Source organism: Salmo salar, chromosome 28 (genome assembly GCF_965601325.2).
Source record: "Salmo salar chromosome 28, fSalSal1, whole genome shotgun sequence".
Taxonomy (NCBI): Eukaryota; Metazoa; Chordata; class Actinopteri; order Salmoniformes; family Salmonidae; genus Salmo; species Salmo salar.
In genome coordinates this window covers 42,429,718-42,501,806 of record NC_138318.1, presented here as the reverse complement: position 1 = coordinate 42,501,806, position 72,089 = coordinate 42,429,718, and the positions used below count along the sequence as shown (strand labels likewise).

The 72,089-nt window shown below is 47.4% G+C and overlaps 1 protein-coding gene and 1 non-coding gene across 2 annotated transcripts; both read left to right on the top strand.

Annotated features, from left to right (window-relative positions):
• The first annotated feature begins 18,627 nt into the window (after nt 1–18,627).
• trnah-gug (transfer RNA histidin (anticodon GUG)) lies at nt 18,628–18,699 on the top strand. Its single transcript has one exon. It is a non-coding gene; the product is annotated as a tRNA-His (tRNA).
• Nucleotides 18,700–19,592: 893 nt separating this feature from the next.
• On the top strand, nt 19,593–50,125 carry LOC100306827 (mediator of cell motility 1). Its single transcript, NM_001165366.1, is given in 10 exon segments — nt 19,593–20,059; nt 24,787–24,868; nt 25,911–25,979; nt 30,902–31,014; nt 35,320–35,431; nt 36,742–36,884; nt 42,210–42,286; nt 47,612–47,716; nt 49,170–49,992; nt 50,019–50,125. Coding segments are annotated over 9 exon segments (894 nt in total). The 5' UTR covers nt 19,593–19,998; the 3' UTR covers nt 49,302–49,992; nt 50,019–50,125.
• Nucleotides 50,126–72,089: the final 21,964 nt, after the last annotated feature.

The following is a 72,089-nucleotide window of genomic DNA, read 5'->3' as shown; positions in this document are numbered from 1 at the left end:
ATTCATCCAATGGCATTGAGGAATATACCACCTCGGTCATCGGCTTCATCAATAAGTGCATCGATGACGTCGTCCCCACAGTGACCGTACGTACATAACCCAACCAGAAGCCATGGATTACAGGCAACGTCCGCACTGAGCTAAATGGAAGAGCTGCCGCTTTCAAGGAGCGAGACACTAACCTGGACACTTATAAGAAATCCTGCAATGCCCTCCGATGAACCATCAAACAGGCAAAGCGTCAATATAGGACTAAGATTGAATCGTACTTCAACGACTCCGACGCTCGTCGGACGTGGCAGGGTTTCCAAACTATTACGGACTACAAAGGGAAACCCAGCCGTGTGCTACCCAGTGACGCGAGCCTATCAGACGAGCTAAATTACTAATATGCTCGCTACAAGGCAAGCAACACTGAAGCATCCATGAAAGCACCAGCTGTTCCGGACGACTATGTGATCATGCTCTTCGTTGCCGATGTTAGACCATCTGAACAGGTCAACATTCACAAGGCCTCAGGGCCAGACGGATTACAGGACGTGTACTCCGAGCATGCGCTGACCAACTGGAAAGTGTCTCTATTGACATTTTCAACCTCTCCCTGTCCGAGTCTGTAATACCAACATGTTTCAAGCAGACCACCAGAGTCCCTGTGCCCAAGAACACTAAGGTAACCTGCCTAAATGACTACAGACCCGTAGCGCTCACATCTGTAGCCATGAAATGCTTTGAAAGGCTGGTCATGGCTCACATCAACACCATTATCCCAGAAACCCTAGGCCCACTCCAATTTGCATACCGCCCTAACAGATCCACAGATGATGTAATCTCTATTGCACTCCACACTGCCCTTTCCCACCTGGACAAAAGGAACACCTATGTGAGAATGTTATTCATTGACTACAGCTCAGCGTTCAACACCATAGTGCCCTCAAAGCTCATCACTAAGCTAAGGACCCTGGGACTAAACACCTCCCTCTGCAACTGGATCCTGGACTTCCTGACGGGCCGCCCCCAGGTGGTAAGGGTAGGTAACAACACATCCGCCATGCTGATCCTCAACACGGGGGCCCCTCAGGGGTGTGTACTCAGTCCCCTCCTGGTACTCCCTGTTCACTCATGACTGCATGACCAGGCACGACTCCAACACCATCATTAAGTTTGCCGATGACACAACAGTGGTAGGCCTGATCAACGACGAGACAGCCTATAGGGAGGAGGTCAGAGACCTGACCATGTGGTGCCAGGAAAACAACCTCTCCCTCAACATGATCAAGACAAAGGAGATGATTGTGGACTACAGGAAAAGGAGGGCCGAGCACGCCCCCATTCCCATCGACGGGGCTGCAGTGGAGCAGGTTGAGAGCTTCAAGTTCCTTGGTGTGCACATCACCAATGTTGTTGTTAATCCGATTTAGGAGTAAAGGGCATTCAAACATCTTGCTGTGAATTTCACACTTGCTCTACATTAACCCCTAGGAAACATACATTTACACTCTACGGACAATTCCTTCGACCTCATGGCTTGGTTTTTGCTCTGACATGCACTGTTAACTGAGGGACCTTATATAGACAGGTGTGTGTGCCTTTCCAAATCATGTCCAATCAATAGACTCTACCTTAGGTGATTCCAACGGAGTTGTAGAAACATCTCGATGATCAATGGAAACAGGATGCGCCTGAGCTCAATTTCGAGTCTCATAGCAAAGGGTCTGAATACTTGCTTTTTTATTTGTAATAAGTTTTACCAAAAATTCAAACTGTTTTCACTGTCATTAAGGGGTATTGTCAGAGCAATAGTAGAGCAAGAATCTAGTGATACACAGGTTTGGATGATCTGTCTTTCACAGGAGTCGATGCTAATGCTAGGCCGTAGTTATCTACTGGCATGGTGGATGATCTGTCTTTCACAGGAGTCGATGCTAATGCTAGGCCGTAGTTATCTACTGGCATGGTGGATGATCTGTCTTTCACAGGAGTCGATGCTAATGCTAGGCCGTAGTTATCTACTGGCATGGTGGATGATCTGTCTTTCACAGGAGTCGATGCTAATGCTAGGCCGTAGTTATCTACTGGCATGGTGGATGATCTGTCTTTCACAGGAGTCGATGCTAATGCTAGGCCGTAGTTATCTACTGGCATGGTGGATGATCTGTCTTTCACAGGAGTCGATGCTAATGCTAGGCCGTAGTTATCTACTGGCATGGTGGATGATCTGTCTTTCACAGGAGTCGATGCTAATGCTAGGCCGTAGTTATCTACTGGCATGGTGGATGATCTGTCTTTCACAGGAGTCGATGCTAATGCTAGGCCATGGTGGTGCCAGCTGCCACATTAAAGAACACCAATAAGAAGAAGAGACTTGCTTGGGCCATGATTCTTCAAAGTAGCCACCCTTCGCCTTGATGACAGCTTTGTACACTCTTGGCATTCTCTCAACCAGCTTCAGCTGGAATGCTTTTCCAACGGTCTTGAAGGAGTTCCCACATATGCTGAGCATTTGTTGGCTGCTTTTCCTTCACTCTGCGGTCTGACTCATCCCAAACCATCTCAATTAGGTTGAGGTCGGCTGATTGTGGAGTCCAGGTCATCTGATGCAGCACACCATCACTCTCCTTCTTGGTCAAATAGTCCTTACACAGCCTGGAGGTGTGTTGGGTCACAGTCCTGTTGTAAAACAAATGATAGTCCCACTAAGCCCAAACCAGATGGGATGGTGTATCACTGCAGAATGCTGTGGTAGCCACGCTGGTTAAGTGTAATGTGTAACACATAATGTTGAAATCATCTAGAAGTTACTTTCTTTTTTTCAGCTTCAAAATCAATTTTAGATTAGTTTTGGATGATTTTTGAAGTGGCCTTTTATTGTCCCCCAGCACAAGGTGCACCTGTGTAATGATCATGCTGTTTTAATCAGCTTGTTGATATGCCACATCTGTCAGGTGGATGGATTATCTTGGCAAAGGAGAAATGCTCACTAACGGGGATGTAAACAGATCTGTGAACAAAACTGGAGAGAAATAAGCTTTTTGTCCACATGAAACATTTTGATATATATTTATTTATTTATTTATTTATATATTTATTTATTTATATATTTATTTATTTATTTTATTTATATATTTATTTATATATTTATTTATATATTTATTTATTTATATATTTATTTATTTATAAATTTATTTATTTATATATTTATTTATTTATTTATTTATTTATTTTTAGCTCATGAAACATGGGACCAACACACCTACCTACCCCTGGACCTACCCCTGGATCTACCCCTGGACCTACCCCTTCCTCACCCCTGGATCTACCCCTGGACCTACCCCTGGACCTACCCCTTCCTCACCCCTGGACCTACCCCTTCCTCACCCCGGTACCTACCCCTTCCTCACCCCTGTACCTACCCCTGGACCTACCCCTTCCTCACCCCTGTACCTACCCCTTCCTCACCCCTGTACCTACCCCTTCCTCACCCCGTTACCTACCCCTTCCTCACCCCTGTATCTACCCCTCTACCTACCCCTTCCTCACCCCTGTACCTACCCCTTCCTCACCCCTGTACCTACCCCTTCCTCACCCCGTTACCTACCCCTTCCTCACCCCTGTATCTACCCCTCTACCTACCCCTTCCTCACCCCTCTACCTACCCCTTCCTCACCCCAGTACCTACCCCTTCCTCACCCCTCTACCTACCCCTTCCTCACCCCTCTACCTACCCCTTCCTCACCCCGGTACCTACCCCTTCCTCACCCCTGTACCTACCCCTGTACCTACCCATTCCTCACCCCTGTACCTACCCCTTCCTCACCCCTGTACCTACCCCTGTACCTACCCATTCCTCACCCCTGTACCTACCCCTTCCTCACCCCTTAATAACCCCTTCCTCACCCTTGTACCTACCCCTTCCTCACCCCTGGACCTACCCCTTCCTCACCCCTGGACCTACCCCTTCCTCACCCCTGGACCTACCCCTTCCACACCCCTGGACCTACCCCTTCCTCACCCTTGTACCTACCCCTTCCTCACCCCTGGACCTACCCCTTCCTCACCCCGGTACCTACCCCTTCCTCACCCCTGTACCTACCCCTGTACCTACCCATTCCTCACCCCTGTACCTACCCCTTCCTCACCCCTTATTAACCCCTTCCTCACCCCTGTACCTACCCCTTCCTCACCCCTTCCTCACTCCTGTACCTACCCCTTCCTCACCCCTTAATAACCCCTAAAGCTCTGGCCTGATGCAACCGCTTTACCTCAGTGGACTGAGAGACCCTTATCCTCTGGCCTGAAAAAGCAGTCAGTCAGTCAGTGAGGACTCTAACGTTGTTATTAAAACGCTTCCTGTTTAAAGAAAATACATTTTTTAAATGATGGCCCAGTTGACTCATAGCGGTATTCCAGCCAAGGTCAATGTCTGATTGGCGAGGGAGGGATAGAGTGAGGGGACTGTTAAAGATGATCATTCTCTAAAAGAGATACCCTCTCTTCCTTCTCCCCTCTCTTCCGTCTACCCTCTCTTCCATCTACCCTCTCTTCCTTCTCCCCTCTCTTCCTTGTACCCTCTCTTCCATCTACCCTCTCTTCCTTGTGTACTCTCTTCCGTCTACCCTCTCTTCCATCTCCCCTCTCTTCCGTCTACCCTCTCTTCCTTCTACCCTCTCTTCCGTCTACCCTCTCTTCCGTCTACCCTCTCTTCCGTCTACCCTCTCCCCTCTCCGTAGTCCCCTACTATCTCTTAACTCTGGACTCTGAAGGACACTAGGGTGGGATGAAGGGATGCTGAACCAAAATCATTCTTTAACGACCTGTCTCCTCTGTTCACTCCCTAAAGCTCTTCCTCTGGCCTCTCCTCCTTCCCTGTCACTTGAGGATTGTACTGGACAACAGTGGCCTGTTTCAGCCACATCAGAATATAGCTAGGCTAATAGGAATACCAAGTATTTTATGCTCTGCTCTCCAGTGTCTCTCCAACCTAGGCATTTTGGCACTTCTCAACATGGCATCTTGAATGTGTCTGTGGGGGACGTCGGCCCCGCGCGCCTGTGGGGGACGTCGGCCCCGCGCGCCTGTGGGGGACGTCGGCCCCGCGCGTCTGTGGGGGACGTCGGCCCCGCGCGTCTGTGGGGGACGTCGGCCCCGCGCGCCTGTGGGGGACGTCGGCCCCGCGTGTGTTTCTGAGGAGTTGGGAATAATTAGAGGCCTCGTCAGTTTGGACAGTAATCATCTTTCTCTTTGTCTCTTATTGTGTGAGATCATTTCTCCCGTCCGACGTGTACTACTTCAAAGATAAATGATTAGTCCGGTCCGATGTGTACTACTTCAAAGATAAATGATTAGTCCGGTCCGATGTGTACTACTTCAAAGATAAATGATTAGTCCGGTCCGATGTGTACTACTTCAAAGATAAATGATTAGTCCGGTCCGATGTGTACTACTTCAAAGATAAATGATTAGTCCGGTCCGATGTGTACTACTTCAAAGATAAATGATTAGTCTGGTCCGACGTGTACTACTTCAAAGATAAAAGATTAGTCCGGTCCGATGTGTACTACTTCAAAGATAAATGATTAGTCCGGTCCGATGTGTACTACTTCAAAGATAAATGATTAGTCCGGTCCGACGTGTACTACTTCAAAGATAAATGATTAGTCCGGTCCGATGTGTACTACTTCAAAGATAAATGATTAGTCCGGTCCGATGTGTACTACTTCAAAGATAAATGATTAGTCCGGTCCGATGTGTACTACTTCAAAGATAAATGATTAGTCCGGTCCGATGTGTACTACTTCAAAGATAAATGATTAGTCCGGTCCGACGTGTACTACTTCAAAGATAAATGATTAGTCCGGTCCGATGTGTACTACTTCAAAGATAAATGATTAGTCCGGTCCGATGTGTACTACTTCAAAGATAAATGATTAGTCCGGTCCGACGTGTACTACTTCAAAGATAAATGATTAGTCCGGTCCGACGTGTACTACTTCAAAGATAAATGATTAGTCCGGTCCGACGTGTACTACTTCAAAGATAAATGATTAGTCCGGTCCGACGTGTACTACTTCAAAGATAAATGATTAGTCCGGTCCGATGTGTACTACTTCAAAGATAAATGATTAGTCCGGTCCGATGTGTACTACTTCAAAGATAAATGATTAGTCCGGTCCGACGTGTACTACTTCAAAGATAAATGATTAGTCCGGTCCGACGTGTACTACTTCAAAGATAAATGATTAGTCCGGTCCGATGTGTACTACTTCAAAGATAAATGATTAGTCCGGTCCGATGTGTACTACTTCAAAGATAAATGATTAGTCCGGTCCGATGTGTACTACTTCAAAGATAAATGATTAGTCCGGTCCGATGTGTACTACTTCAAAGATAAATGATTAGTCCGGTCCTGAATCCTTCGGGCTGCTGAAGATGTCTAGGGCTGACTGAGAGATGATGAATGTGAAATGAAGCTCAGGTTATTTAAATCAGCCAGATGGAAGCAGAGCAGTAATGACTAATCAACACTTAGAGTGAGACTCTGTTTCTCTCTCTCTCTCTCTCTCGCACTCTGTGACCCCCACAACACCTTCTTTCTATATGAAAACACAGACCCATTCTATATAGGCTATAGCTACGCGCCCTATTAAACACAGACCCATTCTATATAGGCTATAGCTACGCGCCCTATTAAACACAGACCCATTCTATATAGGCTATAGCTACGCGCCCTATTAAACACAGACCCATTCTATATAGGCTATAGCTACGCGCCGTGTTAAACACAGACCCATTCTATATAGGCTATAGCTACGCGCCCTATTAAACACAGATCCATTCTATATAGGCTATAGCTACGCGCCCTATTAAACACAGACCCATTCTATATAGGCTATAGCTACGCGCCCTATTAAACACAGACCCATTCTATATAGGCTATAGCTACGCGCCGTGTTAAACACAGACCCATTCTATATAGGCTATAGCTACGCGCCCTATTAAACACAGACCCATTCTATATAGGCTATAGCTACGCGCCCTGTTAAACACAGACCCATTCTATATAGGCTATAGCTACGCGCCCTATTAAACACAGACCCATTCTATATAGGCTATAGCTACGCGCCCTATTAAACACAGACCCATTCTATATAGGCTATAGCTACGCGCCCTATTAAACACAGACCCATTCTATATAGGCTATAGCTACGCGCCCTATTAAACACAGACCCATTCTATATAGGCTATAGCTACGCGCCCTATTAAACACAGACCCATTCTATATAGGCTATAGCTACGCGCCCTATTAAACACAGACCCATTCTATATAGGCTATAGCTACGCGCCGTGTTAAACACAGACCCATTCTATATAGGCTATAGCTACGCGCCGTGTTAAACACAGACCCATTCTATATAGGCTATAGCTACGCGCCGTGTTAAACACAGACCCATTCTATATAGGCTATAGCTACGCGCCCTATTAAACACAGACCCATTCTATATAGGCTATAGCTACGCGCCCTATTAAACACAGACCCATTCTATATAGGCTATAGCTACGCGCCCTATTAAACACAGATCCATTCTATATAGGCTATAGCTACGCGCCCTATTAAACACAGACCCATTCTATATAGGCTATAGCTACGCGCCCTATTAAACACAGACCCATTCTATATAGGCTATAGCTACGCGCCCTATTAAACACAGATCCATTCTATATAGGCTATAGCTACGCGCCCTATTAAACACAGACCCATTCTATATAGGCTATAGCTACGCGCCCTATTAAACACAGACCCATTCTATATAGGCTATAGCTACGCGCCCTATTAAACACAGACCCATTCTATATAGGCTATAGCTACGCGCCCTATTAAACACAGATCCATTCTATATAGGCTATAGCTACGCGCCCTATTAAACACAGACCCATTCTATATAGGCTATAGCTACGTGCCCTATTAAACACAGACCCATTCTATATAGGCTATAGCTACGCGCCCTATTAAACACAGACCCATTCTATATAGGCTATAGCTACGCGCCGTGTTAAACACAGACCCATTCTATATAGGCTATAGCTACGCGCCGTGTTAAACACAGACCCATTCTATATAGGCTATAGCTACGCGCCCTATTAAACACAGATCCATTCTATATAGGCTATAGCTACGCGCCCTATTAAACACAACGATCCCTTTTGAACCTGGCTGGATGGCTGGCTGGATGGAGGGCTGGCTGGATGACTGGCTGGATGGAGGGCTGGCTGGATGGCTGGCTGGATGGAGGGCTGACTGGATGGAGGGCTGGCTGGATGGCTGGCTGACTGACTGGATGGCGGGTTGGCTGGATGACTGACTGACTGACTGACTGACTGACTGACTGGATGGAGGGCTGGCTGGCTGGATGGCTGACTTGTTGACTAAATTATCAAACCAAATGAACAACTGTAGAGCATTTAGCAAATTTGAGACAGTTAATTTATAGGATATGTAGCTGGCAGACAGACAGTTGTGAATTCCCTGCTGCACAACAGTGACTCACAAGGCTCCGTCTCTCCTCGTTGTGTGCTTGTACACAAACACCACGTGATTGGGGACTAAATCAAATCGAGTTTTATTTATACAGCACATTTCAGACATGCAATGCAACACAATGTGCTTTACAGGAATAAACTATGAAAATAAAAGCTGGGGGCCCATAGTAACTAAAGGCTGGGGGCCCATAGTAACTAAAGGCTGGGGACCCATAGTAACTAAAGGCTGGGGGCCCATAGTAACTAAAGGCTGGGGGCCCATAGTAACTAAAGGCTGGGGGCCCATAGTAACTAAAGGCTGGGGGCCCATAGTAACTAAAGGCTGGGGGCCCATAGTAACTAAAGGCTGGGCCCATAGTAACTAAAGGCTGGGGGCCCATAGTAACTAAAGGCTGGGGGCCCATAGTAACTAAAGGCTGGGGGCCCATAGTAACTAGAGGCTGGGGGCCCATAGTAACTAAAGGCTGGGGGCCCATAGTAACTAAAGACTGGGGGCCCATAGTAACTAAAGCCTGGGGGCCATAGTAACTAAAGGCTGGGGGCCCATAGTAACTAAAGGCTGGGGGCCCATAGTAACTAAAGACTGGGGGCCCATAGTAACTAGAGGCTGGGGGCCCATAGTAACTAGAGGCTGGGGGCCCATAGTAACTAGAGGCTGGGGGCCCATAGTAACTAGAGGCTGGGGGCCCATAGTAACTAGAGGCTGGGGGCCCATAGTAACTGAAGGCTGGGGGCCCATAGTAACTAAAGGCTGGGGGCCCATAGTAACTAGAGGCTGGGGGCCCATAGTAACTAGAGGCTGGGGGCCCATAGTAACTAGAGGCTGGGGGCCCATAGTAACTAGAGGCTGGGGGCCCATAGTAACTAGAGGCTGGGGGCCCATAGTAACTAGAGGCTGGGGGCCCACAGTAACTAGAGGCTGCTCTCTCCATGCCTCTTGGTCCTGGGCTTTGGGGTAGTTGAAAGGCCAGAGGACCGGAGGGACCTACTGGGTACAGAACTTAAAGCATGTCTGATATGTATTGGGGTGAACAATCATGGATTGATTTTAAAACCAATATAATAATCTTCAGATATGTTCTAAAATTGACAGGCAGCCAGAGACCTGTTCTGGTCATTTACCACTTTAACTAAGACTGTCTCTCTGTTGGCTCTAGGATCAGTTACCACTAAGACTGTCTCTCTGTTGGCTCTAGGATCAGTTACCACTAAGACTGTCTCTGTGTTGGCTCTAGGATCAGTTACCACTTTAACTAAGACTGTCTCTGTGTTGGCTCAAGGATCATTTACCACTTTAACTAAGACTGTCTCTGTGTTGGCTCTAGGATCATTTACCACTTTAACTAAGACTGTCTCTGTGTTGGCTCTAGGATCATTTACCACTTTAACTAAGACTGTCTCTCTGTTGGCTCTAGGATCAGTTACCACTAAGACTGTCTCTCTGTTGGCTCTAGGATCAGTTACCACTTTAACTAAGACTGTCTCTGTGTTGGGCACGAAAACCAATTTTAAAAAAAATACACTTCACACTTAAATTATTTAGCTGTTTGAACACCAATTTCTCCAGAAGTTTAATGAAGAACGGAAGGCTGGAGATGCTGAGAGCTGAAGAATCCAGATTCCTTTTCTTCAGAAAGGGTTTCACCATAGCAATTTTTTGAAACGCTATTATCGCGCACCCGGCTAACTAGCTAGCCATTTCACATCGGTTACACCAGCCTAATCTTGGGAGTTGACAGGCTTGAAGTCATAAATAGCGCAATGCATTGCGAAGGGCTGCTGGCAAACGCACGAAAGTGCTGTGTGAATGAACGCTTACGAGCCTGCTGCCTACCACCGCTCAGTCAGACTGCTCTATCAAATCATAGACTTAATTATAACCAAATAACACACAGAAATACGAGCCGTAGGTAATTAACCTTCACACACAGAGAAAGCAGAAACATTAAATTAACAAATGTTTTCCATTTGAACTGTTCAGGGAAGCTGATCCACTCGATGGTGGCCCACCTGGATGCCGTTACCAGTCTAGCTGTCGACCCCAACGGTCTCTATCTGATGTCTGGCAGTAAGTAGCTATCTCTCCATAACAATGATTTCTAACATACTCAGCTAGATATATACCTTGTCATCCTGCATGTGATGATAATAGCAATGGTTGGAGAGTCCATGTGATGATTTGACAGACTTTATAAAACAGGAGAGGGCCCAGAACTGAACCCTGGGGGACACCAGAGCTGTATCCTTTATAAAACAGGAGAGGGCCCAGAACTGAACCCTGGGGGACACCAGAGCTGTATCCTTTATAAAACAGGAGAGGGCCCAGAACTGAACCCTGGGGGACACCAGAGCTGTATCCTTTATAAAACAGGAGAGGGCCCAGAACTGAACCCTGGGGGACACCAGAGCTGTATCCTTTATAAAACAGGAGAGGGCCCAGAACTGAACCCTGGGGGACACCAGAGCTGTATCCTTTATAAAACAGGAGAGGGCCCAGAACTGAACCCTGTTTTATAAAGCTGTACACTTTATGTGAACTGCCTTGTCGCCCACCTACTGTTCTCGTTCTTCTCCCTTACTACTTCCTGCTCTCCTCCTCTTTGATAATTTTCCCCTCCCTAATCCCTTTCTCCTCTCCTACCTCCAGTTGACTGCTCTAATTCGTCTGCGCTCTCTTTCCCCTCCTTAATCCCTCTCTCCTCTCCTCTCTTTCCCCTCCTTAATCCCTCTCTCCTCTCCTCTCTTTCCCCTCCCTAATCCCCCTCTCCTCTCCTCCCTCAGGTCATGACTGTTCTATTCATCTGCTCTCTTTGCCCTCCTTAATCCTCCTCTGCTCTCTTTCCCCTCCCTAATCCCTCTCTCCTCTCCTCTCCTCTTTCCCCTCCCTAATCCCTCTCTCCTCTCCTCCCTCAGGTCATGACTGTTCTATTCATCTGCTCTCTCTTTCCCCTCCTTAATCCCCCTCTCCTCTCTTTCCCCTCCCTAATCCCCCTCCTCTCTTTCCCCTCCTTAATCCCTCTCTCCTCTCCTCTCTTTCCCCTCCCTAATCCCCCTCTCCTCTCCTCTCCTCCCTCAGGTCATGACTGTTCTGTTCATCTGCTCTCTCTTTCCCCTCCTTAATCCCCCTCTCCTCCCCTCCCTAATCCCCCTCTCCTCTCCTCTTTCCCCTCCCTAATCCCTCTCTCCTCTCCTCCCTCAGGTCATGACTGTTCTGTTCATCTGCTCTCTCTTTCCCCTCCTTAATCCCCCTCTCCTCTCCTCTCTTTCCCCTCCTTAATCCTCCTCTGCTCTCTTTCCCCTCCTTAATCCCTCTCTCCTCTCCTCTCTTTCCCCTCCCTAATCCCTCTCTCCTCTCCTCCCTCAGGTCATGACTGTTCTGTTCATCTGCTCTCTCTTTCCCCTCCTTAATCCCCCTCTCCTCTCCTCCCTCAGGTCATGACTGTTCTATTCATCTGCTCTCTTTCCCCTCCTTAATCCTCCTCTGCTCTCTTTCCCCTCCCTAATCCCTCTCTCCTCTCCTCTCCTCTTTCCCCTCCCTAATCCCTCTCTCCTCTCCTCCCTCGGTCATGACTGTTCTGTTCATCTGCTCTCTCTTTCCCCTCCTTAATCCCCCTCTCCTCTCCTCTCTTTCCCCTACTTAATCCTCCTCTGCTCTCTTTCCCCTCCTTAATCCCTCTCTCCTCTCCTCTCTTTCCCCTCCCTAATCCCTCTCTCCTCTCCTCCCTCAGGTCATGACTGTTCTGTTCATCTGCTCTCTCTTTCCCCTCCTTAATCCCCCTCTCCTCTCTTTCCCCTCCTTAATTCCCCTCTCCTCTCCTCTCTTTCCCCTCCTTAATTCCCCTCTCCTCTCCTCTCTTTCCCCTCCCTAATCCCCCTCTCCTCTCCTCTCCTCCCTCAGGTCATGACTGTTCTATTCATCTGCTCTCTCTTTCCCCTCCTTAATCCCCCTCTCCTCTCTTTCCCCTCCTTAATTCCCCTCTCCTCTCCTCTCTTTCCCCTCCTTAATCCCTCTCTCCTCTCCTCTCTTTCCCCTCCCTAATCCCTCTCTCCTCTCCTCCCTCAGGTCATGACTGTTCTATTCATCAGCTCTCTCTTTCCCCTCCTTAATCCCCCTCTCCTCTCCTCTCTTTCCCCTCCCTAATCCCCCTCTCCTCTCTTTCCCCTCCCTAATCCCCCTCTCCTCTCTTTCCCCTCCTTAATCCCCCTCTCCTCTCCTCCCTCAGGTCATGACTGTTCTATTCATCTGCTCTCTCTTTCCCCTCCTTAATCCCCCTCTCCTCTCTTTCCCCTCCCTAATCCCTCTCTCCTCTCCTCTTTCCCCTCCCTAATCCCTCTCTCCTCTCCTCCCTCAGGTCATGACTGTTCTATCCGTCTGTGGAACCTGGAGACTAAAACGTGTATCCAGGAGTTTACAGCTCACAGGAAGAAGAATGATGAGTCTATCCATGATGTGGCCTTCCACCCCTCTAAGGCCTACATCGCCTCCGCCGGGGCAGACGCTCTTGCCAAGGTGTTCGTATGACGAGGACCAATCACAGTCCACTGACACACAGCTTCCCAGCTCCAGGGACCAATAGATGTGGGGCGTGTGGGGCGCTACGCAGACTTCACCTCACACATATCCTCAATCACGCTTCTGGTTCCCTGTTTTGACTGGCGGGATGGTGCAGCCAGTAGCCTCCAGAGGGAGAAGGTCAGGGCTGTGGATGACTGGATGGTCTGTTAGGAGAACTGCTATTGGGCACAAGGCTTCCTCCTCCCTCTATAATCCAGGCAGGCTCCTGGGTGTGTGACCGGCCACAGAGCCCCTCCTCAACCTTGCATCCAATGAACACCCACACAGACTGACTCTGTTTCAGATTAATCTGATGGTCTGTCTTCACAGCTAGCGAGGGGGTTGAAGACAGACTGACAGGTGTTTTATAGTGTAGACTCACTGGAGAGGTGGAGCACCATGCTCTAACCCACTAACCCTCCTCATGTCACCAAGCCCATTAACCAGAACCCCAGGCCTCTCATTTCCCCAGAACCCCAGGCCTCTCGTTTCCCCAGAACCCCAGGCCTCTCGTTTACCCAGAACCCCAGGCCTCTCGTTTCCCCAGAACCCCAGGCCTCTCGTTTCCCCAGAACCCCAGGCCTCTCGTTTCCCCAGAACCCCAGGCCTCTCGTTTCCCCAGAACCCCAGGCCTCTCGTTTCCCCAGAACCCCAGGCCTCTCGTTTCCCCAGAACCCCAGGCCTCTCATTTCCCCAGAACCCCAGGCCTCTCATTTCCCCAGAACCCCAGGCCTCTCATTTCCCCAGAACCCCAGGCCTCTCATTTAGACCCCTGTCTGCTCCCTGGTCCCTCCTCTCCTCCAAGTCAGGTTCAGTTGTGTTGTGATGGAGATGTGGGGTACTTACTGAAGGCTGGCTGTGGCATCTCACTATTCCTCGCCGTTTCTAAGACTGACTCTGTCTACTCTGCCTGCTGCCAACCAGCCTTTCTCTCTCTGCTTTCCTTTTAAGAACACTTGACAAATGTGCCTTTGCTTTAAAAAGGTCTTGAAACAGAAGTTATTTTACAGAGCATCTGTTTTTTTGGGGAGGTGGAGTTAACGAGGAAAGGTTTTCACAATGGTGTCCGTTTTTACAAAAACATTGGGTGTAAAATTGCAAATACTTATAATAAATATATATTAAGTCTTAACTTACTGTGTTGATGTTTGAGTGTTAATTTTAAATAAATAGAATGGGTGGAAATTAGCCTGGTCCCAGATCTTTGTGCTGTTTTGCTATTGACTATATAGGAGTTGTTAAGGCAGCATAAACAGATCTGGGACCAGGCTAGAGGGGAATCAGTTCTTCAAAGCCAAACTGGCAGAGTGAAACAGACCAAGTAAATGTTTCCTGTTTGTTCCAAGAATTCCTAGTTATAATTGTACACTGCAAACAATGTACATGACAGTCATGTTTCCAAAGTAAATCTGGTTCTACAACATGAGGTTGACTGCACACATTTTCATACAGTATGTAAGCGAACAGAAATTTGACCAACTGGGGACATTTTGTTGGTTCCCACAAGGCCAAATGCTATTTCTAGGGGAGTTAGGATTAGAATTAGGGTTAGGTTTAGGATTAGGATTAGGTTTAGGATTAGGGTTAGGATTAGGTTTAGGATTAGGCAAAATAGGTTTTTGAATGGGACTGAATTGTGTGTTCCCACAAGACTGTGTGTGTACATGCAGTGCATTCGGAAAGTATTCAGAGCCCTTGACATTTTAACAGTGTTACACGTTACAGCATTATTTGAATTGTATAAAATACATCTACACACACAGTACCCCATGAGGCTGTGTTTCTCTATAAACACCATGTCCCCATAAGGCTATGTTTCTCTAAACACCATGTCCCCATAAGGCTATGTTAGCCAGCTAGCTAGCTAAAGAAGCCAGCTAGCTAGCTAAAGTAGCCAGCTACGGTATGTTAGCCAGCTAGCTAGCTAAAGTAGCCAGCTACGGTATGTTAGCCAGCTAGCTAGCTAAAGTAGCCAGCTACGGTATGTTAGCCAGCTAGCTAGCTAAAGTAGCCAACTACGATATGTTAGCCAGCAAGCTAGCTAAAGTAGCCAGCTACGGTATGTTAGCCAGCTAGCTAGCTAAAGTAGCCAGCTACGGTATGTTAGCCAGCTAGCTAGCTAAAGTAGCCAGCTACGGTATGTTAGCCAGCTAGCTAGCTAAAGTAGCCAGCTACGGTATGTTAGCCAGCTAGCTAGCTAAAGTAGCCAGCTACGGTATGTTAGCCAGCTAGCTAGCTAAAGTAGCAAGGTAAATTGAGGCTATTTCTCTGAGCTCCCCATCCTTGTCTAGAACGTCTCCATTGATATTAAACAGCCTACCTGTTGGTTGATCATTAAAATCTCCCACTTCACTAATTACACCTGATGCCTCTGACCGTAGGGCCGCTTCGATTGCCCAACAATAACACCAAGCTACACAGTGAAACCTCATAGAAACTCCTAAAACGGTTTGTTTATACATTGTAATGTAATGGTCTAACCCTGTAGGCTATGTAGCAATATCACATAGATCATTCATTTCATTTTAAACAAAGCTTTTACATTTTAAAATAGTGCTATCTTTTTTTTTCTTTTTCTCACCAATGAATACTATCATCAGTTTGGATATTCTAGTAACCATACCCATCCCTAATATGGATCTACCATGAACCCCCACCCTAAGCCCCCCAGGTAGCTCCCCAGGTAGCTCCCCAGGTAGCCCCCCAGGTAGCCCCCCAGGTAGCCCCCTAGGTAGCCCCCCAGGTAGCCCCCCAGGTAGCCCCCCAGGTAGCTCCCCAGGTAGCCCCCCAGGTAGCTCCCCAGGTAGCCCCCCAGGTAGCCCCCCAGGTAGCCCCCCCAGGTAGCTCCCCAGGTAGCCCCCCAGGTAGCCCCCTAGGTAGCCCCCCAGGTAGCCCCCCAGGTAGCCCCCCAGGTAGCCCCCCAGGTAGCTCCCCAGGTAGCCCCCCAGGTAGCTCCCCAGGTAGCCCCCTAGGTAGCCCCCCAGGTAGCCCCCCAGGTAGCTCCCCAGGTAGCCCCCCAGGTAGCTCCCCAGGTAGCCCCCCAGGTAGCTCCCCAGGTAGCCCCCTAGGTAGCCCCCCAGGTAGCCCCCCAGGTAGCCCCCCAGGTAGCCCCCTAGGTAGCTCCCCAGGTAGCCCCCCAGGTAGCCCCCCAGGTAGCTCCCCAGGTAGCCCCCCAGGTAGCTCCCCAGGTAGCCCCCCAGGTAGCTCCCCAGGTAGCCCCCTAGGTAGCCCCCCAGGTAGCCCCCCAGGTAGCCCCCCAGGTAGCTCCCCAGGTAGCCCCCCAGGTAGCTCCCCTAGGTAGCCCCCCAGGTAGCCCCCTAAGGCCCTGGTTGAATACTTTAGAAAACGCATCCTCTCTCACTTGTTTCCTTGAAGTATGTAAGAACAGATTTATAAGTGATTGGATAGGTGTACACTGGTCAACAGTAGTGGACGATATAGGGAGTAAGGTGCCCTCCCTGCTCATCTCAGTTTGGTGGTTGTGAGGTTGACCACCTTGGGGACGAACTTGTAGAAGCTGTCAAACTCATCTACGAAGTAGGAGTGCTCCTTGTCGGGGTCGGTGGCGATGTACTCCAGCTCGTCCTGCGCTGCCCTGGCGATGCCGATGGAGCACGCCATCACAGATGGAGAGGGACAGGAGAGAGGAGAGAGAAAGAGGAGAGACAGGAGACAGGAGAGAGAAAGAGGAGAGACAGGAGAGAGAAAGAGGAGAGACAGGAGACAGAAGAGAGAAAGAGGAGAGACAGGAGAAAGAAGAGAGATAGAAGAGAAACAACACTCCATATATATCTATACCCAGAGAAACAACACTCCATATATATCTATACCCAGAGAAACAACACTCCATATATATCTATACCCAGAGAGACAACACTCCATATATATCTATACCCAGAGAAACAACACTCCATATATATCTATACCCAGAGAAACAACACTCCATATATATCTATACCCAGAGAAACAACACTCCATATATATCTATACCCAGAGAAACAACACTCCATATATATCTATACCCAGAGAAACAACACTCCATATATATCTATACCCAGAGAAACAACACTCCATATATATCTATACCCAGAGAAACAACACTCCATATATATCTATACCCAGAGAAACAACACTCCATATATATCTATACCCAGAGAAACAACACTCCATATATATCTATACCCAGAGAAACAACACTCCATATATATCTATACCCAGAGACAACACTCCATATATATCTATACCCAGAGAGACAACACTCCATATATATCTATACCCAGAGAGACAACACTCCATATATATCTATACCCAGAGAAACAACACTCCATATATATCTATACCCAGAAACAACACTCCATATATATCTATACCCAGAGACAACACTCCATATATATCTATACCCAGAGAAACAACACTCCATATATATCTATACCCAGAAACAACACTCCATATATATCTATACCCAGAGAGACAACACTCCATATATATCTATACCCAGAGAGACAACACTCCATATATATCTATACCCAGAGACACAACACTCCATATATATCTATACCCAGAGACAACACTCCATATATATCTATACCCAGAGAAACAACACTCCATATATATCTATACCCAGAAACAACACTCCATATATATCTATACCCAGAGACAACACTCCATATATATCTATACCCAGAGAAACAACACTCCATATATATCTATACCCAGAGAAACAACACTCCATATATATCTATACCCAGAAACAACACTCCATCAAAGGTGAGCAAGACGATGTCACGGTATCTCTGTGCATTCAAATTCCCAAGTGGGATGTGAAGGTCTTGGGCTGTTTACACGTGGTCTCAAATCAAATCAAATTCTATTTGTCACATACAACAGGTGTAGACCTCACAGTGAAATGTTTACTTACAAGCCCTTAACCAACAATACAGTTAAAGAAATAGAGTTAAGAAAATAGTTACTAAATAAACTAAAGTAAAAAAAAAAATATATAATTACATAACAATAACGAAGCTATATATAGGGGGTATCGGTACTGAGTCAATGTGCGGGGGTACAGGTTAGTCGAGGTAATATGTAAGGTGACTATGCATAGATAATAAACAGCGAGTAGCAGCAGTGTAAAAACAAAGGGTGGGGGGGGGTCAATGTAAATAGTCCGGGTGGTCGTCTGATTATAAAATACAAACTTATGTATTTCTTTAAGTAAGTAGTTAACAGTGGTGTGAAAACCTGTTGGTTTCATGTTGCTATTGTTGGTAACTATTGTAATCTTACAGAAACTGCCGCTGCAACCATAGTAACAGACATTACCAATCCTAAATCCATTCTGTGGATTATTCCATGTGGCCTGGTTCCGTTTATTAGTCCCGAAGAAGTCCCGAAAGTGCACGTACGGTTCGCATTGGGCAAAATCATTCTCGTACCATGATTTTAATATCAGCATGATCAATATTTTCATCGAAATTCGGTGCACACGAGTTCTACTGAGGGAATATCTCCCAGATGTGCAGAAGCCCTGGTAGCTCGCCGTGATCGTATAGAGGTTAGTACTCTGCGTTGTGGCCGCAGCAACCCCGGTTCGAATCCGGGTCACGGCATTGCGATACACAATGTCACGGCAAAAGGGTTATTTTTTTAAAAATGTGTTCTAAACATAATAAATATGCTTTGTAATCATATCTATTCCAGTTTTTCATGTGGGAAATCAAGAAATATATAATATATGCGTGAACTGAGCCAAACCGAGCATACCCATAGACATCTATGGCATAGCCACTCTTTCTACACGCCTATAAAACATTTTAACGAATCGTTTTCTCTGTATACTCCTCGATCAGCCAATCCAGGCAGGCCTACTTCATTTTTAAGAAAACGTTCCCGACCATCGGGAATCAAGGAATCGGTTTATTCATGCTGGTCGGAACTGGGACACTCGGCTATTTCCGACAGGCCAACTGGTTAGCCGAAAATTCCCGAGTTTCCTCGTTCCGACTAGCGTGTCACAACTCAGCAGCTTTGACTTGCTGTGACTGTATGCAGAGATTGAAATTGAAAATATTGAAATTGAATTTATATTTTAAGACAATTAAATACTCTGCCAAAAAAAAAAAGCTGTTAGAATTATAAATGTGTGTATACCCCTTAATAAGGTCCTTGTTTAATGTAATATTGTACCCAATAGCCCAAATGTCCTTTGTATATTGTTTATATATATATATACACTTATGTTTCCCCATGTACTTTTTGCATTGATTTGTTAATTTTTAAATTTTTTATAATAATAATAATTTGCTCGATTAATTTTACTCCACTGCTCGATTTATACCCTCAATTTAAGACGTAATTGCGTGACAACGTAAACGCATTGATTCGACGGTCTGCTCGGTGAGGCCAGAGATATTCTTCATTAGGTTTCCTATCTCCTGTTTTATATTATCTCTGCTGTATGCAAAAAAAAACAAAAAACATATTACTTTAGTCGATGATGATGTACAGTTGCTACCATCTAGCCCGATTTATGACAAACTAGTTTTAGTCAAATCAATAGTACTACTTTGACAAACTGCATTGAGTTTTTTTGGGTTTTGTTCATAACGTAACTAAAAAAAAAAAAAACCTCGTTTAATCTTATTTTTTTTGGAAGTAACCGTTAGCATCACTTTTCTCCTCAGCATTTCAACTTCGACGACATCTGGATAACTTGGCTACTCTCTAGCTAGCTATTCTTTCCTTTCTTTTGTCTTGTCAACTTTTTTTAGTTTTTATTTGGTGGTTTCTATTTAGGTAGTTGTTTTTTTTCTTCTTCCCCCTCCTCCCCCCCCAGAGTTAATTTCAAAAAATATATCTATATTTTTCTACCGGACATTTTATTCAAGATAGGCAGCTCGGCAGCTAAGATGTCGAACCGAGCCGTTAGCAGAGAAGCAAGTCACGCTGGCAGTTGGTACACCGCCTCAGGTACAGAACCCGAACCAGGAAAATGGGCCAGAGACCAGGTTTAACTAGTTAACTAATAGGGGTCAAGATAACTAGCTGTATTTTACGGGGCTTCCTCTGTAATGTTTGAGTTGTTTGTCCGGGTAAGTAGCTAACCTGGTTACCAAACCTTGCTAACTAGCTAGCTACTGAACTATTTTTTTGTTTCTTCTTTGGGACTGTTTGTCCGGGGTAGTTAGCTAGTTAGTTAGCTAGCTAGCTGCAGACAGGTCCTCTCTTGGGCTGTTGTTGTCCGGTAAAGTAACTAGTTAACGTTAGATAGCTGGCTAGTTGAGTAGGAGAGAGGAGGGGGGGTGATAAAAACAACAACAGGCCGTTCTCTATCAAGCTGGCCCAGAACAACAGTCTGCTACTTAGCTTGCATCAGCTGTCACTTCTTTATCAAACAGCAGAATTAGGACGATTTTTCTTATTGTTGTTATTTACAAGCTAGCGTTAGAAGCTAGCTAACACACATACAATTATTTTAGTCCACGCACGTCTTGTTTACTCAGAACTTTTTTATTTTATTTTTTGAAATGGTGAGTTATATGATCTGATGATTGGAAGAAATGTCTAGCCATACTAGGTAGTTACAGGTAGCAACCCTTGTCAACAGCATTAGCTAATTATGTCAAAAACACTGACAACCATCTCAGTGAACGGTCAGTTAATCATTATCGCAAAATATTCCCCTATACATCTATCATTATAGCCTACTCCACCAAAAGGACTGTCAGTGATCTGGCTAGCTGACTGACCCTCCCTGGTTATTTAGTCCACATAGACATTCCTCTCGTCTGGAACAAAGGACCACCTCCCTGGGTAGGTCTAGGCAGCAAATTGAGTGCTCATATTGCATTGGGATCAGCTAGCTAGTTTATTCCTCATCTCACACATTACTTTTCATTTAGCTTAGCAAGCTTGCTACTATGTCCCTTGTTAGCCAACTGTAGCTACTAGTCTAGGGTTGTGGTGGCTAGAAGGGATACGGCTTTCGTCAACTTGTCATCAAAAGTAGAATTATTTTTTTGGGGGGGGGGCATTTAAACTAACCCTAATCCAAGGGTTTAGTGTATATCACATTACATTTAAACTAACCCTAATCCAAGGGTTTAGTGTATATAAACGAACCCTAATCCAAGGGTTTAGTGTATATAACATTACATTTAAACTAACCCTAATCCAAGGGGTTTAGTGTATATAAACTAACCCTAATCCAAGGGTTTAGTGTATATCACATTACATACATTTTTCTCTGACATTGCAATATAAATGTGAAGGAATCTGTGAGTTAGGATATTACTGTGTTCAAAATATCTTACCGTGAGGATGTAGTGAGTTATTTTAGCTCAACTAAATGACATTAGCCTTAGTGAATCATGGGCTTGATTAGTAACCTCAGCTAGATGCTTGGCAGTTTGCTTTGCATACAGTGATAGTGAGGAGGACAACACAAGTATTTGTCAATATACACAGGCTTTGTCCCCAATTGCACCCTATTCTCTGACCCTATGGTCCCTGGTCAAATGAGTGCCCTATTCTTTGGTCCCTGGTCAATTAGTGCCCTATTCTATGGTCCCTGGTCAATTAGTGCCCTATTCTTTGGTCCCTGGTCAATTAGTGCCCTATTCTATGGTCCCTGGTCAATTAGTGCCCTATTCTTTGGTCCCTGGTCAATTAGTGCCCTATTCTATGGTCCCTGGTCAATTTAGTGCCCTATGGTCCCTGGTCAATTTAGTGCCCTATGGTCCCTGGTCAATTTAGTGCCCTATGGTCCCTGGTCAATTAGTGCCCTATAAAGGAAATAAGGTGCCGCTTGGGACGTAAACGCTCATTGTTGTAAAGACTTGTATCTCTCTGTTATCTCTCTGCTCCAGCCCAGTCAGTCACACATAACAAGGCTGATGAAGCCAGCCGGTAAGATACAGACAGACAGTGACGTCGGGGGTCACATTGATTGAAGGGACATGAATCCTCCATTGTGCCCGTGAGCATGTAGCCTTAAATATCAGGGATCAGCAGAGTTGTCCTGAAAGGTCAGAGTACCCGGAGCCTTGCTGATGTGGGATTAGGCTGACATCATTCAGGCTGCATCCCAAATGGCACCCTATTCCCTATATAGTGCACTGTGGAGGTGTCATAATACCCATAAAACCTAGCGGTCAAACAGGGAAATGGTTCTAATTGTTTTTCCACTAATAATTTTTCCTCATATGGGGATTTTAGAAACTCTTCCAATAAGGGGCTGTGTTTTGTGTAGTCTTACCCTGGCGTGACATTTTGATAACCATCTAAATCTCTCTAGGACACGGTGACTTATCAATATAATCGCCTGTATTTACGCTTGATTTGAAAATGCTAATCAGCGTTAATGTAGACATCGTGAAAAACTACAAATCCCTGCAAGCTGCTGCACATCCTCTCTAGCTGACACCAGGTATTGTGTCAATTTAAAACTTGCACAACACAATTCACATAATTACCCATTTGAAGAAATGTAGCTAATTTATTAATTACTACATTTAGTTAACAGTATATTGATAAGTCACCGTGTCCTAGAGAGATTTAGGGTGTTATGACTCGTCCTGTGGTACTCTGTAAAGGGTGTTATGACTCGTCCTGTGGTACTCTGTAAAGGGTGTTATGACTCGTCCTGTGGTACTCTGTAAAGGGTGTTATGACTCGTCCTGCGGTACTCTGTAAAGGGTGTTATGACTCGTCCTGTGGTACTCTGTAAAGGGTGTTATGACTCGTCCTGCGGTACTCTGTAAAGGGTGTTATGACTCGTCCTGTGGTACTCTGTAAAGGGTGTTAGGACTCGTCCTGTGGTACTCTGTAAAGGGTGTTAGGACTCGTCCTGTGGTACTCTGTAAAGGGTGTTAGGACTCGTCCTGTGGTACTCTGTAAAGGGTGTTAGGACTCGTCCTGTGGTACTCTGTAAAGGGTGTTATGACTCGTCCTGCGGTACTCTGTAAAGGGTGTTATGACTCGTCCTGTGGTACTCTGTAAAGGGTGTTATGACTCGTCCTGTGGTACTCTGTAAAGGGAATAGGGTAGATGGGATAGGCTAGCGATGTCTGTCCTCATTTCAGTTAATCAGGAAGTCATTTAAGCAGTGCTTCGATGGTAGTCCTATACACAAACGCACATGCAGTCCCAGTGCGTCACAGCTATTTTGTAAACATTGTCCAGGCAGATGAAAACCATCCTTATTGATCAAGTATTGACTCCTCTTTGCTCAATGTATTGGATTGATTTTTAGGAAAAAAACAACACTTTTTTTCTCCCTTCCAGTATCCAGACTGTTCTCCCAGCGGTATTGAGACAGAAAACACAGGGTTAATTAATAGACAGGTGTAAGCAGAATAAAGGCTGATATGTCATTACCTGGTCCTGTGGCTAACATTAAGGCATGTGATTCTGTTGTATATGTATGGCTGTGCCGTCACAGGCTTGGGGAGAGCCATTGTGTAGTCCCGTGAATATCACTGGACAGACTCCTGCATTATGTGTATGGATAACGCCACCAGTATAATCGGGAAAACGAGCAAGAATTGAGACAGAAACATAATGGTGGCCAATGGGTGTTAATCATATAGGTAGAGGGGAGTGACCGTGTGTGTTATGTGAAGGTGGAAACCTTTAAAGCCTGAGGTCTGTGGTGAAGTCAGTTCTTCCATGCTATTGCTCGGCTTTGTTACTTTTTGTAATAAAGTCTAATTGAATTTACAAGTTCAGGGAATCTATGAAATATTTGATTTAATTTTCCACAACATAAGCCAGCCAGCCAGCCAGCCAGCCAGCCAGCCAGCCAGCCAGCTAGCTGTTTGCGTACAGATTCAGTCAGTCAGTGTTGTACTTTGTCTGAGAAAGTAGCTTCTGATTATCGTTGTCCCAGATCTTTCTGTGGTATCATGCCAACTCCTTACCGTGGCAGACAATGTTTAGCATCACAAGGACTTGCGTTAATCCACAAACAGACTACTACCTAATGTGTATTAGTTGTATGTACAGGACACACATGGTATTCACCATCCAGCCAAACGCTGACTGCTGATTCCTTCTGGACGATGAAACGACAGGAACACAAACAGAAAGTAAATGTCTCAGTAGAATAGAATAAACATTTCCGTTTATAATACAGGAAGTATTTACACATGTTTTGGGGAAGGGGGATGAGTGCATGTGTGCTAAGGTGAGGTGCTCTGATACTGTCTGTTGGACGGTAAGGCAGTGAACAGCTGGCGTTTGGGGTCCTTAATGATGCTGCAGGCATTCCTCAGCCACCGTTTTTAGAGGACGCTCCTCTTCCACATGCACTGGACCGTCTTCACCACCCGCTGGAGGGCCTTGCGGTCGTGGACAGAGCAATTCCTGCACCGGTCTGTGATGCAACTGGTCACGATGCTCTCAGCGGTGCAGTGGTATAGTAGCATGCCGAACCTCAGGCCCCATCCCCCCCCCCCCCCCCCAGGAAGCAGAGACGCTTTTGCGGCGTTTTAACCAGAGTGACGTTGTTAGTCCGTGTCAAGTCCTCGGTGATGTGGACGCCAAGGAACTTTTTAAAAGCGCTGACTCTCTCTACTGCAGTTAATAATGTCGACCTGGGTATGTTCCCCTGTGTATAAGAGGCATTGGGTACAGCAGAAGAGTCATTGTTTTGGTTTGGTATGGATTAATGAAGTGTTGTTCTTCCCTCTCTACAGGCTCCCAGCTGAATACACAACTAGAAGGCTGGTTGTCTCAAGCACAATCCACTGTCAGCCCTGCTAGAGCCATTATAGCGCCGTAAGCTCCACTACAAGTTGTTCCTATAAGTCGAGGAAAAGGCCTCATCTTGTTTTCTATTGGTTGTATTGTGTTGTCAGTCAGCCAGGTTGTATTGTGTTGTCAGCCAGCCAGGTTGTATTGTGTTGTCAGCCAGCCAGGTTGTATTGTGCTGTCAGTCAACCAGGTGCCAGCCAGCCAGGTTGTATTGTGTTGTCAGTCAGCCAGGTTGTATTGTGTTGTCAGCCAGCCAGGTTGTATTGTGTTGTCAGCCAGGTTGTATTGTGTTGTCAGTCAGCCAGCCAGGTAGTATTGTGTTGTCAGGTTGTATTGTGTTGTCAGTCAGCCAGCCAGGTTGTATTGTGTTGTCAGTCAGCCAGCCAGGTTGTATTGTGTTGTCAGTCAGCCAGCCAGGTTGTATTGTGTTGTCAGTCAGCCAGGTTGTCAGCCAGCCAGGTTGTATTGTGTTGTCAGCCAGGTTGTATTGTGTTGTCAGCCAGGTTGTATTGTGCTGTCAGTCAGCCAGGTTGTATTGTGCTGTCAGTCAGCCAGGTTGTCAGTCAGCCAGGTTGTATTGTGTTGTCAGTCAGCCAGGTTGTATTGTGCTGTCAGCCAGCCAGGTTGTATTGTGTTGTCAGTCAGCCAGCCAGGTTGTATTGTGTTGTCAGTCAGCCAGGTTGTCAGCCAGCCAGGTTGTATTGTGTTGTCAGCCAGGTTGTATTGTGTTGTCAGCCAGGTTGTATTGTGCTGTCAGTCAGCCAGGTTGTATTGTGCTGTCAGTCAGCCAGGTTGTCAGTCAGCCAGGTTGTATTGTGTTGTCAGTCAGCCAGGTTGTATTGTGCTGTCAGCCAGCCAGGTTGTATTGTGTTGTCAGTCAGCCAGGTTGTCAGTCAGCCAGGTTGTATTGTGTTGTCAGTCAGCCAGGTTGTCAGTCAGCCAGGTTGTATTGTGTTGTCAGCCAGCCAGGTTGTAATGTGTTGCCAGCCAGGTTGTAATGTGTTTCCAGCCAGGTTGTAATGTGTTGCCAGCCAGGTTGTAATGGTGTCTTGTTATGTGTTTCCAGCCATGCAGGATATTCGTACTGCGGTGCTTGTGCTGCACACGCCTACAAACAAATCGACCCTTCTGTTACGTAAGTACCTTGTCTGTTGCCTTACATACGTTCAATCAGGTTTCTAAATTAAACACATTTTGTCACTAACAAAATACATTTTCATGGACGATTTTAAGTATCATCAAATCGAAAATGAGAGGTTTTTAAAATGCTTTTTCTACATTTTCCCTCCTTATCAAACCCTTATCCTGCCCTGTTTCACCATGAAGGAACTATGAGACTGTAGTTACCTCAGACAGACAGTAGTTAGCCGTATTGGAGTAGCCCTGGAACAACATGATCGGAGCCTGGTCCGCCGACGTTACTGATGGCTGGTCCGTGATGGCTGGTCGGCCGACGTTACTGATGGCTGGTCCGTGATGGCTGGTCGGCCGACGTTACTGATGGCTGGTCCGTGATGGCTGGTCGGCCGACGTTACTGATGGCTGGTCCGTGATGGCTGGTCGGCCGACGTTACTGATGGCTGGTCCGCCAACGTTACTGATGGCTGGTCGGCCGACGTTACTGATGGCTGGTCCGTGATGGCTGGTCGGCCGACGTTACTGATGGCTGGTCCGTGGTGGCTGGTCCGTGATGGCTGGTCGGCCGACGTTACTGATGGCTGGTCCGCCAACGTTACTGATGGCTGGTCCGTGATGGCTGGTCGGCCGACGTTACTGATGGCTGGTCCGTGATGGCTGGTCCGTGATGGCTGGTCCGTGGTGGCTGGTCCGCCGACGTTACTGATGGCTGGTCCGTGGTGGCTGGTCCGTGGTGGCTGGTCCGTGGTGGCTGGTCCGCCGACGTTACTGATGGCTGGTCCGTGGTGGCTGGTCCGTGATGGCTGGTCCGTGGTGACTGGTCCGTGGTGGCTGGTCCGTGATGGCTGGTCCGTGGTGACTGGTCCGTGGTGACTGGTCCGTTATGGCTGGTCCGTGGTGACTGGTCCGTGGTGACTGCTCCGTGGTGACTGGTCCGTGATGGCTGGTCCATGGTGACTGGTCCGTGATGGCTGGTCGGCCGACGTTACTGATGGCTGGTCCGTGATGGCTGGTCCGTGATGGCTGGTCCGTGGTGACTGGTCCGTGATGGCTGGTCGGCCGACGTTACTGATGGCTGGTCCGTGGATGGCTGGTGCCGTGGTGACTGGTCCGTGATGGCTGGTCCGTGGTGACTGGTCCGTGATGGCTGGTCCGTGGTGACTGGTCCGTGATGGCTGGTCGGCCGACGTTACTGATGGCTGGTCCGTGATGGCTGGTCCGTGATGGCTGGTCGGCCGACGTTACTGATGGCTGGTCCATGATGGCTGGTCGGCCGACGTTACTGATGGCTGGTCCGTGATGGCTGGTCCGTGATGGCTGGTCCGTGGTGACTGGTCCGTGATGGCTGGTCGGCCGACGTTACTAATGGCTGGTCCTTGATGGCTGGTCGGCCGACGTTACTGATGGCTGGTCCATGATGGCTGGTCGGCCGACGTTACTGATGGCTGGTCCATGATGGCTGGTCGGCCGACGTTACTGATGGCTGGTCCATGATGGCTGGTCGGCCGACGTTAGTGATGGCTGGTCCGTGATGGCTGGTCGATGATGGCTTGTCCGTGATGGCTGGTCGGCCGACGTTACTGATGGCTGGTCCGTGGTGGCTGGTCCGTGGTGACTGGTCCGTGATGGCTGGTCCGTGATGGCTGGTCCGCCGACGTTACTAATGGCTGGTCCGTGATGGCTGGTCCGTGGTGACTGGTCCGTGATGGCTGGTCCGTGATGGCTGGTCCGCCGACGTTACTAATGGCTGGTCCGTGATGGCTGGTCCGTGATGGCTGGTCCATGATGGCTGGTCCGTGATGGCTGGTCCATGATGGCTGGTCGGCCGACGTTACTAATGGCTGGTCCGTGATGGCTGGTCCATGATGGCTGGTCGGCCGACGTTACTAATGGCTGGTCCGTGATGGCTGGTCCGTGGTGACTGGTCCGTGGTGACTGGTCCATGATGGCTGGTCGGCCGACGTTACTAATGGCTGGTCCGTGGTGGCTGGTCCGCCAACGTTACTGATGGCTGGTCCGTGATGGCTGGTCCGTGGTGGCTGGTCCGTGATGGCTGGTCCGTGGTGACTGGTCCGTGATGGCTGGTCGGCCGACGTTACTGATGGCTGGTCCGTGATGGCTGGTCCGTGGTGACTGGTCCGTGATGGCTGGTCGGCCGACGTTACTGATGGCTGGTCCATGATGGCTGGTCGGCCGACGTTACTGATGGCTGGTCCGTGATGGCTGGTCCGTGATGGCTGGTCCGTGATGGCTGGTCCGTGGTGACTGGTCCGTGATGGCTGGTCCGTGATGGCTGGTCCGTGATGGCTGGTCCGTGGTGACTGGTCCGTGATGGCTGGTCGGCCGACGTTACTAATGGCTGGTCCGTGATGGCTGGTCGGCCGACGTTACCAATGGCTGGTCCGTGATGGCTGGTCGGCCGACGTTACTGATGGCTGGTCCGTGATGGCTGGTCTGCCGTCGTTACTGATGGCTGGTCCGTGATGGCTGGTCGGCCGACGTTACTGATGGCTGGTCCGTGATGGCTGGTCGGCCGACGTTACGGATGGCTGGTTCGTGATGGCTGGTCGGCCGACGTTACTGATGGCTGGTCCATGATGGCTGGTCGGCCGCGGGAGGCGGTCCGTGAGGCTGGCCATGGGCTGGTCCGTGATGGCTGGTCGGCCGACGTCGATGGCTGGTCCGGGGACTGGCCGGATGGCTGGTCCGGGGCGGCCGCCGACGTTACTAATGGCTGGTCCGTGATGGCTGGTCCGGGGCTGGCCGGATGGCTGGTCCGTGATGGCTGGTCCGCCGACGTTACTAGGCTGGCCGGATGGCTGGTCCGTGGGCTGGCCGGATGGCTGGTCCATGATGGCTGGTCGGCCGCGACTGGCTGGCCGTGATGGCTGGTCCATGATGGCTGGTCGGCCGACGTTACTAATGGCTGGTCCGTGATGGCTGGTCCGTGATGGCTGGTCCGTGGTGACTGGTCCGTGGTGACTGGTCCATGATGGCTGGTCCATGATGGCTGGTCGGCCGACGTTACTAATGGCTGGTCCGTGATGGCTGGTCCGTGATGGCTGGTCCGTGATGGCTGGTCCATGATGGCTGGTCGGCCGACGTTACTAATGGCTGGTCCGTGATGGCTGGTCCGTGATGGCTGGTCCGTGATGGCTGGTCCGTGATGGCTGGTCCATGATGGCTGGTCCGTGATGGCTGGTCCGTGATGGCTGGTCCGTGATGGCTGGTCGGCCGACGTTACTAATGGCTGGTCCGTGATGGCTGGTCCACTGAGCTGCAATGCAGAACTGAGTCCTACTGAGGACAGTGAGGTGACTGAGTCCTACTGAGGACAGTGAGGTGACTGAGTCCTACTGAGGACAGTGAGGTGACTGAGTCCTACTGAGGACCGTGAGGTGACTGAGTCCTAGTGAGGTGACTGAGTCCTACTGAGGACAGTGAGGTGACTGAGTCCTACTGAGGACAGTGAGGTGACTGAGTCCTACTGAGGACAGTGAGGTGACTGAGTCCTACTGAGGACAGTGAGCTGACTGAGTCCTACTGAGGACAGTGAGGTGACTGAGTCCTACTGAGGACAGTGAGGTGACTGAGTCCTACTGAGGACAGTGAGCTGACTGAGTCCTACTGAGGACAGTGAGCTGACTGAGTCCTACTGAGGACAGTGAGCTGACTGAGTCCTACTGAGGACAGTGAGGTGACTGAGTCCTACTGAGGACCGTGAGGTGACTGAGTCCTACTGAGGACCGTGAGGTGACTGAGTCCTACTGAGGACAGTGAGGTGACTGAGTCCTACTGAGGACAGTGAGGTGACTGAGGACAGTGAGGTGACTGAGGACAGTGAGGTGACTGAGGACAGTGAGGTGACTGAGGACAGTGAGGTGACTGAGGACAGTGAGGTGACTGAGTCCTACTGAGGACAGTGAGGTGACTGAGTCCTACTGAGGACAGTGAGGTGACTGAGGACAGTGAGGTGACTGAGGACAGTGAGGTGACTGAGGACAGTGAGGTGACTGAGGACAGTGAGGTGACTGAGGACAGTGAGGTGACTGAGGACAGTGAGGTGACTGAGGACAGTGAGGTGACTGAGGACAGTGAGGTGACTGAGTCCTACTGAGGACAGTGAGGTGACTGAGTCCTACTGAGGACCGTGAGCTGACTGAGTCCTACTGAGGACAGTGAGCTGACTGAGTCCTACTGAGGACAGTGAGCTGACTGAGTCCTACTGAGGACAGTGAGCTGACTGAGTCCTACTGAGGACAGTGAGGTGACTGAGTCCTACTGAGGACAGTGAGGTGACTGAGTCCTACTGAGGACAGTGAGGTGACTGAGTCCTACTGAGGACAGTGAGGTGACTGAGTCCTACTGAGGACAGTGAGGTGACTGAGTCCTACTGAGGACAGTGAGGTGACTGAGTCCTACTGAGGACCGTGAGGTGACTGAGTCCTACTGAGGACCGTGAGGTGACTGAGTCCTACTGAGGACCGTGAGGTGACTGAGTCCTACTGAGGACAGTGAGGTGACTGAGTCCTACTGAGGACAGTGAGGTGACTGAGTCCTACTGAGGACAGTGAGGTGACTGAGTCCTACTGAGGACAGTGAGGTGACTGAGTCCTACTGAGGACAGTGAGGTGACTGAGTCCTACTGAGGACAGTGAGGTGACTGAGTCCTACTGAGGACAGTGAGGTGACTGAGTCCTACTGAGGACCGTGAGGTGACTGAGGACAGTGAGGTGACTGAGGACAGTGAGGTGACTGAGTCCTACTGAGGACAGTGAGGTGACTGAGTCCTACTGAGGACAGTGAGGTGACTGAGTCCTACTGAGGACAGTGACGTGACTGAGTCCTACTGAGGACAGTGAGGTGACTGAGTCCTACTGAGGACAGTGAGGTGACTGAGTCCTCTCTTTCCCCCTGTAGTCGCAGGGTGTTCATCTTGGGTCCGTCTCACCATGTTCCTCTGTCCCGCTGTGCCCTGTCCTCCGCTGAGATTTATAAAACGCCTCTCTACGACCTCAGGATTGACCAGAAGGGTAGGTACACCACACACACACACACACACACACACACACACACACACACACTGTAGTCTGCTGAGGTTTATAAAACACCTCATGATTGACCAGAAGGGTAGGGATCTATTTCTAGTTGGCCCCGCTTCCCTGCTATAATAGCGAGGCTCTCATCCATTTCCTCAATTCAGTACCACTCTTCGGTGAGCCCAAACTGATGTTGGTTTGGTCCCAAATCTGTTGTACCTCGTTCCCTCCTTCAGAGAACAGTACTTCTATTCATAACTAAGGGTGTAACAGTTCACCAAACCCATGTTTCGGTACGTGTTGGTGTTTTGGGGTTACGGTACAGAGGAGAAATGAACTTTAGACACTTAATGTACGTCATTTTTATGTTTAATTGGCCCCCCCAAAAAAACGCACCCTATTCCAGGCCCAAGTCCAGTTTCTGTGACATCATTTACAATGTTCCTGGCGTTGTCTGTTGTTGGGCCTCTAAGAAGTTGGACCCATTCTGAAATGGACCTGGGGCTTTCCCACCCGAACAAATTACGCATAAATACATTTTTCAATATAGATAGTCTTTCCAAACGGACCTGACGGCGACCAGTTCCATGTCGACGAGGTCAGATCCGAGTTAAGGAAGCAGCAGACAAGTCCATTTGTAAGTTACTTTATTAACTAGAGCTGAGGGGGAGGAGGAGGGGCCTTGTGAGGGGGAGGAGGAGGGGCCTTGTGAGGGGGAGGGGCCTTGTGAGGGGGAGGGGCCTTGTGAGGGGGAGGAGCCTGGGGAGGGGGAGGAGGGGCCTTGTGAGGGGGAGGAGGAGGGGCCTTGTGAGGGGGAGGGAGGAGGGGCCTTGTGAGGAGGAGGGGCCTTGTGAGGAGGAGGGGCCTTGTGAGGAGGAGGGGCCTTGTGAGGAGGGGCCTTGTGAGGGGGAGGAGGAGGGGCCTTGTGAGGGGGAGGAGGAGGGGCCTTGTGAGGGGGAGGAGGAGGAGCCTTGTGAGGGGGAGGAGGAGGGGCCTTGTGAGGGGGAGGAGGAGGGGCCTTGTGGGAGGAGCCTTGTGAGGGGGAGGAGGAGGGGCCTTGTGAGGGGGAGGAGGAGGGGCCTTGTGGGAGGAGCCTTGTGAGGGGGAGGAGGAGGGGCCTTGTGAGGGGGAGGAGGAGGGGCCTTGTGAGGGGGAGGGGCCTTGTGAGGGGGAGGAGGAGGGGCCTTGTGAGGAGGAGGAGCCTTGTGAGGGGGAGGGGCCTTGTGAGGAGGAGGGGCCTTGTGAGGGGGAGGGGCCTTGTGAGGGGGACGAGCCTTGTGAGGGGGAGGGGGAGGAGGGGCCTTGTGAGGGGGAGGAGGAGGGGCCTTGTGAGGAGAAGGAGGAGCCTTGTGAGGGGGAGGAGGAGGAGCCTTGTGAGGGGGAGGAGGAGGGGCCTTGTGAGGGGGAGGAGGAGGGGCCTTGTGAGGGGGAGGAGGAGGGGCCTTGTGGGAGGAGCCTTGTGAGGGGGAGGAGGAGGGGCCTTGTGGGAGGAGCCTTGTGAGGGGGAGGAGGAGGGGCCTTGTGAGGAGGAGGGGCCTTGTGAGGGGGAGGGGCCTTGTGAGGGGGAGGAGGGGCCTTGTGAGGGGGAGGGGGAGGAGGAGCCTTGTGAGGGGGAGGAGGAGGAGCCTTGTGAGGGGGAGGAGGAGGAGCCTTGTGAGGGGGAGGAGGAGGAGCCTTGGGAGGAGGAGGGGCCTTGTGAGGGGGAGAAGGGGCCTTGGGAGGGGCCTTGGGAGGAGGAGGAGGGGCCTTGGGAGGGGCCTTGGGAGGAGGAGGAGGGGCCTTGGGAGGGGCCTTGGGAGGAGGAGGAGGAGGGGCCTTGGGAGGGGCCTTGGGAGGAGGAGGAGGGGCCTTGGGAGGGGCCTTGGCAGGGGCCTTGTGAGGAGGAGGAGGGGCCTTGAGAGAAGCAGGGCCTGTTCATAACTGGTCTGGTCTGGGCCAAGGCCTCTTTATAACTGGTCTGGGCCGGGCCAAGGCCTCTTCATAACTGGGCCGGGCCAAGGCCTCTTCATAACTGGGCCGGGCCAAGGCCTCTTTATAACTGGGCCGGGCCAAAGCCACCTGAGCCTATTTCCACCCCAGGCAACAGGACAGCCCTCGTATCTTTCATGTTCATTGTGAAACCACCTAGGGCACAGTCGGAGGCCATATACCTCAAGCAAGGAAGCATTGGTTTCACAAGCAAACACACATACCAAGACTGAAACCTCTCAACATCTAGGGGGACGAGTACTCCCTCTCCCCACTAAGTCGCAACCAAATCTCGTAGTGAAGAATTGAGGAAATTGATGCGATTTCTATGTGTCCCCCCCCCCCCCCCAGTATTATAGCCAGGAAGGCGGGGCTTCTGAGGGCGGGCTTTCAGTTTGCTTCAGGTGAATAGGATTGGTTGTTTGTTTTACAGACTGAAGGGGAACCTCTAACCCTGGCAATTAGATTGATCAAATCAAGCTTTATTTATACAGCACATTTTAGACATGGGATGATGTAACATAATGTGCTTCAATGGGTACGCCCAATGGCTGCCTGGTATTATGATGCAATCATTTCCATGGTAATGTACACTGAACAAAAATATAAACGCAACATGCAACAATTAAATATATATATTTTTTTTTACAGAGTTACATTTCATGTAAGGAAATAATTACATTTAATTAAATGTATTTGGCCCTAATCTATGGATTTGACTGGGAATACAGATATGTATCTGTTGGTCACAGATACCTTTAAAAAAATAAAGGTAGGGGTGTGGATCAGAAAACCAGTCAGTATCTCGTGTGACCACCATTTGCCTCTTGCAGAGCGACACATCTCCTTCACATAGAGTTAATCAGGCTGTTGATTGTGGCCTGTGGAATGTTGTCCCACACCTCTTCAATGTCTGTGTGAAGTTGCTGGATATTGGGCGGGAACTGGAACACGCTGTTGTACACGTCGATCCAGAGCATCCCAAACATGCTCAATAGGTGACATGTCTGGTGAGGTATGCAGGCCAATGGAAGAACTGGGACATTTTCAGCTTCCAGGAATTGTGTCCAGATCCTTGTGACATGGGGCCGTGCATTATCATGCTGAAACATGAGGTGATGGCGGCGGATGAATGGCACGACAACGTGGCCTCAGGATCCCGTCACGGTATCGCTGTGCATTCAAATTGCCTTCGTTAAAATGCAATTGGGTTTGTTGTCCGTAGCTTATGGCGCTCTGTTCATACGACGCCATACACGCTGTCTGCCGTCTGCCCGGGACAGTTGAAACTGGGATTCATCCCTGAAGAGCACACTTCTCCAGCGTGCCAGTGGCGATCGAAGGTGAGCATTTATCCACTGATGTCGGTTACGACGATGAACTGCAGACGAATAAATAATAATCATAAATAATAACAAATAAGCAGTTTGTGCAGAAGTTCTTTCCACAGTTTTATCAGTTGTCCGGGGTGGCTGGTCTCAGACGATGCCTCAGGTGAAGAAGCCAAATGTGGAGGTCCTTTGCTGGCACGGTTACACGTGGTCTGCGGTTGTAAGGCCGGTTGGACGTACCGCCAAATTCTTTAAAACGACGTTGGAGGCGGCTTATGGTAGAGAAATTAACAAAATGATCTTGCAACAGCTCTGGTGGACATTCCTGCAGTCAGCATGCTAATTACATGCTCCCTCAAAACACCAGACGTCTGTGGCATTGTGTTGTGTGACCCGAACTGCACATTATTACTGGCCTTTTTATTGTCACCCAGCACAAGGTGCACCTGTGTAATGATAATGCTGTTTAATCAGCTTCTTGATATGCCACATCTGTCAGGTGGATGGATTATCGTGGCAGAGGAGAATTGCTCACTAACAGAGATGTAAATAAAATTGTGAACAAAATTAGAGAGAAAAAAGCTTTTTGTGGATATGGAAGATTTCTGGGATATTTTATTTCAGCTCATGAAACATGGGACCAACAATTTACGTGTTGCGTTTTATTTTTGTTCAGTATAGAATGTTAACATTTGAATTAACTGCTATTGATGGGTACACTTCCTGCTTTGCTCCTATTGGTACAGTCACAGGGGCCTCCAGTCCAACCATTACACTACCATTGACTTGAACGGAGACGCCCCTTCTATTCTCTTTATATGGCAGCACATGCAGTCCGGAGCGAAGGAGAGGAGAAAAATGTGCCTAATTATTATTTTTTCCAAGTTATTACCGAGACCACGATGGTCATTTGACTGGCCAATTACCATCATCTGAAATTCCATGACCGTCCTCACTTCACCAGTAATAACGTCCATGTTGAATCCTCACCTCCTCCTAGTCTATGCTGACCTCTGGAAGACTGGGATGTTTGAGAGGATGAGCCTTCAGACAGACGAGGATGAGCACAGCATTGAAATGCACCTGCCTTACACTGCTAAAGCCATGGAGAGGTAAGACGGGTTGTCTTCTTCATTCATCACAAGCCATCCATCAGCGGAGAGTTCAGTAATTAATTAAGAGACTTAGAGAGAGGCACTGTACAGACCTGACCTGTCTGCCTGGTTGTGGGAGCCAGCAGGGCCTCATGACAAATGGAGGAGTTGGATGGTTATGGTTTATTATTATACTATGGTTTTATGATTGGTTGTTTACTGTGTCGGACCCCAGTAAGACTAGTTGTCGCTAATGGAGATTCATTATAAATCAAGAATCTAATCTAAGTAAAGCCTGTATGCTCAGTTAAAGGACCCACTCAATAAACACCCTCACCTTTAATCAGGATGGGTTAATACCCTCACCTTTAATCAGGATGGGTGGTTAATACCCTCACCTTTAATCAGGTTGGGTTATTAATACCCTCACCTTTAATCAGGTTGGGTTATTAATACCCTCACCTTTAATCAGGTTGGGTTATTAATACCCTCACCTTTAATCAGGTTGGGTTATTAATACCCTCACCTTTAATCAGGTTGGGTTATTAATACCCTCACCTTTAATCAGGTTGGGTTATTAATACCCTCACCTTTTAATCAGGTTGGGTTATTAATACCCTCACCTTTAATCAGGTTGGGTTATTAATACCCTCACCTTTAATCAGGTTGGGTTATTAATACCCTCACCTTTAATCAGGATGGGTTATTAATACCCTCACCTTTAATCAGGTTGGGTTATTAATACCCTCACCTTTAATCAGGTTGGGTTATTAATACCCTCACCTTTAATCAGGTTGGGTGGTTAATACCCTCACCTTTAATCGGGTTGGGTTATTAATACCCTCACCTTTAATCAGGTTGGGTTATTAATACCCTCACCTTTAATCAGGTTGGGTTATTAATACCCTCACCTTTAATCAGGTTGGGTTATTAATACCCTCACCTTTAATCAGGATGGGTTAATACCCTCACCTTTAATCAGGTTGGGTTATTAATACCCTCACCTTTAATCGGGTTGGGTTATTAATACCCTCACCTTTAATCGGGTTGGGTTATTAATACCCTCACCTTTAATCAGGTTGGGTTATTAATACCCTCACCTTTAATCGGGTTGGGTTATTAATACCCTCACCTTTAATCAGGATGGGTTAATACCCTCACCTTTAATCAGGTTGGGTTATTAATACCCTCACCTTTAATCGGGTTGGGTTATTAATACCCTCACCTTTAATCGGGTTGGGTTATTAATACCCTCACCTTTAATCGGGTTGGGTAATTGTCTCCAGTGCAACAGACCTGTAATTTGTTGTCTCCGTTTCCTACTGCAGTCATAAAGACGAGCTCAGCATTGTCCCGGTGCTGGTGGGAGCCCTCAGTGAGTCTAAAGAACAGGATTATGGGAAACTGCTCAGCAGGTATCTGGCCGATCCCTCCAACTTGTTCATCATCTCCTCGGACTTCTGCCACTGGGGTACGTACAGAACAGGACTGGTAGCAATCAATATATTATACCTTGTTCACACTACTGAGTTGAGCTAGTCTGGTTATACATCCATCCACTGTAGTTGCTGGAATGACAAGCCAGGTCAGTTTGGGTCAGGACAATCGTGTGAAAGGGGTTTAATACGGAAACAATGGTTCTGTCTTGTTGAAAAACCTCTCCTTCATCCTTAACTGTCACACACCCCAAAAAAAATATCAGATGTAGTTTTTGAATACCTGTATTTAGCCTCAGTATAGGCCATAAATAATTGTTATTTGTATGAATTAAAATGTGATAGTGCATTGCAAACATCACATCCAGCCGGTTGAGTTGATTAATTAATTAATTAACCAATTTAGGGTAAACTCATTTTGTGTTGTAATTTTTATAGAATTTTACATTAATATATTTTGTGCTTCAGTTGCTTATAATGGAAAATTGGCCTAGTTATATGATGAGTGAGAAAATTACTAACAAATAGCATTCTTCCAAGATATGCTAACCTCTCACAATAACAACAGAAGTTAGGATATTTGTCCGTCTAACTTCCTCGCCCATTTAGTTAGTCATGATTCATTCAGGATTATCTGTAGTCGTGGTAGCATCCACATTAATGTAGAAGTGTTTAGAAAAATATTGTATTCTTATTATTTATTATTAATTATACTTATTATTATGGATCCCCATTAGTTCCTGCCAAGGCAGCAGCTACTCTTCCTGGGGGTTTATTATGGATCCCCATTAGTTCCTGCCAAGGCAGCAGCTACTCTTCCTGGGGGTTTGATTATGGATCCCCATTAGTTCCTGCCAAGGCAGCAGCTACTCTTCCTGGGGTTTATTATGGATCCCCATTAGTTCCTGCCAAGGCAGCAGCTACTCTTCCTGGGGTTTATTATGGATCCCCATTAGTTCCTGCCAAGACAGCAGCTACTCTTCCTGGGGTTTATTATGGATCCCCATTAGTTCCTGCCAAGACAGCAGCTACTCTTCCTGGGATTTATTATGGATCCCCATTAGTTCCTGCCAAGGCAGCAGCTACTCTTCCTGGGGGTTTATTATGGATCCCCATTAGTTCCTGCCAAGGCAGCAGCTACTCTTCCTGGGGGTTTATTATGGATCCCCATTAGTTCCTGCCAAGGCAGCAGCTACTCTTCCTTGGGGTTTATTATGGATCCCCATTAGTTCCTGCCAAGACAGCAGCTACTCTTCCTGGGGTTTATTATGGATCCCCATTAGTTCCTGCCAAGGCAGCAGCTACTCTTCCTGGGGTTTGTTATGGATCCCCATTAGTTCCTGCCAAGGCAGCGGCTACTCTTCCTGGGGTTTATTATGGATCCCCATTAGTTCCTGTCAAGGCAGCAGCTACTCTTCCTGGGGGTTTATTATGGATCCCCATTAGTTCCTGCCAAGGCAGCAGCTACTCTTCCTGGGGTTTATTATGGATCCCCATTAGTTCCTGCCAAGGCAGCAGCTACTCTTCCTTGGGGGTTTATTATGGATCCCCATTAGTTCCTGCCAAGACAGCAGCTACTCTTCCTGGGGTTTATTATGGATCCCCATTAGTTCCTGCCAAGGCAGCAGCTACTCTTCCTGGGGGTTTATTATGGATCACCCCATTAGTTCCTGCCAAGGCAGCAGCTACTCTTCCTGGGGGTTTATTATGGATCCCCATTAGTTCCTGCCAAGGCAGCAGCTACTCTTCCTGGGGGTTTATTATGGATCCCCATTAGTTCCTGCCAAGGCAGCAGCTACTCTTCCTGGGGTTTATTATGGATCCCCATTAGTTCCTGCCAAGGCAGCAGCTACTCTTCCTGGGGTTTATTATGGATCCCCATTAGTTCCTGCCAAGGCAGCAGCTACTCTTCCTGGGGTTTATTATGGATCCCCATTAGTTCCTGCCAAGGCAGCAGCTACTCTTCCTGGGGTTTATTATGGATCCCCATTAGTTCCTGCCTAGGCAGCAGCTACTCTTCCTGGGGTTTATTATGGATCCCCATTAGTTCCTGCCAAGGCAGCAGCTACTCTCCCTGGGGTTTATTATGGATCCCCATTAGTTCCTGCCAAGGCAGCAGCTACTCTTCCTGGGGTTTATTATGGATCCCCATTAGTTCCTGTCGAGGCAGCAGCTACTCTCCCTGGGAGTTTATTATGGATCCCCATTAGTTCCTGCCAAGGCAGCAGCTACTCTTCCTGGGGTTTATTATGGATCCCCATTAGTTCCTGCCTAGGCAGCAGCTACTCTTCCTGGGGTTTATTATGGATCCCCCATTAGTTCCTGTCAAGGCAGCAGCTACTCTCCCTGGGGTTTATTATAGATCCCCATTAGTTCCTGCCAAGGCAGCAGCTACTCTTCCTGGGGTTTATTATGGATCCCCATTAGTTCCTGCCAAGGCAGCAGCTACTCTTCCTGGGGTTTATTATGGATCCCCATTAGTTCCTGCCAAAGCAGCAGCTACTCTTCCTGGGGTTTATTATGGATCCCCATTAGTTCCTGCCAAGGCAGCAGCTACTCTTCCTGGGGTTTATTATGGATCCCCATTAGTTCCTGCCAAGGCAGCAGCTACTCTCCCTGGGGTTTATTATAGATCCCCATTAGTTCCTGCCAAGGCAGCGGCTACTCTTCCTGGGGTTTATTATGGATCCCCATTAGTTCCTGCCAAGAGCAGCAGCTACTCTTCCTGGGGGTTTATTATGGATCCCCATTAGATCCTGCCAAGACAGCAGCTACTCTTCCTGGGGTTTATTATGGATCCCCATTAGTTCCTGCCAAGACAGCAGCTACTCTTCCTGGGGTTTATTATGGATCCCCATTAGTTCCTGCCAAGGCAGCAGCTACTCTTCCTGGGGTTTGTTATGGATCCCCATTAGTTCCTGCCAAGGCAGCGGCTACTCTTCCTGGGGTTTATTATGGATCCCCCATTAGTTCCTGTCCAAGGCAGCAGCTACTCTTCCTGGGGTTTATTATGGATCCCCATTAGTTCCTGCCAAGGCAGCAGCTACTCTTCCTGGGGGTTTATTATGGATCCCCATTAGTTCCTGCCAAGGCAGCAGCTACTCTTCTTGGGGGTTTATTATGGATCCCCATTAGTTCCTGCCAAGACAGCAGCTACTCTTCCTGGGGTTTATTATGGATCCCCATTAGTTCCTGCCAAGGCAGCAGCTACTCTTCCTGGGGTTTATTATGGATCCCCATTAGTTCCTGCCAAGGCAGCAGCTACTCTTCCTGGGGTTTATTATGGATCCCCATTAGTTCCTGCCAAGACAGCAGCTACTCTTCCTGGGGGTTTATTATGGATCCCCATTAGTTCCTGTCAAGGCAGCAGCTACTCTTCCTGGGGTTTATTATGGATCCCCATTAGTTCCTGTCATGGCAGCAGCTACTCTTCCTGGGGTTTATTATGGATCCCCATTAGTTCCTGCCAAGGCAGCAGCTACTCTTCCTGGGGTTTATTATGGATCCCCATTAGTTCCTGCCAAGGCAGCAGCTACAGCTAGCAGTTTACCTCCTTCCCAACGGTTAATGTGTTTACCTCCTCCTTCCCAACGGTTAATGTGTTTACCTCCTCCTTCCCAACGGTTAATGTGTTGACCTCCTCCTTCCCAACGGTTAATGTGTTGACCTCCTCCTTCCCAACGGTTAATGTGTTGACCTCCTCCTTCCCAACGGTTAATGTGTTTACCTCCTCCTTCCCAACGGTTAATGTGTTTACCTCCTCCTTCCCAACGGTTAATGTGTTTACCTCCTCCTTCCCAACGGTTAATGTGTTTACCACCTCCTTCCCAACGGTTAATGTGTTTACCTCCTCCTTCCCAACGGTTAATGTGTTTACCTCCTCCTTCCCAACGGTTAATGTGTTGACCTCCTCCTTCCCAACGGTTAATGTGTTTACCTCCTCCTTCCCAACGGTTAATGTGTTTACCTCCTCCTTCCCAACGGTTAATGTGTTGACCTCCTCCTTCCCAACGGTTAATGTGTTTACCTCCTCCTTCCCAACGGTTAATGTGTTGACCTCCTCCTTCCCAACGGTTAATGTGTTGACCTCCTCCTTCCCAACGGTTAATGTGTTTACCTCCTCCTTCCCAACGGTTAATGTGTTTACCTCCTCCTTCCCAACGGTTAATGTGTTTACCTCCTCCTTCCCAACGGTTAATGTGTTTACCTCCTCCTTCCCAACGGTTAATGTGTTTACCTCCTCCTTCCCAACGGTTAATGTGTTTACCTCCTCCTTCCCAACGGTTAATGTGTTTACCTCCTCCTTCCCAACGGTTAATGTGTTTACCTCCTCCTTCCCAACGGTTAATGTGTTTACCTCCTCCTTCCCAACGGTTAATGTGTTTACCTCCTCCTTCCCAACGGTTAATGTGTTTACCTCCTCCTTCCCAACGGTTAATGTGTTTACCTCCTCCTTCCCAACGGTTAATGTGTTTACCTCCTCCTTCCCAACGGTTAATGTGTTTACCTCCTCCTTCCCAACGGTTAATGTGTTTACCTCCTCCTTCCCAACGGTTAATGTGTTTACCTCCTCCTTCCCAACGGTTAATGTGTTTACCTCCTCCTTCCCAACGGTTAATGTGTTTACCTCCTCCTTCCCAACGGTTAATGTGTTTACCTCCTCCTTCCCAACGGTTAATGTGTTTACCTCCTCCTTCCCAACGGTTAATGTGTTTACCTCCTCCTTCCCAACGGTTAATGTGTTTACCTCCTCCTTCCCAACGGTTAATGTGTTGACCTCCTCCTTCCCAACGGTTAATGTGTTGACCTCCTCCTTCCCAACGGTTAATGTGTTTACCTCCTCCTTCCCAACGGTTAATGTGTTTACCTCCTCCTTCCCAACGGTTAATGTGTTTACCTCCTCCTTCCCAACGGTTAATGTGTTTACCTCCTCCTTCCCAACGGTTAATGTGTTTACCTCCTCCTTCCCAACGGTTAATGTGTTTACCTCCTCCTTCCCAACGGTTAATGTGTTTACCTCCTCCTTCCCAACGGTTAATGTGTTTACCTCCTCCTTCCCAACGGTTAATGTGTTTACCACCTCCTTCCCAACGGTTAATGTGTTTACCTCCTCCTTCCCAACGGTTAATGTGTTTACCTCCTCCTTCCCAACGGTTAATGTGTTGACCTCCTCCTTCCCAACGGTTAATGTGTTTACCTCCTCCTTCCCAACGGTTAATGTGTTTACCTCCTCCTTCCCAACGGTTAATGTGTTTACCTCCTCCTTCCCAACGGTTAATGTGTTTACCTCCTCCTTCCCAACGGTTAATGTGTTGACCTCCTCCTTCCCAACGGTTAATGTGTTTACCTCCTTCCCACAGGCCAACGGTTCTGTTACACCTACTATGATGAGGCTCAAGGAGAGATCCACAGATCCATTGAACACCTTGATAAAATGGTAAACACATTGTGATATTCAGTTCCTACCATAATGTCTATACATACACCATCATATCTGTTTTTATATACCTTGATAAAATGGTAAACACATTGTGATATTCAGTTCTTTCTAGGCAGTAACATGACAGATGTCCATAATGTCCATACATACACCATCATACCTGTTTTTATATATTCCGGACTCTGACGTTGCTTGTTGTAATATTTAGGTATTTCTTATTTCCGTTCTCTGTATTTATGGGGATTTTCTTATATTGTTAAGTATTACTGCACCGTTGAAGCTAGGGACATAAACGTTTCGCTAGAACTGCTGTAACATATGTAAAATACACTACTTGACCGAAAAAGTATGTGGACACCTGCTCGTCAAACATCTCATTCCAAAATCATGGGCATTAATATGGAGTTGGTCCCCCCTTTGCTGCTATAACAGCCTCCACTCTTCTGGAAAGGCTTTCCACTAGATGTTGGAACATTGCTGCTATAACAGCCTCCACTCTTCTGGGAAGGCTTTCCACTAGATGTTGGAACATTGCTGCTATAACAGCCTCCACTCTTCAGGGAAGGCTTTCCACTAGATGTTGAAACATTGCTGCTATAACAGCCTCCACTCTTCTGGGAAGGCTTTCCACTAGATGTTGAAACATTGCTGCGGGGACTTGCTTCCATTCAGCCACAAGAGTATTAGTGAGGTCGGGCACTAATGTTGGGCGATTAGGCCCTGGCTCGCAGTCGGTGTTCCAGTTCATCCCAAAGGTGTTTGATGGGGTTGAGGTCAGGGCTCTGTGCAGGCCAGTCAAGTTCTTCCACACTGATCTCGACAAACCATTTCTGTATGGACCTCGCTTTGTGCACGGGGGCGTTGTCATGCTGAAACAGGAAAGGGCCTTCCCCAAACTGTTGCCACAAAGTTGGAAGCACAGAATCATCTAGAATGTCATTGTGTGCTGTAGCATTAAGATTTTCCTTCACTGGAACTAAGGGGCCCGAACCATGAAAAACAGCCCCAGACCATTATTCCTCCTCCACCAAACTTTACAGTTGGCACTATGCATTCGGGCAGGAAGCGTTCTCCTGGCATCCAAACCCAGATTAGTCCGTTGGACTGCCAGATGGTGAAGCGTGATTCATCACTCCAGAGAAGATGTTTCCACTCCTCCAGAGTCCAATGGCGGCGAGCTTTACACCACTTCAGCCAACGCTTGGTATTGCGCATGGTGATCTTAGGCTTGTGTGCAGCTGCTCGGGCCATGGAAACCCATTTCATGAAGCTCCAGACTAACAGTTCTTGTGCTGATGTTGCTTCCAGATGCAGTTTCAGCTGAGGACAGACGGTTTTTATGTGCTTCAGCACTCGGCAGTCCCGTTCTGTGAGCTTGTGTGGCCTACCACTTCGCGGCTGAGCCATTGTTGCTCCAAGACGTTTCCACTTCATATTTGAGATTCTTCAAACTAGCCACCCTTTGCCTTGGTGACAGCTTTGCACGCTCTTGGCATTCTCTCAACCAGCTTCACCTGGAATGGTTTTCCAACAGTCTTGAATGAGTTCCCACATATGCTGAGCATTTGTTGGCTGCTTTTCCTTCACTCTGTGGTCCAACTCATCCCAAACCATCTCAATTGGGTTGAGTTCGGGTGATTGTGGAGGCCAGGTCATCTGATGCAGCACTCCATCACTCTCCTTCATGGTAAAATAGCCCTTACACAGCCTGGAGGTGTGTTGGGTCACTGTCATGTTGTAAAACAAATGATACGCCATCCCATCTGGTTTGTGCTTAGAGGGACTATCACTGCAAAATGCTGTGGTAGCCATGCTGGTTAAGTGTGCCTTGAATTCTAAATAAATCACTGACAGTGTCACCAGCAAAGCACCATAACACCTCCTCCTCCATGCTTCACGGTGGGAACAACACATGTGGAGATCATTTGTTCACCTACTCTGCGTCTCACAAAGACACGGTGGTTGGAACCAAAAATCTCACATTTGGACTCATCAGACCAAAGGACAGATTTCCACCGGTCTAATGTCCATTGCTTGTGTTTCTTGGCCCAAACAAGTCTCTTCTTCTTATTGGTGTCCTTTAGTAGTGGTTTCTTTGCAGCAATTCGACCATGAAGGCCTGATTCATGCAGTCTCCTCTGAACAGTTGATGTTGAGATGTGTCTGTTACTTGAACTCTGTGAAGCATTTATTTGGGCTGCAATTTCTGAGGCCGGTAACTCTAATACACTTGTCCTCTGCAGCAGAGGAAACTCTGGGTCTTCCTTTCCTGTGGCGGTCCTCATGAGGCTGGTAACTCTAATGAACTTGTCCTCTGCAGCAGAGGTAACTCTGGGTCTTCCTTTCCTGTGGCGGTCCTCATGAGGCTGGTAACTCTAATGAACTTATCCTCTGCAGCAGAGGTAACTCTGGGTCTTCCTTTCCTGTGGCGGTCCTCATGAGGCTGGTAACTCTAATGAACTTATCCTCTGCAGCAGAGGTAACTCTGGGTCTTCCTGTCCCGCGGCGGTCCTCATGAGGCTGGTAACTCTGGGTCTTCCTTTCCTGTGGTGGTCCTCATGAGGCTGGTAACTCTGGGTCTTCCTTTCCTGTGGCGGTACTCATGAGGCTGGTAACTCTGGGTCTTCCTTTCCTGTGGCGGTCCTCATGAGAGCCAGTTTCATCACAGGCCTTGATGGTTTTTGCGACTGCATTTGAAGTTTTTCGTATTGACTGACCTTCATGTCTTAAAGTAATGATGGACTGTCGTTTCTCTTTGCTTATTTGAGCTGTTCTTGCCATAATATGGACTTGGTCTTTTACCAAATAGGGCTATCCTCTGTATACCACCCCTACCTTGTCACAACACAGCTGATTGGCTCAAACGCATTAAGAAGGAAAGAAATTCCACAAATAAACTTCTAACAAGGCACACCTGTTAATTGAAATGCATTCCAGGTGACGACCTCATGAAGCTGGTTGAGAGAATGCCAAGAGTGTGCAAAGCTGTCGTCAAGGCAAAGAGATGCTACTTTGAAGAATCTAAAATATTTTTTATTTGTTTAACACGCTTAAACAATGACGCGGCTAATATATGGATTTTTCCCGCTTTAAAACACATTCTGTGATGTGCTCAGTTTTTTGGCGGCATGACGCTTTCATTAGACCAATGAAATTGCCGAACGGGTTTTAAGGTCAAACAACTTTTTTGTTGTAAGGAAATAGAGCTGCTGCACGGGAGCTTGGTCTTAATGAGTCGATGATAAGACGTTGGAAACAGCAGCGTGAGGAATTGACTCAGTGCAAAAAGACAACTAAAGCTTACTGCTAATTTTGTATTTTTTGTTACAAGCCGTTTTTCATTAAAGCCTGTGTAAAGTTAATTTGTTTCAATGTACCGGTAGGCACCTGCGGCTTATAGACATGTGCGGCTTATTTATGTTCAAAATAATATTTATTTTTTAATTCAGTGGGTGCGGCTTATATTCAGGTGCGCTTAATAGTCCGGAAATTACGGTACTTCATGATCCATTTGTGTTATTTCATAGTTTTGATGTCTTCACTATTATTATAAAATGTAGACAATAGTAAAAATCAAGAAAAATCCTATAATGAATAGGTGTGTCAACTTTTGACTGGTACTGTAGCTAACTGTTAGGGGTATCAGTCTGGGTTCTAAACCCCTCTCGTCTCTCCAGGGTTATATAGCTAACTGTTAGGGGTATCAGACTGGGTTCTAAACCCCTCTCGTCTCTCCAGGGTTATATAGCTAACTGTTAGGGGTATCAGACTGGGTTCTAAACCCCTCTCGTCTCTCCAGGGTTATATAGCTAACTGTTAGGGGTATCAGTCTGGGTTCTAAACCCCTCTCGTCTCTCCAGGGTTATATAGCTAACTGTTAGGGGGTATCAGACTGGGTTCTTAACCCCTCTCGTCTCTCCAGGGTTATATAGCTAACTGTTAGGGGTATCAGACTGGGTTCTAAACCCCTCTCGTCTCTCCAGGGTTATATAGCTAACTGTTAGGGGTATCAGACTGGGTTCTAAACCCCTCTCGTCTCTCCAGGGTTATATAGCTAACTGTTAGGGGTATCAGACTGGGTTCTTAACCCCTCTCGTCTCTCCAGGGTTATATAGCTAACTGTTAGGGGTATCAGACTGGGTTCTAAACCCCTCTCGTCTCTCCAGGGTTATATAGCTAACTGTTAGGGGTATCAGACTGGGTTCTAAACCCCTCTCGTCTCTCCAGGGTTATATAGCTAACTGTTAGGGGTATCAGACTGGGTTCTAAACCCCTCGTGTCTCTCCAGGGTTATATAGCTAACTGTTAGGGGTATCAGACTGGGTTCTAAACCCCTCGTGTCTCTCCAGGGTTATATAGCTAACTGTTAGGGGTATCAGACTGGGTTCTAAACCCCTCGTGTCTCTCCAGGGTTATATAGCTAACTGTTAGGGGTATCAGACTGGGTTCTAAACCCCTCATGTCTCTCCAGGGTTATATAGCTAACTGTTAGGGGTATCAGACTGGGTTCTAAACCCCTCGTGTCTCTCCAGGGTTATATAGCTAACTGTTAGGGGTATCAGACTGGGTTCTAAACCCCTCGTGTCTCTCCAGGGTTATATAGCTAACTGTTAGGGGTATCAGACTGGGTTCTAAACCCCTCGTGTCTCTCCAGGGTTATATAGCTAACTGTTAGGGGGGTATCAGACTGGGTTCTGAAACCCTCTCGTGTCTCTCCAGGGTTATATAGCCAACTGTTAGAGGGGGGTTTAGAACCCAGTCTGATACCTCTCTCGTGTCTCTCCAGGGTTATATAGCCAACTGTTAGAGGGGGGTTTAGAACCCAGTCTGATACCTCTCTCGTGTCTCTCCAGGGTTATATAGCCAACTGTTAGAGGGGGGTTTAGAACCCAGTCTGATACCTCTCTCGTGTCTCTCCAGGGTTATATAGCCAACTGTTAGAGGGGGGTTTAGAACCCAGTCTGATACCTCTCTCGTGTCTCTCCAGGGTTATATAGCCAACTGTTAGAGGGGGGTTTAGAACCCAGTCTGATACCTCTCTCGTGTCTCTCCAGGGTTATATAGCCAACTGTTAGAGGGGGGTTTAGAACCCAGTCTGATACCTCTCTCGTGTCTCTCCAGGGTTATATAGCCAACTGTTAGAGGGGGGTTTAGAACCCAGTCTGATACCTCTCTCGTGTCTCTCCAGGGTTATATAGCCAACTGTTAGAGGGGGGTTTAGAACCCAGTCTGATACCTCTCTCGTGTCTCTCCAGGGTTATATAGCCAACTGTTAGAGGGGGGTTTAGAACCCAGTCTGATACCTCTCTCGTGTCTCTCCAGGGTATGGGCATTATAGAAACACTGGACCCCATGTCCTTCACCAACTACTTGAAGAAATACCACAACACCATCTGTGGACGTCATCCTATTGGAGTGCTGCTGAACGTGAGTCGTAACGAGAATATCAACAACCACATAATAATCTGCCATCTGCGGTACACCTTTAGTTATTCATCACATGACACAGACCTGTGTGCATGAAGATCTGTGTATTTGACTGTTCCTGTGACGTACACGACCGTTCAAAAGTTTGGGGGTCACTTAAAAATCTCCTTGTATTTGAAAGAAATGCACTTTTCTTTTTTTGGTCCATTTTTTTTAAAAATTAACATCAAATTGATCAGAAATACAGTGTAGACATTGTTAATGTTGTAAATGACTATTGTAGTTTTTAATGGAATATCTACATAGGCGTACAGAGGCCCATTATCAGCAACCATCACTCCTGTGTTCCAATGGCACGTTGTGTTAGCTAATCCAAGTTTATCATTTTAAAAGGCTAATTGATCATTAGAAAACCCTTTTGCAATGATGTTAGAACAGCTGAAACACTGTTGTACTGATTTAAAGAAGCAATACAACTGGCCTTCTTAAGACTAGTTGATTATCTGGAGCATCAGCGACTCCGAGATGCTGGCCTTCTAGGCAGAGTTGCAAAGAAAAAGCCATATCTCAGACTGGCCAATAAATAGAAAAGATTAAGATGGGCAGAAGAACACAGATACTGGACAGAGGAACTCTGCCTAGAAGGCCAGCATCCCGGAGTCGCCTCTTCACTGTTGACGTTGAGACTGGTGTTTTGTGGGTACTATTTAATGAAGCTGCCAGCTGAGGACTTGTGAGGCGTCTGTTTCTCAAACTAGACACTCTAATGTACTTGTCCTCTTGCTCAGTTGTGCACCGGGGCCTCCCACTCCTCTTTCTATTCTGGTTAGAGCCAGTTTGCGCTGCTGTAGGGTAGCACATCGTTGTACGGGATCTTCAGTTCCTTGGCGATTTCTCACATGGAATAATAGCGTTCATTTCTCAGAACAAGAATAGACTGACGAGTTTCAGAAGAAATGTATTTATTTCTGGCCATTTTGAGCCTGTAATCGAACCCACGAATGCTGATGCTCCAGATACTCAACTAGTCTTAAGAAGGCCAGTTTTATTGCTTCTTTAATCAGAACAACAGTGTTCAGCTGTTCTAACATCATTGCAAAAGGGTTTTCTAATGATCAATTAGCCTTTTTAAAGTGATAAACTTGGATTAGCTAACACAACGTGCCATTGGAACACAGGAGTGATGGTTGCTGATAATGGAGCATCTGTACGCCTATGTAGATATTCCATTAAAAAAATCTGCCGTTTCCAGGTACAATAGTCATTTACAACATTAACAATGTCTACGCTGTATTTCTGATCAATTTGATGTTAATTTTAATGGACCAAAAAAAAAGTGCTTTTCTTTTAAAACCAAGGACATTTCTAAGTGACCCCAAACTGTTGAACGGTCGGGTACATCTGACTGTTGCTTGTTTTCTTCCTACTTGATTGTGTGGTTTTTTTCCCCCAGGCTGTGTCTGAGCTGAGGAAGAGTGGAACAGAGATGAACTTTTCCTTCCTGAACTATGCCCAGTCGTCCCAGTGCAGGAACTGGCAGGACAGCTCTGTTAGCTATGCAGCCGGGGCCCTCATTGTACATTGATGTGGTCCACTTTGGACGTTCCCAAATAGCACCCTCTTCCCTATATAGTACTTTTTTGACCAGTGCTGATAGTAGCCTTGTCCAAGCCAGAAAAGCTCATCCTGTCCTATGGGATAATCTCCTGTTGGTGTAGTGTGTGTGTGTGTGAGAGAGAGAGCGAGAGAGAGTTTTTGATGTGCAAGTAAAGCCCTTGGACAGAACACTTGTCTATCGCAGGGTCAATAGGGCTCAGATCAAAAGTAGTGCACTATATAGGGAATAGGGTGCCTTTTAGGACACACAAACCTTCCCAGTGGCCACTGTACCTCCGAACCCCTGACCCTCTATTGCCATAACGACGACCTGGATACACCCTGACTCCGCCAGCCAATGAGAAGAGAGATTATATCCAACAACGCTTCTGAAATGAGTCTCCTACCTTTTTCTCTTTTCCTCACCGCTCCCCCTCTCCTCACCGCTCCCCCTCTCCTCACCGCTCCCCCTCTCCTCACCGCTCCCCCTCTCCTCACCGCTCCCCCTCTCCTCACCGCTCCCCCTCTCCTCACCGCTCCCCCTCTCCTCATCCTTCTCCTTCTCAGTTTTAAGTGTCAGAGAGATTTTTTTTGGGTTGAAATTTTTGGTTGAAGTGCAGTTGCATATTTTTTTAATGAGTTTTTATTTTCTGGGTTGGAAGGGAAGGGGTGTTTTTGGTTACCTCCACCCCGGGGTGGAGGACGGTAATTGGGGAGTATTTGGGGTTCGTTTAGGGACTCGACTTGTTCCTTATGACCCTGTTGTTTTCCTGAACAAGACGTTTAAAATGAATATTAAACTTTCAAATAAGGCATAAGCATTAAGTCGTCATTACATTTGCACTCTTTGTGCGCTCATGTGATCTCACTAAAGGAATAATAAAAACCAGCATATTTTACTGAAATGATGACAATGAAATGAGCTTTGACTGACTGCTTTACAAGCTATGATAATGTCCTGGTAGTAAAACCCTGGCCCAAATGGACCCGAGCCCGTTGGTTGCCTTTTGGGCCTCTGAGAATAGCATCCTAGGTAGCGACTAGCTACCACCGTTGTTAACTTCATAAAGCCTCGAGAACAGCAACCTAGGTAGCGACTAGCTACCACCGTTAACTTCATAAACCCTCTGAGAACAGCATCCTAGGTAGCGACTAGCTACCACCGTTGTTAATTCCTTAAAGCCTCTGAGAACAGCATCCTAGGTAGCGACTAGCTACCACCGTTGTTAACTTCATAAAGCCTCTGAGAATAGCATCCTAGGTAGCGACTAGCTACCACCGTTAACTTCATAAAGCCTCTGAGAATAGCATCCTAGGTAGCGACTAGCTACCACCGTTGTTAACTTCATAAAGCCTCTGAGAATAGCATCCTAGGTAGCGACTAGCTACCACCGTTGTTAACTTCATAAAGCCTCTGAGAACAGCATCCTAGGTAGCGACTAGCTACCACCGTTAACTTCATAAAGCCTCTGAGAACAGCATCCTAGGTAGCGACTAGCTACCACCGTTGTTAACTTCATAAAGCCTCTGAGAACAGCATCCTAGGTAGCGACTAGCTACCACCGTTAACTTCATAAAGCCTCTGAGAATAGCATCCTAGGTAGCGACTAGCTACCACCGTTAACTTCATAAAGCCTCTGAGAATAGCATCCTAGGTAGCGACTAGCTACCACCGTTAACTTCATAAAGCCTCTGAGAACAGCATCCTAGGTAGCGACTAGCTACCACCGTTAACTTCATAAAGCCTCTGAGAATAGCATCCTAGGTAGCGACTAGCTACCACCGTTAACTTCATAAAGCCTCTGAGAATAGCATCCTAGGTAGCGACTAGCTACCACCGTTAACTTCATAAAGCCTCTGAGAACAGCATCCTAGGTAGCGACTAGCTACCACCGTTAACTTCATAAAGCCTCTGAGAACAGCATCCTAGGTAGCGACTAGCTACCACCGTTAACTTCATAAAGCCTCTGAGAACAGCATCCTAGGTAGCGACTAGCTACCACCGTTGTTAACTTCATAAAGCCTCTGAGAACAGCATCCTAGGTAGCGACTAGCTACCACCGTTAACTTCATAAAGCCTCTGAGAACAGCATCCTAGGTAGCGACTAGCTACCACCGTTGTTAACTTCATAAAGCCTCTGAGAATAGCATCCTAGGTAGCGACTAGCTACCACCGTTGTTAACTTCATAAAGCCTCTGAGAATAGCATCCTAGGTAGCGACTAGCTACCACCGTTGTTAACTTCATAAAGCCTCTGAGAATAGCATCCTAGGTAGCGACTAGCTACCACCGTTGTTAACTTCATAAAGCCTCTGAGAACAGCATCCTAGGTAGCGACTAGCTACCACCGTTAACTTCATAAAGCCTCTGAGAATAGCATCCTAGGTAGCGACTAGCTACCACCGTTAACTTCATAAAGCCACGTGCAGGATGTTTACAGTGGACTGGCGGTTATATGTAATGTTAGAGTATTTTACCTATTCTGATCTGTTGGTCCCCCAACTTTGTCTGAGATGGTATCTCCTTACTTCAGCAGGGGAGAACTGTATTCAATCAGTCGGTACCAATGCAGTCCCCACCCCTTCCCCTTGGCTAACACCTTGCAGATCTGCATTGGATAGGGCTAAAGGGAATGGTTAGGGAGCTAATTGGGACTAGCCCTCAACTTATTATTCCCGTTCAGGAGGGTCCTCAGCCTACTGTCCCCGTTCAGGAGGGTCCTCAGCCTACTGTCCCCGTTCAGGAGGGTCCTCAGCCTACTGTCCCCGTTCTGGAGGATCCTCAACCTACTGTCCCCGTTCAGGAGGGTCCTCAGCCTACTGTCCCCGTTCAGGAGGGTCCTCAGCCTACTGTCCCCGTTCTGGAGGGTCCTCAGCCTACTGTCCCCGTTCTGGAGGGTCCTCAGCCTACTGTCCCCGTTCAGGAGGGTCCTCGGCCTACTGTCCCCGTTCAGGAGGGTCCTCAGCATACTGTCCCCGTTCAGGAAGGTCCTCGGCCTACTGTCCCCGTTCAGGAGGGTCCTCGGCCTACTGTCCCCGTTCAGGAGGGTCCTCAGCCTACTGTCCCCGTTCAGGAGGGTCCTCAGCCTACTGTCCCCGTTCAGGAGGGTCCTCAGCCTACTGTCCCCGTTCAGGAGGGTCCTCAGCCTACTGTCCCCGTTCAGGAGGGTCCTCAGCCTACTGTCCCCGTTCAGGAGGGTCCTCGGCCTACTGTCCCCGTTCAGGAGGGTCCTCAGCCTACTGTCCCCGTTCAGGAGGATCCTCGGCCTACTGTCCCCGTTCAGGAGGGTCCTCGGCCTACTGTCCCCGTTCAGGAGGGTCCTCAGCCTACTGTCCCCGTTCAGGAGGGTCCTCAGCCTACTGTCCCCGTTCAGGAGGGTCCTCGGCCTACTGTCCCCGTTCAGGAGGGTCCTCAGCCTACTGTCCCCGTTCAGGAGGGTCCTCAGCCTACTGTCCCCGTTCAGGAGGGTCCTCAGCCTACTGTCCCCGTTCAGGAGGGTCCTCAGCCTACTGTCCCCGTTCAGGAGGGTCCTCAGCCTACTGTCCCCGTTCAGGAGGGTCCTCAGCCTACTGTCCCCGTTCAGGAGGGTCCTCGGCCTACTGTCCCCGTTCAGGAGGGTCCTCAGCCTACTGTCCCCGTTAGGTATTATTGTTTTATTATGCTGTTGCATAGAGAGAATGAAAGTTCCCCCTCCGAGTCACATTATACTCCACTATGTTTACTAAGAGAGGTTTAACTCCCCCAGGGCTTTTCTTTTAATATCTCAAGTTGCACTGATTGAAGCATCTCTAAGACAAGATGTTCTTTGTCTAAAAAAAAAAAAAAACAGTTTATTTGACTGAAGCAAGTCTTCTTTGTCAGATATTCACCCTTTTAAAGGCAATGTTTCAGCGTCGGGCAGAGACTGCATTCTCGGTAAATGCTGCATATGTCGGCTCAATCGGAAATTACCTTTTTTTTAATGTCAAGAGCGCTAATAACGCAGATCTACCTCCTGTTGGATTGAATCCAAGCAAAAGACTCAACGATGTCATGAGTACGGTATGTTTAGAAATGTGTTTTTTTTTTGTAGCCTGGTTAAACCAGACTGTATTCATCCCTCACTCACCATTGTTTCAGCTCAGACATTATCGCTGTGTTTTTTTATATTGTTGATTGTAAATACTTCTATAAGTTGCCACCTGAGGGAGTCTTGTGATGGAAGTTGAACCACAGACTTCTATGAGGACGTCTCCCAAGGAAACTGAAGACACGAAGCTCCCAGGACACGATAACTTTTTGTGTTGGAGATTTAGAACATAAAAATAGACAAGAACTTGTGAGGTTGACATGGATTGTCTTAGCGAAGCATTCATTTAGGGAATGATGATACAGTGTGATGAATACCTGGAAAGTTGGCTACAAATAAAGGAGCCTAACTAGCCTGGATCCCAACTGAAATAGTGAAGTGAAACTGAGCTGATGGGGTTAGGATCCAGGCTACAGGAAACCTGTCCTGGCCTGGGACTGTCACTGTAGCTGGGAGGGATCTCATCCAGGAAGTAGGCCAGTCACTGTAGCTGGGAGGGATCTCATCCAGGAAGTAGGCCAGTCACTGTAGCTGGGAGGGATCTGATCCAGGAAGTAGGCCAGTCACTGTAGCTGGGAGGGATCTCATCCAGGAAGTAGGCCAGTCACTGTAGCTGGGAGGGATCTCATCCAGGAAGTAGGCCAGTCACTGTAGCTGGGAGGGATCTGATCCAGGAAGTAGGCCAGTCACTGTAGCTGGGAGGGATCTCATCCAGGAAGTAGGCCAGTCACTGTAGCTGGGAGGGATCTGATCCAGGAAGTAGGCCAGTCACTGTAGCTGGGAGGGATCTGATCCAGGAAGTAGGCCAGTCACTGTAGCTGGGAGGGATCTCATCCAGGAAGTAGGCCAGTCACTGTAGCTGGGAGGGATCTCATCCAGGAAGTAGTGTCTCAACTGGATCACAGTGTGTTAGACTCAAATCTTATTGAATCCTAAGAAAATATTTTTACCAATGGGAGACCGGAAAGTTTTCTCCCTCCTGGTGTTTCTAATCCTTCCGGTTTGGCTGACCTTTTTATTTTTTATTGTTTACCAAGGTTATGTAAATCAGATTAACAGAATCTGAATTCATGCATGATAACGAGTAATTTTACACTGCTGCAATTTTCTTATTGTCTGTGATGACAGACCGAGATATGGGAAGTTCAGGTATCACTCAGTATGTTCATAACAAAGATCAGTTCAGTATGTAGGGAGTGACTGCAGATCAGTCTCCTGGTAAACCAGTCCAGACAGGTCAAATGTAGGGAGTGACTGCAGATCAGTCTCCTGGTAAACCAGTCCTGACAGGTCAAATGTAGGGAGTGACTGCAGATCAGTCTCCTGGTAAACCAGTCCAGACAGGTCAAATGTAGGGAGTGACTGCAGATCAGTCTCCTGGTAAACCAGTCCTGACAGGTCAAATGTAGGGAGTGACTGCAGATCAGTCTCCTGTAAACCAGTCCTGACAGGTCAAATGTAGGGAGTGACTGCAGATCAGTCTCCTGTAAACCAGTCCTGACAGGTCAAATGTAGGGAGTGACTGCAGATCAGTCTCCTGGTAAACCAGTCCTGACAGGTCAAATGTAGGGAGTGACTGCAGATCAGTCTCCTGGTAAACCAGTCCTGACAGGTCAAATGTAGGGAGTGACTGCAGATCAGTCTCCTGGTAAACCAGTCCTGACAGGTCAAATGTAGGGAGTGACTGCAGATCAGTCTCCTGGGGTAAAACAAGACGCTGGCGCTCTGGGGTAAAACAAGACGCTGGCGCTCTGGGGTAAAACAAGACGCTGGCGCTCTGGGGTAAAACAAGACGCTGGCGCTCTGGGGTAAAACAAGACGCTGGCGCTCTGGGGTAAAACAAGACGCTGGCGCTCTGGGGTAAAACAAGACGCTTGCGCTCTGGGGTAAAACAAGACGCTGGCGCTCTGGGGTAAAACAAGACGCTGGCGCTCTGGGGTAAAACAAGACGCTGGCGCTCTGAGTAAAACAAGACGCTGGCGCTCTGGGGTAAAACAAGACGCTGGCGCTCTGGGGTAAAACAAGACGCTGGCGCTCTGGGTAAAACAAGACGCTGGCGCTCTGGGGTAAAACAAGACGCTGGCGCTCTGAGTAAAACAAGACGCTGGCGCTCTGGGGTAAAACAAGACGCTGGCGCTCTGGGGTAAAACAAGACGCTGGCGCTCTGGGGTAAAACAAGACGCTGGCGCTCTGGGGTAAAACAAGACGCTGGCGCTCTGGGGTAAAACAAGACGCTGGCGCTCTGGGGTAAAACAAGACGCTGGCGCTCTGGGGTAAAACAAGACGCTGGCGCTCTGAGTAAAACAAGACGCTGGTGCTCTGGGGTAAAACAAGACGCTGGCGCTCTGAGTAAAACAAGACGCTGGCGCTCTGGGGTAAAACAAGACGCTGGCGCTCTGGGGTAAAACAAGACGCTGGCGCTCTGGGGTAAAACAAGACGCTGGCGCTCTGGGGTAAAACAAGACGCTGGCGCTCTGAGTAAAACAAGACTCTGGTGCTCTGGGGTAAAACAAGACGCTGGCGCTCTGAGTAAAACAAGACGGTGGCGCTCTGAGTAAAACAAGACGCTGGCGCTCTGGGGTAAAACAAGACGCTGGTGCTGTTTCCTCAAAAGAATCAGACTCCTTTTTTTTCATATGTCTGGTAACCTGAGATATACACAGTGTATGAAACATTAGAAACACAACCAGTTTGATTGATTTATTGAGCACCAAGGAATACGAAAACCGAATACAGAAATCTAGATATAAACATTAGGAATCTGCAGAAAAAGCCAGTAAAATACTTGCACACCAACGAGGTTGATCAGATCTGACACATCCCATGCAAATACATGGAGGTGGTGATATCCTGTGACACCATGACGGTGGTGATATCCTGTGATGGTGGTGATATCCTGTGACACCATGACGGTGGTGATATCCTGTGGTGATATCCTGTGATGGTGGTGATATCCTGTGACACCATGACGGTGGTGATATCCTGTGGTGATATCCTGTGATGGTGGTGATATCCTGTGACACCATGACGGTGGTGATATCCTGTGATGGTGGTGATATCCTGTGATGGTGGTGATATCCTGTGATGGTGGTGATATCCTGTGACACCATGACGGTGGTGATATCCTGTGATGGTGGTGATATCCTGTGACACCATGACGGTGGTGATATCCTGTGGTGATATCCTGTGATGGTGGTGATATCCTGTGACACCATGACGGTGGTGATATCCTGTGGTGATATCCTGTGATGGTGGTGATATCCTGTGACACCATGACGGTGGTGATATCCTGTGATGGTGGTGATATCCTGTGACACCATGACGGTGGTGATATCCTGTGACACCATGACGGTGGTGATATCCTGTGATGGTGGTGATATCCTGTGATGGTGGTGATATCCTGTGACACCATGACGGTGGTGATATCCTGTGACACCATGACGGTGGTTATATCCTGTGATGGTGGTGATATCCTGTGATGGTGGTGATATCCTGTGACACCTTGACGGTGGTGATATCCTGTGATGGTGGTGATATCCTGTGACACCATGACGGTGGTGATATCCTGTGGTGATATCCTGTGATGGTGGTGATATCCTGTGACACCATGACGGTGGTGATATCCTGTGGTGATATCCTGTGATGGTGGTGATATCCTGTGACACCATGACGGTGGTGATATCCTGTGGTGATATCCTGTGATGGTGGTGATATCCTGTGACACCATGACGGTGGTGATATCCTGTGATGGTGGTGATATCCTGTGACACCATGACGGTGGTGATATCCTGTGACACCATGACGGTGGTGATATCCTGTGGTGATATCCTGTGATGGTGGTGATATCCTGTGACACCATGACGGTGGTGATATCCTGTGATGGTGGTGATATCCTGTGACACCATGACGGTGGTGATATCCTGTGACACCATGACGGTGGTGATATCCTGTGGTGATATCCTGTGATGGTGGTGATATCCTGTGACACCATGACGGTGGTGATATCCTGTGACACCATGATGGTGGTGATATCCTGTGATGGTGGTGATATCCTGTGATGGTGGTGATATCCTGTGACACCATGACGGTGGTGATATCCTGTGATGGTGGTGATATCCTGTGATGGTGGTGATATCCTGTGACACCATGATGGTGGTGATATCCTGTGATGGTGGTGATATCCTGTGACACCATGATGGTGGTGATATCCTGTGATGGTGGTGATATCCTGTGATGGTGGTGATATCCTGTGACACCATGACGGTGGTGATATCCTGTGATGGTGGTGATATCCTGTGATGGTGGTGATATCCTGTGATGGTGGTGATATCCTGTGACACCATGACGGTGGTGATATCCTGTGGTGATATCCTGTGATGGTGGTGATATCCTGTGACACCATGACGGTGGTGATATCCTGTGATGGTGGTGATATCCTGTGACACCATGACGGTGGTGATATCCTGTGACACCATGACGGTGGTGATATCCTGTGACACCATGACGGTGGTGATATCCTGTGACACCATGACGGTGGTGATATCCTGTGACACCATGACGGTGGTGATATCCTGTGGTGATATCCTGTGACGGTGGTGATATCCTGTGGTGATATCCTGTGATGGTGGTGATATCCTGTGGTGATATCCTGTGATGGTGGTGATATCCTGTGACGGTGGTGATATCCTGTGATGGTGGTGATATCCTGTGATGGTGGTGATATCCTGTGATGGTGGTGATATCCTGTGATGGTGGTGATATCCTGTGACACCATGACGGTGGTGATATCCTGTGGTGATATCCTGTGATGGTGGTGATATCCTGTGACACCATGACGGTGGTGATATCCTGTGATGGTGGTGATATCCTGTGATGGTGGTGATATCCTGTGACACCATGACGGTGGTGATATCCTGTGACACCATGACGGTGGTGATATCCTGTGACACCATGACGGTGGTGATATCCTGTGACACCATGACGGTGGTGATATCCTGTGACACCATGACGGTGGTGATATCCTGTGGTGATATCCTGTGACGGTGGTGATATCCTGTGGTGATATCCTGTGACGGTGGTGATATCCTGTGGTGATATCCTGTGATGGTGGTGATATCCTGTGGTGATATCCTGTGATGGTGGTGATATCCTGTGACGGTGGTGATATCCTGTGATGGTGGTGATATCCTGTGACGGTGGTGATATCCTGTGATGGTGGTGATATCCTGTGATGGTGGTGATATCCTGTGACGGTGGTGATATCCTGTGATGGTGGTGATATCCTGTGACACCATGACGGTGGTGATATCCTGTGATGGTGGTGATATCCTGTGATGGTGGTGATATCCGGTGATGGTGGTGATATCCGGTGATGGTGGTGATATCCTGTGACACCATGACGGTGGTGATATCCTGTGATGGTGGTGATATCCTGTGATGGTGGTGATATCCTGTGACACCATGATGGTGGTGATATCCTGTGGTGATATCCGGTGATGGTGGTGATATCCTGTGATGGTGGTGATATCCTGTGACACCATGACGGTGGTGATATCCTGTGACGGTGGTGATATCCTGTGATGGTGGTGATATCCTGTGATGGTGGTGATATCCTGTGATGGTGGTGATATCCTGTGATGGTGGTGATATCCTGTGACACCATGACGGTGGTGATATCCTGTGATGGTGGTGATATCCTGTGATGGTGGTGATATCCTGTGGTGATATCCTGTGATGGTGGTGATATCCTGTGACACCATGACGGTGGTGTTTAAATTTAGTTACCTTTGTTTAACTAAATGTTCGCCTAAATGACATACCCAAATCTAACTGCCTGTAGCTCAGGCCCTGAAGCAAAGATATGCATATTATTGGTACCATTTGAAAGGAAACATTTTGAAGTTTGTGGAAATGTGAATGTAGGAGAATATAACACAATAGATCTGGTAGAAGAAAATACAAAGAAAAAACCAACCGGTCTTTTTCTACCACCATTTTTGAAATGCAAGAGAAAGGTCATAATACTAACCATCACTCTGGTTGTAATTCTGATAGTGTCCACAAGATGGCAGCAGTGGATGTGCAAAGTTTCAGATGGATAACCTGAAGTATGACTGATCAACATGAGACTTTTAGTGTCTTGTCCCCAGGTACATTTGGGCAAATCGTGAAGGAGACATTCGCATTCATATTACATTTTTCTGCAAGAATATTGTCAAATCTGTATACTTGGACTTTGATTTAGCTTTTCCAGTATTAGTAGCCATGTTATAAGTTCAACATTTACAAAACAACCAGTTTTCATAACTCTGAATATCCTTATAATTTCTGTCCAAAATGAAAAGACGTGCTGTCATATAAGGTTAGTACCTAGATTTTACGACAGATACATGGTTTCCGGATACTCCCGTAGAGCCCAGCTCATTGGCTATCTAGCTAGCTTTTTTTGACCCCGATTGGTGCTTATTTGACAAAGATACAGTCCTTCAAGTGATGGCCGCCCGCGTCATTGGTGTGCCATGAAGGAGTCGCTCTCTTACCAAATATGGTGTCCTATAGGATATACTACACCCCTAATGATATAGTGAAGTCTTGTTACCTTCTAGGATCTCTGAGGAATAGATACGAACGTGATTTGACTGGTTCAAACAACGTTTAGGGTGAGATTTTCACAGATTCCTTTCTTTGCAAATTGAACGAATGGAAATACAAAATCGATCATGCGTGCTATATGGGTCTTAGGATATGAAAGGATTTTATCTAACAAAACAACACTTCATGTTATCTCTGGGACCTTTTGGATGATAAATCAGAGGAAGATTTCAGAATGTAAGTACACATTTCACCGTCAGAGGTGAATTTATCAAACCTATCGCATAGAAAAAAGTGTTTTGTTGTTAGGAGCTCTCCTTAAACAATAGCATGGCATTTTTTCACAGTAATAGCTACTGTAAATTGGACAGTGCAGTTATATTAACAAGAATTTAAGCTTTGGCCGATAAAACACACTTGTACCGACATTTGTTGTTTCTCTAAAATCTGCGATCTTGACATAATGCGCATAACATGAGGTAACATGCAGTAACATGCGGTAACATGAGGTAACATGCAGTAACATGAGGTAAGCATGCAGTAACATGCAGTAATATGAGGTAACATGAGGTAACATGCAGTAACATGAGGTAACATGCAGTAACATGCAGTAATATGAGGTAACATGCAGTAACATGAGGTAACATGCAGTAATATGAGGGTAACATGAGGTAACATGCAGTAATATGAGGTAACATGCGGTAACATGCAGTAACATGCAGTAAGATGAGATGATATGCAGTAACATGCAGTAAGACTGTTAGTGAGAATATAGAGTATTGATTGATGTACTGGAGTAATACTATTGGTCCTAAAAACACAGGCCTGCTGCTGAAGAAGAGACACTGTTATTAAAGCTACAGTACACTCTTAGAAAATAGGGTTCCAATGGGTTTCTTCGGCTGTCCCCATAGGACAACCCTTTTTTGGTTCAAGGTAGAACCATTTTCGGTTCCAGGTAGAACCATTTTCGGTTCCAGGTAGAACCATTTTCGGTTCCAGGTAGAACCATTTTGTGTTCCATATAGAATCCTCTGTGGAAAGGGTTCTACCTGGAACCCAAAACGGTTCTACTTGGAACCAAAAGGGTTCTACCTGGAACAAAGAAGGGTTCTCCTATGGGGAGAGCCGTAGAACCCTTTTCGGTTGTAGATACACTCTTAGAGAAAATGGTGCTATGTTTCACATTGACTGGGGCAGCAGGTAGCCAAGCAGTTAAGAGTGTTGGGCCGGTAACTGAAAGGTTGCTGGTTTGAATCCCCGAGCCGACTAGGTGAAAACTCTGCCGACGTGTCCTTGAGCAACGCACTAATCCCGAATTGCTCCTGTAAGTCGTTCTGGATAAGAGCATCTGCTAATTGACAACAAAAAAGAAATATATATATATATATATATATATATATATATATTTCTTTTTTGTTGTCAATTAGCAGATGCTCTTATCCAGAACGACTTACAGGAGCAATTCGGGATTAGTGCGTTGATTTATATAATTCGGGATTAGTGCGTTGATTTATATAATTTACTCCAAACTGATTTATATGACATCACTTCCCCCCACTGAATATCCTCACAGTGCCCTACATATATCGTCTTTATGCTGATTCAGCATAGTTACAGACAAGACCTCTAGTGCACTCACTGCACATGACCAGAGACGACACACACAGATGCAGCCGAGCTAGAAGAGAGAGGGAGAGAGGAAGGATCTGGAATGTTCTCTGAGTTCAGGTGAGCAGAGAGAAGACTGGTATAGTGCTGCTGGGCTCAACCAGCTCTCAAAGTCTCACGTCAGAGAGAAGACTGGTATAGTGCTGCTGGGCTCAACCAGCTCTCAAAGTCTCACGTCAGAGAGAAGACTGGTATAGTGCTGCTGGGCTCAACCACCTCTCAAAGTCTCACGTCAGAGAGAAGACTGGTATAGTGCTGCTGGGCTCAACCAGCTCTCAAAGTCTCACGTCAGAGAGAAGACTGGTATAGTGCTGCTGGGCTCAACCAGCTCTCAAAGTCTCACGTCAAAATTACATGTTTCTCAAATTTCAAAGTGTTTAATGTTAAGCATTCACTCCACATTTGTAAGGTTAGGCATTAACTCTGATAGGTTAAGGTATTAAGGTTTGGGATTTGGCTTAAAACAAAAATATCATACTTTGCAACTCGAAACCTTTGGAATCAGAGGCACGTGCTTATGCCCGTCCTCCATCCCACAATGCCTTTGGAAAACCAAAACCTACTGGAAGGTAACAGCGCTCACTTTTGCCCTTAGTGGCCAGATTCCACGTCACCTCCCAACGTTCTGAGACATGGATGGACGTCGAATACTGACTTGTATCATGGGTGACCTGGCTGGCTTGGTCAACTCGCCTCAGGAGTTAGCCTAACTAGCCTAGCTAACTCCATCTCTCTGTTTTAGGAAGGAGTTAGCCAGGCTAGTTCTCTCTGGTTAGTTGCTGGAGAGATAGGAGACACAGGGAGAGAGAGAGAGAGAGTGGAGTGTAGCTGGCCCTCATCAACCCTGCAACTGGGGACCATCTGTCTGACATTCGTTTTAATTTTGTTGCATCATCTTTGAAAGAGAAAGGCCAGTCAGCGATGTAAGATTCTAAGTGTAATTCAGATGTTGACCACAAGATGGCAGCAGTGTGTGAGTAAAGTTTCAGACTGATCCATTGAAGAATTACATCAGTACACAATATTTTGTATCAAGTCTGCCAGGTGTCCTTTACGAGTTCGCCCAAATGTGCTGAATTGGTCAATTGGTACATTTTTCAAGTACATAACTATAGAGAACATACAAAAATGCTATGGTAATATTTTTAAATGTACACACTCTCAGGAATGTCATACATGATGGATCATTAGCTTCCTGCCGGGAGGGGTGGGTGTAGAGCCAGAGAAAGCAGTGGGGTCAAACTGTAGAACCCAGTTCCTACATTTGAATATAAAAGTTTATTTTATCAAACAAAAGTACATTTTATCTCTGGAACCCTCAGGATGACAAATCAGAGCAAGATTACTGAATGTAAGTACATTATTTACCATCAGAGGTGAATGTATCAAACCAGTTGCCGTGATAAGTGTTTGTTGTTGTGCACTATCCTCAAACAATAGCATGGTATTTGTTTTGTTGCTCTAATAGCTGCTGTAAATTGGACACTGCATTTAGATTAACAACAATTTAAGATTTCTGCCCATATAAGACATGTTTATGTCCCGGAAAGTTGGCTGTTGTTTACAACTTCATTTTAATCACATTATCGCATATTGAGCAACATTTAGGGACACGAATTCTGTAGAGATTAAGCCATAAAACACGCGTTCTACCTATTTCCACTTAACGCTACAACAAGCACTGCAACAGTATTGAATGAGTAGGGAAGTGTATCTATAGGCTTGGGTTATTGTTGTTATTAGTGGCTTGGGTCAATTATAATATCAAGGAATATTTCACTTTTTCTGTTCGGATTTTGTTGTAGGCCGAATGCATTGGAGTAGGATTCTAGTGCATAGACACAAACTACTCAGCCCGTACTCTACACAGACCGGTGTGGCATAACCAATCAGAGCTGCAGTAGGCCTATATGCAAATAGACCATTGCCATATATGGATCTATGCCATTTACATTGAACTGGACTGTGTTTACAGCATTAGCGGTCGTGAGTAAATTGTTTTGAGATCAAAGCGAAAGTTGCATCTAGCCACCTGTGCACATTTTGTTCATATCCTTTGCTAGTTAGTGAGTTATTAGCCCAGTTATAGATCATTTATAGTCAGCAATAGGGGAGTGATTGCTTCCTACAAGAGCACAAAACATGTACATTTCCAGACATCTTTGAGAAGCGAGTTAGGTAAAGAGTTTATTTTTGTCTTAAAGGGGACAGTGTTGTATTTTGGGATAGGCTTGAATAAACTCAGTAGCCAACAGGCAGAGGGTAGCATAATGTGTCTGATTCTCTGTAATAACAGTATGGGAATAATGCATTTTATTTTGTAAAGTGGCTTCTTGCATTAAACAACACAACAACATTTTCAGTCACCTCCTCTGAAGGACAAGCGGATAAACAGGTTAATGTCAAGCCCTGCATGTTGTTTTCAGAAGTTTCATGGAATGTAGAACCTACATTAAACACCCCACATTGGCTGCTACTGTAGGCTGAAGGATGTAACAGCTATTTCCATGTTAAAATATTATGGGATGCATTTTTCTCCATTGTTTTTGATGGTAGGCCACCCTGGTAGACCTACATTATGATCAAATAGCCACAGTAGCATACTTGCCTACTGTTAAAACTGTAACTTAAAGCGGGTACAGCCTCGGTGTTCACAGTAAACGCACGCTGGAAATTGTACAGAATTTTCACAACATTCAAGTTTGTGCTCAGCAGACCTGAAATTTGGTCACTGACGAAAATATTTTGAGGGACCATTGCTCCTGACCCCTGCCTATTCTACACGCCCTGTTCAAAAGGCCAGTTTCAGTCAACTCATACTAGAATAGTGCCCCCTATTGGTTTGGAGGTGTGTATGGAATATTAATTGGTCCTTCAAGTTGGATCATTGGCCCTTCAAGCTGGATCATTGAATCCTTCAAGCTGGATCTTTGGCCCTTCAAGCTGGATCTTTGGCCCTTCAAGCTGGATCATTGGATCCTTCAAGCTGGATCATTGGTCCTTCAAGCTGGATCATTGGTCCTTCAAGCTGGATCATTGGAACTTCAAGCTGGATCATTGGCCCTTCAAGCTGGATCATTGGCCCTTCAAGCTGGATCATTGGCCCTTCAAGCTGGATCATTGGTCCTTCAAGCTGGATCATTGGTCCTTCAAGCTGGATCATTGGTCCTTCAAGCTGGATCATTGGCCCTTCAAGCTGGATCTTCGGTCATTCGAGATGGCTCTTTGGTTCTTCAAGCTGCACCTTTGGTTCCCCCGAGCCAGATCTTTGCTTCTTTGAGCCGGAACTTTGTGGATCCAAACCAGATCTTTGGGTCCTCGAGCTGAATCTTTAGTCCTTCAAGCCTGATCCAAACCAGATCTTTGGGTCCTCGAGCTGAATCTTTAGTCCTTCAAGCCTGATCCAAACCAGATCTTTGGGTCCTCGAGCTGAATCTTTAGTCCTTCAAGCCTGATCCAAACCAGATCTTTGGGTCCTCGAGCTGAATCTTTAGTCCTTCAAGCCTGATCCAAACCAGATCTTTGGGTCCTCGAGCTGAATCTTTAGTTCTTCAAGCCTGATCCAAACCAGATCTTTGGGTCCTCGAGCTGAATCTTTAGTTCTTCAAGCCTGATCCAAACCAGTGAATTACCTTCATTACAGCACCACGGGTCTAAATAGACTAAACCATTATACAAATATATACAGTCATAACCTTTAACCTTACTACATAGACTCACTACATAGACTCACTACATAGACTAAACATTATACAAATATATACAGTCTTAACCTTTAACCACACTACATAGACTCACTACATAGACTCACTACATAGACTCACTACATAGACTCAACCATTGCACAACTATATAACTGTAAACTGTATGACTAAAACATTTATATAACTATAAAACCATACAGTCAAAACCTTTATCCACACTCCACTACTGAAGTCTCCACGTAGGGCCAAGACCCGATAAATATCTATCTATTTATCCTTGGCAATGCTGCTTGCAAAGTAGATTATTTAAGAGCACAATCATGTCGATCTTCTTGCCAAGAGCTGTAACTGTTTTAGTTATCATAATACCATTCAATCACCTCTTCATCATAAAACCACATAACAATACCATCACTGCTGTAGATTCAAACAATGTTATCAAGTTTGATCTGATCAACAGTCAGTCAATCAGCACTGGTATCAGTCCCCTCCCTCCCTCCCTCCCTCCCTCCCTCCCTCCCAGGTCTGTTTATTTCTCATAACCTCCCTCCCTCCCTCCCTCCCTCCCTCCCTCCCTCCCTCCCTCCCTCCCTCCCTCCCTCCCTCCCTCCCTCCCAGGTCTGTTTATTTCTCATAACCTCCCTCCCTCCCTCCCTCCCTCCCTCCCTCCCTCCCTCCCTCCCTCCCTCCCTCCCTCCCTCCCTCCCTCCCTCCCTCCCTCCCTCCCTCCCTCCCTCCCTCCCTCCCAGGTCTGTTTATTTCTCATAACCTCCCTCCCTCCCTCCCTCCCTCCCTCCCTCCCTCCCTCCCTCCCTCCCTCCCTCCCAGGTCTGTTTATTTCTCATAACCTCCCTAGCCAAAAACATCAGCCAATTGATTTCCTTGGCTTCTCACTTAAGCCCTGTTATTAGTTGATTTGGCCTAGAAACCACACAGCCTGCATCCCAAATCGCCCCCTATTGCCTACACAGTGCACTACCTTCGACCAGAGACATATGTGCCCTAGTCAAAAGTATTGCACTATAAAGGGAATACGGGGAATTTGGAAAGCAGTCACAGTTACGACCACCTAGATGCAGCCAGGGTGGGAATTCAGTTGTCATGGAGACGGTCCTAGATGCAGCCAGGGGGTCGGCGGAGACGGTCCTGGCAGCCGGTGGGTCGTCATGGAGACGGTCCTAGATGCAGCCGGGGGGACGGGGGGGTGGCGGGGGGGGAATTCAGTTGTCATGGAGACGGTCCTAGATGCAGCCAGTGTGGGAATTCAGTTGCAAAATAATCTAGAATGTGTATCATCACGTCATGGAGACGGTCTCTGCCTTCTAGGGTCTGCGTCCCAAATGGCACCCTATTCCCTATGTAGTGCACTACCTTTGACCAGGACCCGTTTGGGAATAGGGTGCCATTTGGGACTCTAGACTAGGAGGAGGTAGAATTAAAAACAGGACTAGTTGGGACATGGTGCCTCTGTTGCTATAACTAGGGTGCGACCCAACCCAAATGGGTTGACACGGAGGAGTGTGTGTGATCGACCCACCCAGGGAGTGATGTGGAGTCTGTATACCTCTGTTTAACTTGGCAGGCCCTAGTCAGGCCGTAACCATGGTTATACATATACAGGGCTATACAGTTACTTCCTTCACTTCTCTCAGAGATGATAGAGGTGAGGCCATGACACACCTGTAGAGGACGTCTGTAGACACTGTAGACACCTGTAGAGGACGTCTGTAGACACACCTGTAGAGGACGTCTGTAGACACACCTGTAGAGGACGTCTGTAGACACACCTGTAGAGGACGTCTGTAGGCTCTGTAGACACCTGTAGAGGACGTCTGTAGGCGCTGTAGACACCTGTAGAGGACGTCTGTAGACACACCTGTAGAGGACGTCTGTAGACACACCTGTAGAGGACGTCTGTAGACACCTGTAGAGGACGTCTGTAGACACCTGTAGAGGACGTCTGTAGGCTCTGTAGACACCTGTAGAGGACGTCTGTAGACACACCTGTAGAGGACGTCTGTAGACACCTGTAGAGGACGTCTGTAGACACCTGTAGTGGACGTCTGTAGGCTCTGTAGACACCTGTAGAGGACGTCTGTAGACACCTGTAGAGGACGTCTGTAGGCGCTGTAGACACACCTGTAGAGGACGTCTGTAGACACCTGTAGAGGACGTCTGTAGACACCTGTAGAGGACGTCTGTAGACACCTGTAGAGGACGTCTGTAGACACCTGTAGAGGACGTCTGTAGACACACCTGTAGAGGACGTCTGTAGGCTCTGTAGACACCTGTAGAGGACGTCTGTAGACACCTGTAGAGGACGTCTGTAGACACCTGTAGAGGACGTCTGTAGACACACCTGTAGAGGACGTCTGTAGACACCTGTAGAGGACGTCTGTAGACACCTGTAGTGGACGTCTGTAGGCTCTGTAGACACCTGTAGAGGACGTCTGTAGGCTCTGTAGACACCTGTAGAGGACGTCTGTAGGCGCTGTAGACACCTGTAGAGGACGTCTGTAGACACCTGTAGAGGACGTCTGTAGACACCTGTAGAGGACGTCTGTAGACACCTGTAGAGGACGTCTGTAGACACCTGTAGAGGACGTCTGTAGGCTCTGTAGACACCTGTAGAGGACGTCTGTAGACACCTGTAGACACCTGTAGAGGACGTCTGTAGACACCTGTAGAGGACGTCTGTAGGTGTAACTGTGCGCGTCTGTGTGTTTACAGATTAAGACTCCGTGTGCCAACTTTGATTATACAGAAATCTATGACTACAGTACGTGATTATACCCAACAATATTGGTGCTGAATAATGTTTGTACTGGCATATGTGAAGAACAACGAGAGAGAGTGATGGTGGATGTAAGAGTTAATTCTGGAGGATGGTATGGGGCATGTACTGGAATGTGGGGTTAGCAGTCAGTCTTCTCTACTCTGTGGAAAGGCACTCTCCTACGTACAATATGATCTTACTGCAGTATCGGCTATTGTCCATCACCTTAGAAACCCCTCCGGCTGGGTGGGCTAGCAGTAAATTAAACAGGACAGGTCTGGTCTGACAAAGGACAGGTAGCATTTAAGGACCTTTACAGATTACAGGACAGGCCTGACTGTTAGATTGGAGTTACAGATTACAGGACAGGTCTGACTGTTAGAATGGAGTTACAGATTACAGGACAGGTCTGACTGTTAGAATGGAGTTACAGATTACAGGACAGGTCTGACTGCTAGAATGGAGTTACAGATTACAGGACAGGTCTGACTGTTAGTGGGGTTACAGATTACAGGACAGGCCTGACTGTTAGATTGGAGTTACAGATTACAGGACAGGCCTAACTGTTAGATTGGAGTTACAGATTACAGGACAGGCCTGACTGTTAGATTGGAGTTACAGATTACAGGGTAGGTCTGACTGTTAGAGTGGGGTTACAGATTACAGGGAAGGTTTGACTGCTAGCCTGGACACTTATAAGAAATCCTGCAATGCCCTCCGATGAACCATCAAACAGGCAAAGCATCAATGCAGGACTAAGATCGAATCGTACTACACCGGCTCCGATGCTGGTCGGATGTGGCAGGGCTAACAAACTGTTACAGACTACAAAGGGAACCACTGCTGAGAGCTGCCCAGTGACACGAGCCTACCAGACGTGCTAAATTATTTCTATGCTCGCATCGAGGCAAGTAACACTAAAACATGCATGAGAGCACCAGCTGTTCTGGATGACTGTGTGATCACGCTCTCCGCAGCCGATGTGAGTAAGACCTTTAATATACAGGTCAACATTCACAAGGCCGCAGGGCCAGACGGATTACCAGGACGTGTACTGCTGAGCATGCGCTGACCAACTGGCAAGTGTCTTCACTGACATTTTCAACCTCTCCCTGTCTGAGTCTGAAATACCAACATGTTTTAAGCAGACCACCATAGACCCTGTGCCCAAGAACACCAAGGTAACGTGCCTAAATGATTACCGACCCGTAGCACTCACGTCTGTAGCCATGAAGTGCTTTGAAAGGCTGGTCATGGCTCACATCAACACCATTATCCCAGAAACCGTAGATCCACTCCAATTTGCATACCGCCCTAACAGATCCACAGATGATGCCATCTATATTGCACTCCACACTGCCCTTTCCCACCTGGACCAAAGGAACACTTATGTTGAGAATGTTATTAATTGACCACAGCTCAGCGTTCAACACCATAGTGCCCTCAAAGCTCATCACTAAGCTAAGGACCCCTGGGACTAAACACCTCCCTCTGCAACTGGATCCTGGACTTCCTGACGGGCCGCCCCCAGGTGGTGAGGGTAGGTAACAACACATCCACCATGCTGATCCTCAACACGGGGGCCCCTCAGGGGTGCGTGCTCAGCCCCCTCCTGGTACTCCCTGTTCACTCATGACTGCATGGCCAGGCACGACTCCAACACCATCATAAGTTTGCCAATGACACAACAGTGGCCTGATCACCGACAACGACGAGACAGCCTATAGGGAGGAAGTCAGAGACCTGGCCGGGTGGTGCCATTATAACAACCTATCCCTCAACGTAACCAAGACTAAGGAGATTATTGTGGACTACAGGAAATGGAGGACCGAGCACGCCCCCATTCTCATCGACGGGGTTGTAGTGGAGCAGGTTGAGAGCTTCAAGTTCCTTGGTGTCCACATCACCAACAAACTAATATGGTCCAAACACACCAAGACAGTCGTGAAGAGGGCACGACAACACCTTTTCCCCCTCAGGAGACTGAAAAGATTTGGCACGGGTCCTCAGATCCTCAAAAGGTTTTACAGCTGCACCATCGAGAGCATCCTGACGGGTTGCATCACCGCCTGGTATGGCAACTGCTCGGCCTCCGACCACAAGGCACTACAGAGGGTAGTGCGTACGGCCCAGTACATCACCGGGGCCAAGCTTCCTGCCATCCAGGACCTCTATACCAGGAGGTTTCAGAGGAAGGCCCTAAAAATTGTCAAAGACTCCAGCCACCCTAGTCATAGACTGTTCTCTCTGCTACTTCACGGCAAGCGGTACCGGAGCACCAAGTCTAGGTCCAAGAGGTTTCTACCCCGCAAGCCATAAGACTCCTGAACATCTAATGAAATGGCTACCCAGACTATTTGCATTGCCCCCACCCCCCCTCTTTTACGCTGCTGCTACTCTCTGTTATTATCTATGTATAGTCACTTTAATAACTCTACCTACATGTACATATTACCTCAATTACCTCTTGTATTCAGCATTTCACTGTGAGGTCTACTACACCTGTTGTATTCAGCATTTCACTGTAAGGTCTACTACACCTGTTGTATTCAGCATTTCACTGTAAGGTCTACTACACCTGTTGTATTCAGCATTTCACTGTGAGGTCTACTACACCTGTTGTATTCAGCATTTCACTGTAAGGTCTACTACACCTGTTGTATTCAGCATTTCACTGTGAGGTCTACTACACCTGTTGTATTCAGCATTTCACTGTGAGGTCTACTACACCTGTTGTATTCAGCATTTCACTGTGAGGTCTACTACACCTGTTGTATTCAGCATTTCACTGTGAGGTCTACTACACCTGTTGTATTCAGCATTTCACTGTGAGGTCTACTACACCTGTTGTATTCAGCATTTCACTGTGAGGTCTACTACACCTGTTGTATTCAGCATTTCACTGTGAGGTCTACTACACCTGTTGTATCTCAGCATTTCACTGTGAGGTCTACCACACCTGTTGTATTCAGCATTTCACTGTGAGGTCTACTACACCTGTTGTATTCAGCATTTCACTGTGAGGTCTACTACACCTGTTGTATTCAGCATTTCACTGTGAGGTCTACTACACCTGTTGTATTCAGCATTTCACTGTGAGGTCTACTACACCTGTTGTATTCAGCATTTCACTGTGAGGTCTACTACACCTGTTGTATTCATCATTTCACCGTGAGGTCTACTACACCTGTTGTATTCAGCATTTCACTGTAAGGTCTACTACACCTGTTGTATTCAGCATTTCACTGTGAGGTCTACTACACCTGTTGTATTCAGCATTTCACTGTGAGGTCTACTACACCTGTTGTATTCAGCATTTCACTGTAAGGTCTACTACACCTGTTGTATTCAGCATTTCACTGTGAGGTCTACTACACCTGTTGTATTCAGCATTTCACTGTGAGGTCTACTACACCTGTTGTATTCAGCATTTCACTGTGAGGTCTACTACACCTGTTGTATTCAGCATTTCACTGTGAGGTCTACTACACCTGTTGTATTCAGCATTTCACTGTGAGGTCTACTACACCTGTTGTATTCAGCATTTCACTGTAAGGTCTACTACACCTGTTGTATTCAGCATTTCACTGTGAGGTCTACTACACCTGTTGTATTCGTGTCATGTGACGAATAAAATGTGATTTGACTTGAAACCTTTTTCTGATGTGATGTCATTGCTTCAGATTTCATCTCACCCAATTATCTAATTTCATATAGCAACTGTTGTCACGCATTGCATTCATCCTAGATAGCGTGCAATCAACTGGCTTGCTATAATAGGCAGCTCTAGATGCTAGAGGAAAATACATATATATTATGTATAAAGATTTATAAAAAGGCCATTTGGTAGGTAGCTAGCTAGCTAGGCTGAAACTGGTGGGGAAGAGCTAGCTAGCTAGCTAGTGTTAGGGTTTGACCAACTATTTGTGTGCATATACTATATAATATAACAATCTGTTTGCATAA